The following is a 72089-nucleotide window of genomic DNA, read 5'->3' on the forward strand; positions in this document are numbered from 1 at the left end:
GAATGATGTTTGACCAAGTGCATGTAGCCATGATGTACAGAATGAGGAATCCCCTTGGGGCTTGTCACTGCTGCACTTGTGGCTGGTTCCAATCTGGGAGGAAAATAACACAGTTGAGGTAACTTTGGATGACAACTCCTGATGCTGCTCTGGTCACCCTGTGTAGCGCAAAATCGGGACATCATTTTTGAATGATCTCCGAGGCCTCCAAAGCAATCCCCAACATAACATCCCCAGCCCAAACACACTGTGGGAGGGGGAGGTCCCGGCCCTCAACCCCCTCGGCACCCACTCAGCACCCATGCATGGCATGGCATCCCGATCTCCCCATGCACTGAGAAGTTCAGGTGAGCGGGGCTTCTCAGTGCAGGAAATGTGACTGAGTGTGTCCTTGGAGGGGGTGGAGTCCCCACTGGGCCACCAAACAAAAGAGTGCTGTTAGATAGCCGGACCATTCCCAGTGCTACAAGTGATGGGAACAGATCCTCGATTCCTGCTCAGGATGGACTACGGGCGTGATCCACCATGGCACTGCCAGTGGCTTCCTGGCCATGCTACTGAGAGCCTGGAAGTGCCAACTGGGCACCCTGGCAGCATCCCTGCCAGCCTGGATGTGGTGCTCAGGTGGCAGTTCCAAGGTGCCTGTCTGGCAGTCGCAAGGTTCCCAGGTGTCAGCGGGAGTGGCAACATACCACATCATCTGGGGTCTCTAATGGCTTGAGAAACCCCCCACCCCCCCCCCCCCCCACTCACCCAGGTGCCGGTCCATGTTTGTGTGGATCATTGCTAAATGGCACCATGGTGAGGTCTCACAGAAGTGGCTGTGAGGCCCGAGGAACGGAGAGAATCCAGCACAGACATATTTTAATTAAATGAAATGAAATGAAAATCGCTTATTGTCACAAGTAGGCTTCAAGTGAAGTTACTGTGAAAAGCCCCTAGTCGCCACATTCCGGCGCCTGTTCGGGGAGCCTGGTACGGGAATGCTGAACCCGCGCTGCTGGCCTGCCTTGGTCTGCTTTAAAAGCCAGCGATTTAGCCCTGTGCTAAACCAGCCCCTTGTGACTCAAATATGTTAACCTGGATCGCGCCCTTGAGGGCAAGATCCAGATCGCGATGTCTAGGGAGATTCCGTACAATCTTGCAAGACGTTTCGAGTGGTGCAAATCTTTTGAGGTTCAACGGCCTTGTTGTGTCAACAAATCGGGCGTGCCAAGGCTGGTAAATCGCACAATACTTTGGTTGATTCATGCCCAGCAACCTACCTTGATTGGCTGATATGGGCTGAGGCTTGTGAGGGCTTTCAAATAGGCCACACCTCCAGCATCTGACTGTGCTCATCAAAGCTAGATTTCTAAAAGGGTCTCGGCAGGAGTTTGGCCCCACTATTTGGTTAGTCACAGGACCCAGAGCCTTTACCTCAGGGATTTATTCTTAGAGTTGAGAACATAATAATATAATAATCTTTATTGTCACAAGTAGACTTACATCAACACTGCAATTATGTTACTGTGAAAAGCCCCTAGTCGTCACACTCCGGCGCCTGTTCAGGTACACGGAGGGAGAATTCAGAATGTCCAAATTACCTAACAACATGTCTTTCGGGACTTGTTGGGGGGAAACCTAGCACCCGGAGGCAACCCACGCAGATACTGGGAGAACGTGCGGACTCCACACGGACAGTGACTCAAGCCGGGAATTGAACCTGGGACCCTGAAACTGTGAAGCAACAATGCTAACTACTGTGCTACCTTGCTGCCCATGAGTCAAAATAGGAGGAGGGATCATGGAGGCAAGTTTGAAAGAGGACATAAAGGTGGAGAATGGATTAAGCAAAAGATGGTGGTCTTGATTCGCCATTATTGGGACTATGTCCTCACGCCGGCGTCAAACGGTGGAGCTTTACTCCTGAAAATCCTGGATTAAAGGGACAGAAATTCACAGCCCTGTAGGGCCCTGAGTAAATCTCACAGCTTTTGCTGCAGATACGGGCCCCTGTACTTCCGGCTCAGAGGCCGTGCATGTGCATGGCGGCAGCCTCCAGCGGCCGCCGCCATGCAAGTATCTCGACCAGCTGCACCATACCGTCGGGACTTTGGCTGGTTGGGGGCGGAGGATTGCTGAGCGAGCCTCTGGCAATGGCCTCAGGCGGAGCGGCTTACTCCCCGCTGCATTTCGGTGCTCGGAGGATCGGCGAACCAACGCCGGTCCCGATTTCTGCGTCAAACTGGATTCTCCGCCCCGGTGTCGGCTGCGATTTCGGTGTCCAGCTGCGGAGAATCCAGCCCAGGTTCCATAACCTGGTGCCACTTACCTAGGATAGCATATACATCTATTCAAAATCTAAAGATTGTATTGTTTATAAAAACTGGTTTTCAGGACGTGGAAAATCCGGCGCAAAGTGTCCAGGTTACAAACATGAATTTATGGCGAAAGCGAGTTATAAGAATGATAAGTTGCAGCTTCCTGAGGAAAATGACACATTATTATTATTAATAACAGACTAAATGATGATTCATTGAGGTGCTTAAGATGACTAAAAGGTTTTCTCGGGTAGGTGGAAAGGAACAAGGGCACATAACCTTAAAATTAGAGAGGACATGTCAGGAAGCACTTTTTGCAGATGAAGGGGAGTGGAAATCTGCCCCCCCCCCCCCCAACTTTGCAGTGTTCTTGTGTTGCTTATTCAGGATGGATTGCGTAGTGTTCCACAAAGACCACAATATAGCTTTTACTTAAACAAAGCTATTATTTTATTTCCACTACTAAACTGGGTTTTGACGGACACTTAGTCCTTATTAGAATACAGAATTGATCAATAAAATCTAACTGCACTCACCTTCTGCTAATCTCACTCACTGCCATAACTTTAATCTAACCTTCTCACACTAACTGCTCTGATGACCTCCCTCTGGCTGCCTCCTATTTACTCCTCCCCTAAGGTCTAGCATCAGTGCTTTATATAGTACTCTTGGCAGCTCCCTCTAGTGGATATTTATGGTACTACATTAACCCTTATCATGCTGATAGTGATGATAATACCACACCCACCAAGGTTGTTGAGTCTGGGTGTCAGTTGAAAATGTCAAAACTGACATTGATAGATTATTGTTAAGCAAAAGTATTAATTTACAGGAAACTAAGTTAAGATACAGATCGGCCATGATTTAATTGAGGGGCTGAATGGACTCCGCCACTTCCTGTGTTCCTGTTATTGGTGTGGTTATATCAAAGGTGGTGGAAGGTACGTTGGCCAGCGCTGAAGGACATGGTGATGACTGGCGTGATAATGGCCTCTCAGTATGTGTGGGCTGAAAGTCTATCCTGAACGATATTCTCATCTTTCAAACATCTCCAGGACACAAAATGGGGCAGATTTTAATCATTTCTGTGGCTGGTTCCGAAGAATTCCAAGTAATTGTTCACAGAATATTAGCAAAATAAATAATTCAGGAGAGTAAGCTGCGCAAACCTTGGAAATGCAATAAAGCAGCAGCTCACCTGGTGAGGACTAAAGTGCTTCAATTTACATTGAACTCTCAGGAAGTTAATAGCGCTGTTTGTCTCACTGGAATTTCATTTAAAAAGCAAATAAATGCACGCTATGAAGGTGCGTATTCTTTTGCTCACTTTTTAAGTGAGGATGATCTTTAGATATTAACTTCAAACTGAGAGGCTTAAGTCCCCTTATTTGGAGGTCATTCTTGGAACTGGCTCTGCACCATTTATGTTCCAACTTAGGTTGCCAACCCTCCAGGTCGGCCCTGGAGTTTCATCAAATGAAAGATAACCTCCAAAACACTGCTGTGAGCAACTCAAGGGCATAGGTGAATAGGAATTTTAAAATATTATGGTTTTCGTTTTCTTTGAACACATCGGCCCAATAGAACTATTGGACATGGGGCCAAAAGCTGATTAACTGAGGGACAAGGATTATCCAATGAAGACTTTCTAATCGAGGTGTGAAGGCGGGCACCACAAGGGGTTGCTCATGTTCTGTGATCAGAAGTTAGTGCAAGGTGGCAGTTGTTTGAAAGTGGAGGGTCATGTGATGAAACCTCCAGAAATATGTCTGTCTAGAGTTGGCAACCCCAATAATGCCCGATCTTCAGGTCCTGCCACTGTCAAAGGGATTTCACAGTGAATCGACTCCATGCCACCAGGAAACCGGCAGCAGGGCTGTACCATCGGCGGGACCGGAAGATCCCGCTGTGGTGAGCAAACAAAAGACCTTGCCCAATTTCCCCACCCAATCCCAGTTTTCTTTGATTGCATCAGAATCCAAAGGTCCATTGATCTCAGTCATGAATATACACAATAACTGAGCAGCCATAGTCATCCATGAGACTTCCAGAAATTCACAATCTGGAGCAAAGGTGCATGACCAAGATCACAGCTCTAGAAAGATCATGGGAATTTGTCCAGAGTCTTGTCTAACTTTTCTCCATCAACAAATGCTGCTGATGTCTGTGGGGTCTTGCAGCGCACATTGGCTACTATATTTTACCGACATATCAACTGCCTTTGCCCTCCAAAGTGATCCATTGGGTAAAGTAATGATTTTGTTGCTGGCTAAACCAGCCTGAGATTATTCTGGTGATGCGAGGCACTGATCTCCAAGACTTTGGCGTACTCACCCTTGGTGTCTCCGTTGGTGCCCACCCAGACGTCAAGTGCACAAATATCTCCTTTCTCCCAAAGTCAAGTTATGTGCAAACTTCCTGTGAATGTTGTTGGGGTGAATTTTTAAGTTAACTTTAGGAGAGGTGAGCCAGGATTTATTGCCCATCCCCAACAGCTCTCCATTTCAAGAGGCCATTTGAGAGTCAAACACATTGCTGTCAATGTGGAGTCACATACAGGCCAGACCAGCTAAGGACAACATTTCTCCTTCCCGACAGGACATCCACAAACTAAAAATGAGGTTAAATGATTGCAAAAAACCCCAAAAGACCAAAAAAAAAGGAATCATCCATGAACATTGTGGTTAAGATTCTGCAATTTAGGAAGCTTCAAGATTTTTAAAATCCCATGATCTTTTAAACTTGCCAATTTGATTTGTGCCCAGATTGGTGTCTGGAAAGAATGTGTGCAGAAACTCTCAGACCAAGTTTACCTGAGGGAAGATTTCACTTAACGGACCTCAGTTTAGCAGTTATATTGAGAGGCAGGGTTATTTTATGCTTTTCTATTATTTCAGTTTAATTCTTAAAGTATTGCAGTTGATTACATTAGGCCGAGTGTGGAGCTGGAAATGTGAAAATAATTTCTTCACAAAGTGAATGATGATGATAGTGTAGTAATAATGTCACGGTGCTAGTATTCCAGAGGCTCAGGCTAATGTTCCAGGGACAGTGGTTCAAATCCCATCACATGTCTGATTAATAAATCTGGAATATAACACCAGTGTTAGTAATGGTGACCATGAAATTATTGTTGTAAAAGTCCATCTGGTTCACTCAGGGAAGGAAATCTCTTACATTTACCCAGTCTGCCCAACATATAACTCCAGACCCAGAGTAATGTGAGTTCATAGAGTTCACAGTGCAGAAGGAGGCCATTTGGCCCATTGAGTCTACACCAGCCCTTGGAAAGATCACCCCACTGAAACAACAGCTCCACCCTATCCCCGTAACCCAGTAACTCCACCCAACATCTTTTGGACACGAAGGGCAATTTATCATGGCCAATCCACCTAACCTGCACATCTTTGGACTGTGGGAGGAAACCGGAGCACCCGGAGGAAACCCAAGCAGACACGGGGAGAACGTACAGACTCCGCACAGACAGTGACCCAAGCTGGGAATCGAACCTGGGATCCTGGAGCTGTGAAGCCACTGTGCTACTGTGCTACCGTGCTGATTGACTCTTAACTGCTCTCTGCAATGGCCAGTAAAGTAAGCCCCTCAATTTCAGGGCAATTAAGGGTGCCCACATCCCATGAAGCGAATAAAGGAAACATTGCCATGTATTGACCTGATGTGTTTTTGTCTGCAATGAGCTGGACCCACTCATGTGTCAGGGGTCACATTACTTTCCTGCCTTTTCCCAGGATCTAGAACCTTGAAGCGGGGGTTGGGGGTTGCCGGTGGGGGGGGGGGGGGGGGGGGGGGGGGCACCGTGAGAGAAACATCAGTTACAGACCTCAGGGGCCTAAAGCAGTAACAGGGGCAAGTGGTATCACCTACTAATCAACTTGTTAACATTAGGCCTCTATAGCATCAATCAGTGTTCCTGAGAGCAATAAGCATTGTGCTCTGCCAGCTCTCTGACCCACTCATTGGAGAGCAGGTAGTCATTGGACCAAACCTCATTTCGCCAGGCAGCCCATAAACAGGAAAACATTTTGATATTGGTTAAATAAAATGAGTGAGGGAAGCCAGGACTGTTCACCTAGGTTTTACATTTTAACAAACAATGCGATAGAAGCACAGGAATGAGACAGCACAACAAGTTTTTTAAAAAGGCTCAATGTGGTGGTATAACTAGGAGGTTTACGGTACCTATGTGCCATTGGCTCAGGTCGGTCATGTGCCTCTCTGTTGGTTGGTTGAGGCTAGTTATGTGACTGCTCACCCATTGGCCGAGAGGCAAGTAGTCCCGCCTACGAGGTGGGGTATAAGAACCCGTAGGACCCGACAGTCGGCCTTTCTCTGTAAGTCGATTAAAGTCTGATATATGGAACTTCTTCACGACTCAAGTCCAATTGATGGTACATCATTCCACAAACACGTATACAGAAGAGACAGGAAAACAGCAGTATAATGAACTCGATACAATCATTGGACATAGGGGCATAGGGACATGGGGCCTCACGGTAGCATGGTGGTTAGCATCAATGCTTCACAGCTCCAGGGTCCCAGGTTCGATTCCCTGCTGGGTCACTGTCTGTGTGGAGTCTGCACGTCCTCCCCGTGTGTGCGTGGGTTTCCTCCGGGTGCTCCGGTTTCCTCCCACAGTCCAAAGATGTGCGGGTTAGGTGGATTGGCCATGCTAAATTGCCCGTAGTGTAAGGTTAATTGGGGGATTGTTGGGTTACGGGTATACGGGTTACGTGGGTTTAAGTAGGGTGATCATTGCTCGGCACAACATCGAGGGCCGAAGGGCCTGTTCTGTGCTGTACTGTTCTATGTTCTATGTTCTATAACTTGAAGCCTCTATAAGCCCAGCCAGAGAAGAAGGAAAAAACAGGATAAGGCCATGAAAACATGGCTGTAATATCCCACACAGGACCAATGGGGTAGGAATGTTTGTCTTCCCCTTGTTCCCTCTGGAGTATGAACTCCTTTACTTTGGGCAGGGTATCCAAATTACCCAGTGTGTATAAGGTCAACCAGTAAGGCACTGACCAAGCAGGAACCCGGCAGGGGTCTATCAGGAAGTGTATATAAATTGTTTCCAAATAAAACTTTGTTCCTATTTTTACTCAGTATGAATGGCCCGTGTCCTTATTAAAATGGTGCGCATCTTCCCATGCGGCGATTACTCACAGTCGCCATGCGAGTTCAGGATAAATGTTTTGCGCCATGTTGCGACATATAGAACATAGAACATAGAACAGTACAGCACAGAACAGGCCCTTCGGCCCTCAATGTTGTGCCGAGCAATGATCACCCTACTCAAACCCACATATCCACCCTATACCCGTAACCCAACAACTTTTTTTAGGACACTACGGGCAATTTAGCATGGCCAATCCAGCTAACCCGCACATCTTTGGACTGTGGGAGGAAACCGGAGCACCCAGAGGAAACCCACGCACACACGGGGAGAACGTGCAGACTCCGCACAGACAGTGACCCAGCCGGGAACTGAACCTGGGACCCTGGAGCATTTATGCTAACCACCATGCTACCGTGCTGCCCACTGCTACCATGACATGCGCCAGTATAGATCTCCCTCAACTCCTGCAGCCCTGGAGACACCAATGGCAAACCGCAACCTCCTCTCCTCAGACACCAGACCCATCTGCAACCATGCAGTAATCAATCACGGATTCTTTATACCTACCCTTTAAAAAAAGGAAGCATACAATGAAGAGACATGAGAACCGCAGTTCTGAAGGGTGTTACATATATATCATACAATGCAACATAACCCCAGAATCAGGCCTGGTGCAGGACCAACATCATTCTGTACATTTATACAGAGAAATGACCAGCAATCCCAGTCTCAGGCCCGGTGCAGGCCCAACATCATTCCCTACATTTATACAGAGAAAGGACCAGCAACAACATGCACGGATTGTTATCAGTGACATCGATACCTCCAAGAAAAAACAAAAAAGGAGAACTAAAACTACCAGGGGTGGATCACAAGATAACAAAAGATCAGGAGCCCACCATGGGCCGTATTCCCCTGGCAAAAACCCATCAATGAAGAAGAGAACAAACTGTTCATTCAAATAAGTGCCCCGATCATTAGGGGTGTAACAGGTTATCACCAAAGTGCAGGTCTTGATTCAATTCCAGGCCCCCAAGCACAGAGGAAGCAGAACCCAGTGTCTCAGGCTGTTCCGATGTGGTTCCTTAGAGAAGGGACATCCCGGTCCAGGGAGCAACAGGATACCAGCCACAATACCAAGCTGGGCCTAGCCCAATACATCCTCACACAGGAATCAGACTCCCAGGATCTTAAGCACATCCCAAAACCTGCACCCAGGCCAATCCTGCACCTCACCAACCACACCCAGGGCAGTGCACCACCGCCATTTACAGTTTTAAAATGACAGGGCGGCACGGCGCCACAGTGGTTAGCACTGCTGCCTCACGGCGCCGAGGACCGGGATTCGATCCCGGCCCTGGGACACTGTCCGTGTGGAATTTGCACATTATCCTCGTGTCTGCGTGGGTCTCACCACTACAACCCAAAAAAAGATGGGCAGGGTAGGCGGATTGGCCACGGTAAATTGGAAAAAAACATAATTGGGTACTCTCGACTTTTTAAAAAAGATGACGCCAGCCCCAGCCGGGAAGACCTCATCACCGAAGAGAAGAATTGTTAAGACACCACTAATTGGGCCCCCTGGTTGGTTCCCCTTTTTTAAAAGATTTATTCTGGCCTTTATAAAAATCTGATTACCTTGCAAGTGGAAGCAAATTTAGAGAATGTGTGTGCTGCACATCTAATGCTGGAGTGGCTTCTAAAGAATGGTCAACTGAGGTTTATATTAATCAGAAATGCTCAATTAATTCCTCACACAATTCACGTATCCATTTCTTTCTCTCTCATTTTTTTCTTTCCGAAAACCACTTCACATTGATGCACCCATCACACAAGCTGGTTAACCAGGGAGAGTGGCACTGGGATCGCCTGCCAACAAGGTCCAAACTCCTCAGCTTTAGACATAGCGGTGTAGTTTATCTGCTGCATACAGCTTCCCATTGATTTACTCTGCTTCTGGGCGACTGAGAACAACTCAATCTGTTCTGCTGGATTAATCAATATATTGATAGGCGATAATCAGTTGGTGATGGGTCACTCGCTGAACTGGGGCAGTGCTGCACATCTTTATGTGACTGACGGAAGCACTCTGTCCGTCGCTGCCATGACTTCCTGGTCCTGGCTCAGCGCCCACCCAGTTTGACTCTCAGCGTGACAGTGAAGCCCACCCTTCAGTATAAGCAGCGGTGGGCTTGCTGCTACTTACCCACTGTGAGATGTCACCAAGCTCAAGAACCATTAAAGAGATTTACTGCATTATTTTTGCAATTAAACCGCTAAACCGGACACCATCAATGAATAGCCCATCTTCTCTTAATAATCAGGCTGCAGTCGATGAATAAAATCCCCTGTTGAGCTCCGTAATGAAATTGGGTCGCTTGTGAATGAGTGCAGTTAGTAGGTGGCCTTTGATACAAAGGGAGGATCGTTCACCAGAAAATGCTGTGCTTAAATCACTTTAAACCATATTATTCATACAGTGAAAAATAGCTTCAAAGCTTAGATTTTCCATTTATTGATCACAATCACTGCAGTTCATCAAAATCCCTGTGTCACTGATTGGTACCCTGCTCTCACAGTTAACTGGGACTAAATGGAAGCAGGAGATTGATTCAGCGGAGAACAGGAAACATATTAACGTTCAGCGCTGGTTTAATTCCATGTATGCTGCTAAAAGGATACAGTGTCAGATTTCTTGCATCAGAATCAGAAGTTTGTGTGTTCAATGCGTGTGAACTGAACACATCAGTTAGCCTGCAGCTCTGACAGCTGGACTCCAACATTGTTGGAGATGCAGCTTTTGTTTTGGACAAGTCATTAACTTTGACTCCTGTATTCATGTTTAATATCTTTTGATGCTATTTGTAGAAGAACACAGTCTCCTCAGAGTCCTGCCCATGCATCCCTCAACCAATATTAACATGGCTTTCAATCTCAATCACTGACGAGGAACGCCCCGGGGCGGCCGTGCTTAACAATTATTTTCTGCACTGACGAGCTCATTTTTAAATGTTGGCCGGATTTTTCGACTGGCCCTCAGCTACCCCACCACGACCTCCAGACACCCCCTCTCCCCCCACTGCACCCAACTTACTAAGAGGCTCTCCTCACCCGACATCTTTCTCATCTTTCCCGATTCCTGGCAGGACAACCTGGCACCTGGGAACCTTGACAATGCCAGCCTTGCACCCTGGTAGTGCCCATCAAACCTGGCAGTGCCACCCTGGCACTCTGAAAGTGTTAGGGTAGCACTGCCAGGGTGCCCAGATGGCAATGCCAAGGTGCCAGGCTGGCAGTGCCAAGATGGCTGGGTGTCAGCGGGAGTGCCGGGATACCACCATACCCACTGCCCCGGGGGTGGGTCACCCGGGCCATTAGAGACCCTCGGGTGAACTCGGGCAGTGCTGCACATCTTCATGTGACTGATGGATGCGCTCTGTCCCTCGCTGCCATGAAGATGTGCAGCACTGCTCCAGCTCACCGGGGGTCTCTAATGGCCTGGGTGACCCCCGGGGTCTCTAATGGCCTGGGTGACCCCCCGGGGTCTCTAATGGCCTGGATGACCCCCCGGGGGTCTCTAATGACCTAGGTGACCCCCCAGGGGTCTCTAATGGCCTGGTTGACCCCCTGGGGGTCTCTAATGGCCTGGGTGACCCCCCGGGGGTCTCTAATGGCCTGGGTGACCCCCGGGGGTCTCTAATGGCCTGGGTGACCCCCGGGGGTCTCTAATGGCCTGGGTGACCCCCCCGGGGTCTCTAATGGCATGGGTGACCCCCGGGGGTCTCTAATGACCTGGGTGACCCCCCCCCCCCCCGGGTCTCTAATGGTCTGGGTGACCACCACCCCCCACCCCCCCCCCCCCCAGGTGCCATTATGCCTGGTCCACGTGTGTGGAAGTCAGTGCAGAATGGCGCTTTGGCAAGGCTTCCCAGGCGAGGCCATTCCTGGGCCCCGGGAGAGTACAGCATATATTATTCTGAATCTCGCCCAGCAAGGGCGAGATCCAGATCATGACATCTTGCAAGATCTCATTAAATCTCGTGAGGCAGTTCAAGCATCGCGAATCCCACGAGAGGCCTCTTGCAAGACTCAACGGTCTTGCCGCATCACCAAGTCGGACGCGACGAGGCCATTAAATCGTGTCCAGTGACTACACTTCAAAAGTAATTAATTGTCTGTGAAGTGCAGTGGGCCACTCTGGGAATATGAATGGTGCTTTAAAAATCACATTATTTCTCATGTTCATGGACTTCCACTTGCTTGCATGGCACCTTATCCATTCACTTAAACAACCACCCCCTTCGCGATCAGTACACAGAGGCAGTAGCGTGTACCAGCTAAAAGATGCACTGTAGCAATTCTCCAGGACTCCTTCAACTTTTCAAACCCATGCCCTCTACCACCTAGACAGACAAGAACAGCAGATGAATGGAAAAACCATCACTTGCAAGTTCCCCTCCCAACCACTTCCCATCCTGTTACTGGGTCAAAATCCTGGAACTCCCCAGAGTCCAAAGATGTGCAGGTTAGGTGGATCGGCTATGCTAAATTCCCCCTTTGTGTCCAAAATGTTAGGTGGGGTTACTGGGTAAGGGGGTTAGGGTGGAGGCGTGGGCTTAAGTAGGGTGCTCTTTCCAAGGGCCTCTGCATACCTGATGGGCCGAATGAACTCTGCACTGTAAATTCTATGATTGTATGATAACAGCATTGTACTGACATCACATGGACTGCAATGGTTCAAGAGAAAGGATCTGCTCCAACACCTCGAGTAGGGAAAGCAATGAATATCAGCTTTCCCAGAAAAGATCCCTTTGTAATCAGAGGTGAGAATGGACGGGGAGGACTACAGTGCTGAGGGGCAAGATCCACAAGTTACTCTCTCATTTTATATTTCTCCTGATTAAATATACAGCTGCATTGCATTTATTAAAATTGTCTAGAAACTTTCCTCACATCAACGTGGAAACGTTGTGCTCCTCTGCACTATTTCCTTTATGTCAACGGTGTTATAAAACCAGCAAATAAATTGTTACAACTGCAAGAACCTGTTACATTAACAAGTATTAATGAGATATTAGAGTAACATTTACAACCACAAATAATGGTGGGTTAAGTAGCTGAGACATCTTGTTTGCACCTCATCATACTTTCCGCTAATTATTGCAGCAAGCACTTGGATGCTCAGCACAGGCTGACGAGATCTCTATTCTCGAGGTTTCTTGGAGAATTGCAGTCGACCCTATGCTTGTGAAATTATAACAAAAAGAATTGCCAGCATCAGTGCTGGGATTAGAATGCAGGTTACAAATGCCGGATGTACCCTCTCCCTGTCATCGCCGAGAAGTTTGAAAAGAAGACAGGATAGTTAAAGGCTGGGTCGGTGAAATTTTGGAGGGACTGTCACACTCCCTCGGTTAATGGGGTAAGGCCAAGAATTTAGGGCAGGTTAGGAATAAAAACTTTCCGATCCGGAAGGTCGGAGGCAAAAGGAGAAAATTCTGCAAGTAGGCAGGAGGCCCAGCCGTTTTAATTGATGAGAGGAAGCCCTGGATGCAGAATGCCACCCACTGGCACTCTGCCCCCGACAAAGGGTTTACACCCAAAGTGGCAGCAAAACATTTCAAACATGTAATGATAAACGCAGGAAAAGTGTTCTTCCCATTACTTTTCAAAACATCCACAGCAAAGTGTCTGCACTGTTATCATTGTTTGCTCCTTGTGAAATGTCTGTTAATAGTCACTCAAGGGCTTCATCCCAACACCATCAGTGTTTATAGTGTGGAGGGAGGCCAAGCTGGAGGCCAAGGGAAATGAGGGAAGGACCTATACCCCGCCCCCCCCCCCCCCCCCCCCCCAAAGAAAAGCACTTGTACTCGGCCTCTCATGCACAACTTCCCTCTTGTTGATACCCTGACCTCACACTTAGATAGGCTCCTCGATGCGGGTGGGACTGCTTGTAGTCCCAGCAGTGGCCACTAGAGCCAGCTGGCACTGCTGAGACGACAGAGCTGCCGACCATCCAATTGGCCAACAGCTCTCTAAGGGGGTGGGAGTCCCGCCTTAAAATCATTACTGCTGCTGCCAGCGTTAAATTACTATGTGACAGCTGTCGGGATCGTGGCTGAGCACCCCCACCCCACCGACCAGGGAGCAGGAAACATGGCATTCTGCAAAATCCAGCTGATATCATGTGGAGCTGAAGTAGAAGTGGGTACATGCCCTTTGCTGTGGACTAAATGTAAAAGAAGGAGGAATCAGAAAAGCAGAAATCGTTTAGGATGTGCAAAATTAAACCATCTGGTGAGAGGAAATTACTTAATGCTTGCTGAGTGAGCCTGTGGATTGTAAAGTTTATCTTTGCATATATCAGCAATGAATGCCAATTATTCCTTATGTTAAACATTGAATGAATTCAGCAGTATGGAGATAGACCACCAGATACACAGCTAACGTGCACTTGCGATGTCAAGGGGTACATGCTATGGGCCATGTGCTGGAAAATGGGATTAGAATACTTATATGGTTGTTTTTTGACAGGCACAGACACTGGGCTGAAGGACCTTTTCTGAGCTGTAGACCCCTATGACCAGGGAGAGCTCAACCCTAATAGTCCCAAAAGTGAACAATACTAGTTTTGAAGTGAATTCTTTATTGCGATATTGCAGGGTTTTAACTGTCTTATGTCACTGTCTATAAGAGATAGTGGATTTCATATAAATAAACCAACACAATCTGCCAGGTGATATTATCCTTCATAGCTTGGCCTATTGTTAACAACCAATGGTTGAAAAAGTCGGATTTTTAAAGTACAAAACATAATTGCCCAATCACTAAGATTGGTTAACCAAACTGCTAATTTGACCAGGTTAAACATGGAGAACTTGGTCTTCTGGAAGCTTCCAATTGCTCCAGAAAGGATCATCACATTGGGAAGTAAAGTTAATACTGAGGAAGGCAGCAAGATAATACAGGAAGACTGTCATAAACTTCCAGAACAAAAGCATAAATGGCAAACAAATTTCAACATAGATAATTATGAAGTGGGACTTTTTGGTTGGAAGAATAGGAAGGTCACATACACCTTGGAAAGAGTCTAAATAGGATAAAGGAGCAAAGGGAATCAATAAAACCATTAACAAGGCCATGAAAGATGCAAAGAATTTTTTTTTAATGGGATAGAATTATAAAGCAGAGAAGTTACTTATATGGTAAACATTGAAGCATAGAAAATAGGAGCAGGCCATTCAGCCCTTCGAGTCATAGAACATAGAACATAGAACAGTACAGCACAGAACAGGCCCTTCGGCCCTCAATGTTGTGCCGAGCCATGATCACCCTACTCAAACCCACGTATCCACCCTATACCCGTAACCCAACAACCCCCCCCTTAACCTACTTTTATTAGGACACTACGGGCAATTTAGCATGGCCAATCCACCTAACCCGCACATCTTTGGACTGTGGGAGGAAACCGGAGCACCCGGGGGAAACCCACGCACACAGGGGGAGGACGTGCAGACTCCACACAGACAGTGACCCAGCCAGGAATCGAACCTGGGACCCTGGAGCTGTGAAGCATTTATGCTAACCACCATGCTACCCTGCTGCCCTGTCGAGTAACACTAAACTTGAAGTGCTGTGCAAAATTCGGAGCTTCTTGCCAGCTGGCACACTGTTTACCTCCCTTTCAAAATTGTTATTAATTTCTCCTTGATTAAGTCCACCCTTCATTCCCCTTTATTGCAAACCTGCAGCTCATCTCCAATCCCATTATTCTTGAACATCTTGTCCCTTCCTGTTCCCATTCATCTTACAACAGCCTGCCTGTCTTCCCTCACTTATGTTTCTACTATCTCACAACGGCAAAACAGCCTTAATCAAAGTTATAAATGATATTTCCTGTAACTGTGACCATGGTGCACTATTCCTCCTTAATCACCTCCTCAACCTCACCGACCCTTTCACTTAGTTTACCATTCTGCTATCCTTTGCTGCTTTCCTCTGTTACCCAACTCTCACCAATCTGATTGTAGCCACTAACCCTGAGTAAACACTGGCCAATGCCGGGTGCTTCCTGGGATCAAGGAACCCAGGGGCTAATCAGAGGCTTGTAGTGTCCATTGTTGGAAGCACCAGGGTCACTGGGATGTCAGCAGCAATGGCAGGCGGGTGGCTTTCAGTCACCCTCCATCTTTCAGATTCCATGTCACTCAATCAGGCATTGACCTGACAATGAGGGACCTCCCTGGGAGCTCACAAGCAAACACAACAGGGCTTGTTTTCTGGGCTTCCCGCATGACCACTCCCCCCACCCGGCATTGGGTGAATACCAGCGGTAGTAGAACAAGAACCTTAACTGGGCATTAATTGCTCTCTTAAGGGCTTCAGTTGGTGGTGCGGTAGGAAGAGGTTGGGGCCCTCACCCAGCACGGTGGCACAATGGTTAGCACGGCTGCCTCACAGCACCCGGGATCCCGGTTCAAATCCGGCCTTGGGTCACTGTCTGTTTGGAGTTTGCACTTTCTCCCCGTGTCTGCGTGGGTTTCCTCTGGGTCCTCGAGTTTCCTCCCACCTTTGGTTTCCCTTCGGACTCCCCCTTAGTGTCAGAAAAGATGTGTAGGTTAGGTGGGGTTATGGGGATAGGTTGGGGGGGTTGAGCCTAGGTACAGTGATCTTTCAGAGGGTTGGTGCAGACTCGATGGGTCAAATAGCCTCCTTCTGCGCTGCAGGAATTCTACAGGTCTGGATAAGTGGAGGGGGAGTATATTCCAATCGCTAGAGATTATGACATTATCTGAGCATTTTAATGTACTCTGACTTTATAATATACTCCAGCACACACCAACTGATTATACATCACTCTGTCTGATATTATCAAAATGCACAAACCAGGTCTGAATGCCAAAAAAAATATAGGACTGTTGCTTGACAAATGCACATCCATTCAGCCAATGTGAGATACAGGCCACATAATGCATACCACTGCTATGAGCTGATTGAGAAACCGTAACACAATAACTTATAAGTAACAGTTAGCATAGATTCAGAATGACTGGGTCTGTCTGATAAACCTTGATTTCTTTGAGGGCTCCGCAGATAAAGTAGAAAGTACGGTGGCGTTTATTTGGACTTTCAAAAATGTTTATGACAATGTTTCATCCGTGGGACTTCAAATTAAACAAGGAGTCATGGGGACCCAGAATAGAGCATGGCACTCAATAATGATTGGTTTAAAAATAGGGAAATAAGAAGAATCCTGTCAAACTGGGGGTAAATCAGTGGTGTTTTGGTAATTAGTATTTAGGCCCATGTTGTATCGAATCTACGTAACTGACCTGAATACTAAAACTAACTGCATGCCTGTCCAATTTGTGAGAAACTAAAATAGCAGGAAATATAGGGCTGCAGGGAAAGGTTTACAAAGGAATTTAAACAAGTAATGGAAATGGGGGAGATAAATGGCAAATTTGTTTTAATTGTGGCAGGTGTGAAATATATCAAACATTGGTCAAAAATAAATGTGCCTCAGGCATACAAGGAACGGCATAAAATTAGCTTATCAACTGTCAGACTTGTCAGCTTCAACCTCGACTTTCAAAACACACAAAGTAATAAAAAGCAGCAAAACATTCACAGGTTGGAAGAAATCTGACGCTAAAGAAAATGCTGGGGATTGCCTGGGAGCGGGGGTGGGGGTGGGGATCAGGCAGTGCTTGGAGGGAGAGGGGCAGGGTACGTTTTCATCTTCACTGCCCTGGGGGTGAATGTGTTGGCAGTTGGCTCCACGCAGATTCCCTCGCAGCACGAAGAGGGAAATTTCCCCTCAATGAGCCATCATTTAGGGCAGCACGGTAGCATGGTGGTTAGCGTAAATGCTTCACAGCTCCAGGGTCCCAGGTTCGATTCCCGGCTGCGTCACTGTCTGTGTGGAGTCTGCACGTCCTCCCCGTGTGTGCGTGGGTTTCCTCCGGGTGCTCCGGTTTCCTCCCACAGTCCAAAGATGTGCGGGTTAGGTGGATTGGCCATGCTAAATTGCCCGTAGTGTCCTAAAAGTAAGGTTGGGGGGGGGGGGGGTTGTTGGGTTACGGGTATAGGGTGGATACGTGGGTTTGAGTAGGGTGATCATGGCTCGGCACAACATTGAGGGCCGAAGGGCCTGTTCTGTGCTGTACTGTTCTATGTAATCTTTCCAACTGCAAGAAATTACAGATTGAGCAGCTTTCTGTCAGTGTCAGCAGTCTCTTGATTCCATTGAATTGAGCTCTCCTTAATTTGCTATGTGGACTCGAGCGCTCACATGACAAAGCAGAAAATGCCCCAATTATCAGAACAAGCCAGAGGAATTTGAATTGCTGGACAAGCCACGGGAGCTGGGGACTTTATTAAGGTCAGAATTTGACAGACCCTCAAGGAAAGCTGCCTAACTTGATAGAGTTTTTCGAGGAGGTCACAAAGATGATTGATTCAGGTAGGGCAGTGGATGTTGTCTATACGGACTTCAGTAAGGCCTTTGACAAGGTCCCTCATGGTAGACTGGTACAAAAGGTGAAGTCACACAGGATCAGAGATGAGCTGGCAAGAATGGATACAGAACTGGCTAGGTCATAGAAGGCAGAGAGTAGCAATGGAAGTGTGCTTTTCTGATTGGAGGGCTGTGACTAGTGGAGTTCCGCATGGTTCAGTGCTGGACCTTTGCTGTTCATAGTATATATAAATGATTTGGAGGAAAATGGTCTTAGTAAGTTTGCGGATGACACAAAGGTTGGTGGATTTGCGGATGACAATGAGGACTGTCAGAGGATACAGCAGGATTTAGATCGTTTGGCGACTTGGGCGGAGAGGTGGCAGATGGAGTTTAATCAAGACAAATGTGAGGTGATGCATTTTGGAAGGTCTAATACAGGTAGGGAATATACAGTGAATGGTAGAACACTCAAGAATATTGACAGTCAGAGAGATCCAGGTGTACAGGTCCACAGGTCACTGAAAGGGGCAACACAGGTGGAGAAGGTAGTCAAGAAGGCATACGGCATGCTTACCTTCATTGGCCGGGGCATTGAGTATAAAAATTGGCAAGTCATTTTGCAGCTGTACAGAACATTAGTTAGGCCACACTTGGAGTATAGTGTTCAATTCTGGTTGCCACACTACCAGAAGGGTGTGGAGGCTTTAGAGAGGGTTTAGAAGCGATTTACCAGGATGTTGTCTGTTCTGGAGGGCATTAACTATGAGGAAAGATTGAATAAACTTGGTTTGTTCTCACTGGAATGATGGAGATTGAGGGACGACTTGATCGAGGTCTACAAAATTATGAGAGGCATAGACAGAGTGGATAGTCAGAGACTTTTTCCCAGGGTAGAGGAGTCAATTACTGGGGGCATAGGTTTAAGGTGCAAGGGGCAAGGTTTAGAGGAGATGTACAAGGCAATTTTTTTACACTAAGGAGAGTGGGTGCCTGGAACTCGCTGCCGGAGGAGGTGGTGGAAGCAGAGACGATAGTGACGTTTAAGGGGCGTCTTGACAAATACATGAATAGGATGTGAATAGAGGGATACGGATCCCAGAAGTGTAGAAGATTTTAGTTGAGACGAGCAGCACGGTCAGCGCATGCTGGGAGGGACGAAGGGCCTGTTCCTGTGCTGTACCATTCTTTGTTCTTTGTTCTTGTTCCAATATGATTGGTGGGAGATAGTTTCAGGCTGAATTCCATCAGCTACATACTCATGAAGCCCAATACCATCTAGGACAGAGCAGCCCACATGTCTGGCACTGCTGCCTCACAGTGCCAGGGACCCGGGTTCAATTCCAGCCATGGGTGACTATCTGTGTAGAGTTTGTACGTTCTCCTCGTGTCTGCGGGGGTTTCATCCGGATGCTCCGGTTTCTTCCCACAGTCCAAAGGTGCGCAGGTTAGGTAGATTGGCCATGCTACATTTCCCTAGGCGAGATTATGGAGATAGGATGGGAGATGGGCCCTAGGTAGGGTGCTCTTTTGGAGGGTTAGTTCAGACTCGAAGGGCGGAATGGCCACCTTCTGCACTGTAGGGATTCTATGATTCTAGATCTAGCATTATCTCCCACTCAAACATCTTTAGTGTAGGCTGCTCTTAGTAACACTAACCTTCCCTTCCCCTGGAAATATTCATTCACAGACACCCCCAACATGCATTCAGATCTAAATGATTTCTGTTCAATGTATCTATGTGACGTCTGCACTCATTTTGATATCCTTCAAGTGGGGAGTGGTAGGGAGCACTAAATAGAATTTCCCAGAATTGGTTTCGTATTTTGACTACCTCCGGCAGAGTCATGTCACCTGGTGAATGGGGAGCACTGTGGATAATGAATTACAACATCATTTATGGGATAGTCTCAGTGGATCATAGTCGAATTCTGTCGGCTTTCTGAAGACCCTGAACAATTGTTACTCAGTGAAGAGAAATACCTTTACATCATGTGTTATTAGAGCAAGGAATGTTTTGCTGGTTGGGATACAGACTATGACCACTTTTAAAGGGAAATTGGATAAAGGTTGAAGCCGGTACAGGATGATGGGGAGAGCAGGGCAATAGGGTTAGATTTAATTTTATCAGTTCAGACAAAGAACTGGCTCAATACATTGAGCTGAATGTTCCATTGATACTATAAATATCTGGGTTTTATGGGGAGCTTCTGTTTCGGTTTTTCATCAATAAAACACTGCAGTACAAGCCGGAACATTGTGCAGTCATTCAAGGATAATTGTATGTTTACATGTGGTGCAGTAAACTGCACCATGGTTGATTTTGCAAGTTTAGAAGGACGAAGGAGTGACTCTGGGTTACATGGTTAATTATGCCAGCTAGATGTTAAGCCTGTCTTAGTGCTGTGAAATGGTAACAGGTTGGAATATATCATATGCACTGTGGTTAACTTCATGCAATCCTATTATTTCCATGACAGACTTGATGAGTAGAATGTGAGTCAGCGGTGGTGTTTGCAGTTACATAAATCAACAGGTGCACCTGGCACATTGATGCTCAGGGAAAATCTTACCTGGTTTTCCCCAGTTCTCTTATTTCAATCCGAACTGGGTGCACCTCACCTCCCTCCACGGCAAGGTTGGTGTGGAAAACAGTGTTCCCTGAATAGGAGCTGAAATGAGCTGGTGATCCTTGAGCTTCCTCTTGGCAACAAAGTTTGAAATGGGACATTTTCTGCTATCACAATATGCAGCGCCCAGTCCCTCTGCAGGCAAAAGGTACATGTTCAGACATTGCATGTCTTAAACAAGGGCATGAGGAACAATAGCTTCATGGTGCATTCTCCATGGCAACAGCTCAACCAATCAAAACCAACTTGCCAACCAATCAGCACACTGTCCTCATGCAGTATAAATTATGGCTACTTTTGAAATTTGGCATTCTTGCAGCCCGTCCTGATGAGTGCAAGTTGAAAAACTTCGACAGCATGTCTGCGTTTTCAGCCAAACACGGTAGCACAGTGGTTAGCACTTTTGCTTCCCAGGGCCAGGGACCCGGGTTCGATCCCCGTCTTGGGTCACTGTCTGTGCGAAGTCTACACGTTCTCCCTGTGTCTGCGTGCGTTTCCTCCGGGTGCTCCGATTTCCTCCCACAAAGTCCCGAAAGACGTTGTAAGGTGAATTGGACATTCTGAATTCTCCCTCAGTGCACCCGAACAGGTGCCGGAATGTGGCGACTAGGGGCTTTTCACAGTAACTTCATTGCAGTGTTAATGTAAGCCTACTTGTGACAATAAAGATTATTATTATTCCCATTTTTTGCTGCACTTTACACTGAGACTGAGTCAGGAGATGGTCAGTGATGATACACAGGGCAAAGTTTGTCAGGCAAAGCACTTTGGATGGAGGTGTCTAGTGGGAAATCTCACTGCAAAGTATAGGGAACAAATAAATATTCAATCTAATGTAATAAAACAATGGAACAATGTCAGAGAATGCGGTCTAAGTTCACCAGGTCTGTCCAGGCAGATTTAAAGCTATTTTCAAACATTGCTGCCACCTTCTTCTTCTTTCTATCCATCAACCATTTTTATTATTTTTATATCTGGTAAAGAAAAATGTTCCAAGAAAACAAAAATGAAAACACCTCTTTTAATGTCCCGTCTGATTTTTGCAGACAGCAGTGTCCCAGTTGTTGATTCCTGGAGACACCAAGACCACCGTGGGGACTGACAATCTTAGTTTTAATGTCAAGCTGCCTCACTAGTCCAGTGCCCTGCTGGAGGATAAGTGTAACTGCAGGATGTCGTCCTCAAACATGAGTTATGGGTGAGATATTTTTCTGCGTGCCACAGTTTGGCCAATGTTTCCTGAGGTTTTGAGATGCCACTATTAATCTCAGGGTGGCCGCATTGGCCATGTCCAGTCTGTATTCTATTGAGGGTTGTCCACATGCTCTGGGCAGATGGAATCCTGGTTGTTGAGATGTTGGGTTGGGAGCAATGGTCTGAATTTTGAGCTTGTTGGGCATGTGCAATTGTCGGGCCTGGAAGCAGACACCACAAGCACTTCTGGCCGCAATTGGCCACAATCGGCCAATTAATGGGCAACAGTGAGAAAGGCCCTGTAGCTGCCAGGGAGGATGGGAACAGGGTGAACACCCAGAAAAGGGAGTTTCCTCAAGGCGGACAGCTGCTTCAGACCTGTCTCGGGGAGTAGGCCAGTATAAATAGAAAATGCTGAACAAAATGCTGCAAAACTGTTTCTATGCAGCACGGTCAAACCAGACAGCAGTATTTATTCCTCAGACATCATTTTAAAATTAAGTTGCATCTCAGATATTTCATTCTGCTTTAAATTGAGGTTAAAGGTCGCTTGATCAATTTACCCATCCGCCAAAAGGTGAAAGTGGACGAGCCATGTGAGATTGCTTTTAATTGACTCTTTAATAGTTTTAATTGCCCACTTAATTTTCGGCAGGCGTGCTTCTGACTGCTGAGCAGGCCTGTTGAGAGAAATATTGCGTGAGAGCACGATGATGTATGCCTGACGTCCTCAGACATGGGGGGCGATTCTCCAAAATGGAGCCTAAGTGTTTGCACAGACGTGAAAGCTGTCGCGTTTCACGACGGCACGAAACGGGCACCGGGACGATCGATTCTGGCCCCCACAGGGGACCAGCACGGTGCTGGAGCGGTTCACACCACTCCAGCCTCCTTTCCCGGTGCCAAATGGGCACTGCGCCAACCCGCGCATGCGAGTTGGGCCGTGCCAACCTGCGCATGCGCGGGGGACTTCTTCAGCGCGCCAGCTGGCCCCGACTCAACATGGTGTTGGTGTTCAGGGGCTGGCCGTGCAGCGACCAGGGGTGAGCGGCGCCAGCGGGACTCTGTCATATCTGTGCAGCCGCTCGACCCATCCGGGCCGGAGAACCGCGGTCTCGCCGGCACCGCGTCAAATGCGCCAGTGCAAATGGCGCCGATTTTCTGCGCCTCGGAGAATTGCCCCCATGATTTCATGTGTTGTCGAGTACGGCACACGCCTGCTCGCACCACGTAATATTCTGACCAATGCTTTCATTTAAAATTTAGGTATTGTATGCGCAAGCTTTCCTCGACGATCCAACAGTGTAATGCAGTTGATGATATTGGATTTGTGCCCAGAGAGTGTTTTGTAGAGCCCTGTGGTGACTTGGGGGTTCATGAAGGTCTCTATGGATGGGGGTGTCCAAGTTGGTGCCGATACAAATTATTTCTCTGCGAGTTGCTGCAGCCTATCGATTTGGGGGAGTGCCAATATTTGAGAGGGCTGGTAACCACTGAACTGGAGCTGATCTCAGGATTTGAGAGATTATCCTCAGTACTGAATGAAATTGTGTGTCAATGAGTTGAGTGAGATGACTTGAGGTCCACGTGGGCACACAGTGCTCAGCTGTCAAGAAGACCAGAACAGTAGCAGGAGTATGAAGGAGGTGGTTTGTGCAGCCCAGTTTGTGCCAGTGATCTTACAGATGATGTTCACTTGTACCTTGGTCTTTTTGGCAGTCTTTTGGAGTTAGTGATGATAATATAAGGAATGGTCAGGGGTCACTTCAAGATAGTCAGGTCCTGCCGCATATTTGCTCCACGGTACCTGACATTTAAGATGTTGTGTGCCGTGTGATTTTTCTGGGTGTAATGCAGAGATGAAGGACATGATTGGCTTTGGTTGCAGTCTCCACTTATAGAAATACTTAACCATGAAGGGGCTGTCCAGCGATGAGACCTCTTAAAACTGATAGCTAGGATGCCAAGAGAGTAGTTTTACATAAGTTAGTTTATTATAAGTTAGTTAGTGGGCAGCACGGTAGCACAAGTGATTAGCACTGTGGCTTCACAGCGCCAGAGTCACAGGTTCGATTCCCCGCTGGGTCACTGTCTGTGTGGAGTCTTCACGTTCTCCCCGTGTCTGCGTGGATTTCCTCCAGGTGCTCCGGTTTCCCCCCACAGTCCAAAGACGTGCAGGTTAGATGGATTGGCCATGATAAATTGCCCTTAGTGACCAAAAAAGGTTGGGAGGAATTATTGGGTTACGAGGATAGGGTGGAAGTGAGGGCTTAAGTGGTCAGTGCAGACTCAATGGGCCAAATAGCCTCCTTCTGCACTGTATGTTCTATGTAAATTAATTATAGAAAGAATACCCAGTAATCATTATTAACCTTTAAACCTGTATTTTAAGGACATAGCAGTGATAATCATGCAGGCTCTGGCTACAAGCAGTGGCCACAATGCATGATAGGATTTAGGCTAGCTAACTTGCCCATGTTTTTGAGACGCACGAGATGTGTGGTCAGCAGACTACATTGTGGATGGAAACAAGTTTTATCAGGGGCCCCCAATATCCTCTGAATCAATCCATGGAGTAAAGGATGCCAATTCTGACATCCTGTCCCGAGCTGGACAATGGGTGGACAGGATCTGCCGGTGATATTAGGATGGGAAAAACAACTTAAAATGGACACAGAACCTTGGTAAACAACAGGTAACAGGATTAGATTAAATCATGGGTTGGTCACAAATTTATTGGATAGCTTGTACATGCAGCTTCAGGGATTGGATCGAGTCCAACTGGGATGGGCTATTGATTTTTGGAAATCGTATAATTGAAGAGTTTTTAACAGTGTTCAGCAGATCGATCTAGGCATTATCTAGGTCCATCTCTCGTGTACACAAAATCAAGCTTGGGTTAATAAAGATATCCTAACCAGGTTGTCGTTGTGTCTGTTGCTGTCTGTACTGAGTTGAGCCATAACCGCAGGGAAGAACCTGTGAAAGCTGACTCAGCACACCGGTCTTGAAAACTATTTTTGGCAAGTCAGAGTTTAGTGTGTTTCCATATCCTGGAAAGATTTTGCCTGAGTTGTCACCGGAACATCATTGGCGTACATACATTTTTGTGATGATGTGGTGGGATGTTCCTTACGTAGATGTTTACAAACGTCAAAGCCAGAACACTGTCCTGTGCGAGACAGTTCTTGAGTGTACTTGGAGTGTAGACCTTGTCTCATTGCCCTGAGCTAATCAAACGGAATCTAATCCTACTGCCCTGCTCTCTCCACCATCTGAGATCTGCTTTTTTTTTTTGAAATAATTTTTATTGAAAAATTTTGAATTTATACAACAATAACGCACCATAGTAAACTACCAAAAATAACAATAATATTAGCAATCATAAACATTCGCCCCACCTCCATGAACAACACAGCATTTTAACAACATCGCAAATTAACACAATATAAAGTTACAGAATAGAAACTACAACAAGGAACACCCCACCCCCCACCCCCGGGTTGCTGCTGCTATTGACCAACATACCTATCTTTGAGCCAGGAAGTCCAGAAAAGGCTGCCATCATTTATAGAACCCTTGTATTGATCATCTCAGGGCAAATTTGATCCTTTCCAATTTTATAAATCCCGCCATGTCACTGATCCAGGTCTCCACACTTGGGGGCCTCGCATCCTTCCACTGTAGCAGAATCCTTCGTCGGGCTACTAGGGACACAAAGGCCAGGACACTGGCCTCTTTCGCCTCCTGCATTCCCGGCTCTACCGCAACTCCAAAAATCGCGAGTCCCCACCCTGGTTTGACCCTGGATCCAACCACCCTCGGCACCGTCCCCGCCACCCCCTTCCAGAATTCCTCCAGTGCTAGGCATGCCCAGAACATATGGGCGTGGTTCGCTGGACTCCCCGAACATCTGGTGCACCTGTCCTCACCCCCAAAGAACCTACTCATACTAGTCATGTGGGCCCGGTGCAGCACCTTAAATTGGATGAGACTAAGCCTCGCACATGAGGAGGAAGAGTTGACTCTCTCCAAGGCATCCGCCCAAGTCCCGTCCTCTATCTGCTCCCCGAGTTCCTCCTCCCATTTAGCCTTCAGCTCCTCCACTGACGACTCCTCCACCTCCTGCATTACCTTATAGATGTCAGACACCTTCCCCTCTCCGACCCACACTCCCGAAAGCACTCTGTCCATTGTCCCCCGTGAGGGCAGCAGAGGGAATCCCTCTACCTGTCGCCTAGCAAATGCCTTTACCTGCAAGTATCTGAACATGTTCCCTTGGGGAAGCCCAAATTTATCTTCCAGTTCCCCCAGGCCCGCAAACCTCCCGCCAATAAACAGGTCCCTCAATTTACTGATGCCCGCCCTTTGCCACCCCCTAAATCCCCCATCCTTGTTCCCCGGGATGAACCGATGATTGCCACCCAGTGGAGCCTCCATCGAGCCCCCTGTTTCCCCCCGATGCCGTCTCCACTGTCCCCAGATTCTTAGGGTCGCCGCCACCACCGGGCTTGTGGTAAACCTCTTAGGGGAGAGCGGCAACGGCGCCGTTACCATGGCACCCAGGCTCGTAACTTTACATGACGCCATCTCCATTCTTTTCCACGCCGCCCCTCCCCCCTCCATCACCCATTTAAGCACCATTGACACATTGGCCGCCCAATAGTACCCCAGAAGGTTGGGCAGCGCCAGCCCGCCTCTATCCCTCCCTCGCTCCAGGAGCACCCTCTTCACTCTCGGAGTCCCATGTGCCCACACAAAGCTCAAAATACTGCTAGTCACTCTCCTAAAGAAGGCCCTGGGGATAAAGATGGGCAGGCACTGAAAGAGGAACAAGAACCTCGGAAGCACCGTCATTTTGACGGACTGCACCCTCCCCGCCAACGATAATGGCAGCATGTCCCACCTCTTGAACTCCTCCTCCATCTGATCTACAAGTCTGGTGAAATTATGTTTGTGAAGAGTCCCCCAGTCCCTGGCCACCTGCACCCCCAGGTACCTAAAGCTCTCCCCTGCCCGCCTAAGCGGGAGCCTAACAATTCCTTCCTCCTGGTCTCCAGGGTGCACAACAAACACCTCACTTTTGCCTAAATTTAGTTAAAAACCTGAAAAGGTCCCAAACTCAGCTAGCAGCTCCATCACCCCCGGCATCCCTCCCACCGGGTCCGCCACGTACAGTAACAGGTCATCGGCATACAACGACACCCTATGTTCCTCCCCACCTCGTACCAAACCTCTCCACCTCTCTGAATCCCTCAACGCCATCGCCAGTGGCTCGATTGCCAGTTCAAACAACAAGGGGGACAGGGGGCAACCCTGCCTGGTCCCTCGATAAAGCCGGAAGTACTCCGACCTCCTCCCATTCGTGGCCTCGCACGCCATCGGGGCCTCATATAGCAGCCTTACCCATCTAATGAACCCGTCACCAAATCCAAACCTCCCCAACACCTCCCATAGGTACCCCCACTCCACTCTATCGAAGGCCTTCTCCGCATCCAGCGCCACCACTATCTCTGCCTCCCCCTCAATCACCGGCATCATGATGACATTCAACAATCTCCGCACATTCATGTTCAGCTGCCTTCCCTTCACAAAACCTGTCTGGTCCTCGTGCACAACCCCTGGCACACAGTCCTCTATCCTGGTGGCCAGGATTTTTGCCAGCACCTTAGCATCCACGTTGAGGAGAGATATGGGCCTGTGTGAACCACACTGCTGGGGGTCCTTGTCTCTCTTTAAAATTAACGAGATCAGCGCCTGCAACATCGTCGGGGGCAAAGTCCCCCCTTCCCACGCTTCATTGAGTGTCTGCACCAGCAAGGGGTCCACTAGGTCCACAAACTTTTTATAAAATTCCACCGGGAACCCATCCGGCCCCGGTGCCTTCCCTGACTGCATCTGCCCGATCCCCTTAACTAGCTCCTCCAGCTCAATCGACGCACCCAACCCCTCCACCTTCTCCTCCTGCACCTTCGGGAAAGAAAGCCCGTCAAGGAACCTCTCCATTCCCCTCCTCTCCCCCGTTGGCTCCGACCGGTACAGTTTTCCGTAAAAGTCCTTGAAGACCTCATTCACCTCTACCCCCTCCCGCACCACATTCCCACTCTTGTCTCTCACTCCAGCAATTTCCTGAGCCGCATCCCGCTTGCGGAGCTGATGAGCCAGCATCCTACTCACCTTTTCACCATGTTCGTACACTGCCCCTTGTGCCTTCCTCCACTGTGCCTCCGCCTTTCTAGTGGTCAGCAAATCAAATTTAGCCTGCAGGCTGCGCCTCTCCCCCAACAGTCCCTCCTCTGGTGCCTCTGCATACCTCCTGTCTACCTCCAGCATCTTTCCCACCAGTCTATCTCTCTCACTCCTCTCGCTCCTCTCCTTGTGTGCCCGGATGGATATCAGTTCCCCACGAATCACTGCCTTCAGGGCTTCCCAGACCGTCCCCACCTGAACCTCCCCCATATCATTCACCTCGAGGTACCCCTCAATACTTGCCCGGACCCTCCTACACACCTCCTCCTCCGCCAACAGCCCCACATCCAACCGCCACAATGGGCGCTGGTCCCGCACCTCCCCCATCTCCAACTCTATCCAATGCGGAGCGTGGTCGGAGATTGCAATGGCCGAATACTCGGCCTCCTCCACTCTCGGAATCAGTCCCCTACTCACCACGAAGAAGTCTATCCGAGAGTAGACCCTATGAACGTGGGAGAAGAAAGAGTACTCGCGTGCCCTCGGCCTCACAAACCTCCATGGATCCACCCCACCCATCTGGTCCATAAACCCTCTCAGTACCTTGGCCGCCGCCGGCCTCCTACCCGTCCTAGAGCTGGACCGATCCAGTGAAGGATCCAACAACGTATTGAAGTCTCCCCCCCCCCCCCCCCCCCCCCCATGATCAGACCTCCCGCCTCCAGATCCGGGACCCGTCCCAACATACGCCTCATAAAGTCCGCATCGTCCCAATTTGGGGCATACACACTAGCAAGTACCACCTTCTCTCCTTGTAGCCTGCCCCTAACCATAACATACCTACCACCTATCCGCCACCACCTCCGATGCCTCAAACAACACATTTTTCCCCACCAGAATCGCCACTCCCCGGTTCTTCACATCCAACCCAGAGTGGAAAACCTGCCCCACCCATCCCTTCCTCAGGCGGACCTGGTCCGCCACCTTCAGGTGGGTCTCCTGAAGCATTGCCACATCTGCCTTTAGCCCCTTCAGATGAGCAAGTACCCTCGACCGCTTCACCGGCCCATTCAACCCTCTTGCATTCCAGGTGACCAACTGGATCAGAGGGCGTCCCGCCCCCCTCCCCCGTCGACTAGCCATAGCCCGTCGACTGCCCGCCCCAGGCCAGCACCCCCTGCCCGACCCAGTCCCCACAGCGACAACACCTCACCTCTGTCCCCCCAGCCCCCACCAGCTCCTTCCTGACCCTACCAGCAGCAACCCGGTATTTCCCTTTCCCCCCCTCCCTTCCCCCCCAGGCTAGGAACCCTCCCAGCCGCGAACCGTCCTCCATTGTACTTCCGTGGGTCAGCTAACTTCTGCTGACCCCGGAAACTCCCGCCAATAGCCCGACCCCTCCCAAAGTGGGATCATCCCACAATCTATCCCTCCTCCAGGCACCGCTCCAGCGCGGGGAAGAACCAGTTAAGGCCCCGCCTCCCCCCGTCATCGTCTCCGCTCCCCAGCCCCGCAGCGCGGGAAACCAGAGGAAAGCCCGCGCTTTCGCACTGCCCCACCACACCCTTCTGACGCAGCTCCCAAATACCAGCCCCACTCCATACCCCCAACCCGACATAGAATCCAACAAACCCCCCCAACCCTCCCCGCAAGATACAAAACTCAAACAATGCCCCACAGCAAAAAAAAACATAACAGAACAACACCCCCATAAATAACCATATCGAAATTGCAAAAGTACACACAAACAAAAAAAAGAAGAACACAGCAACAGCAGAAACCAGCAATAAAGCATTACAACCGACCCCCCAACCCCTAGTTCAAGTCCAGTTTCTCCGTCCGCATGAAGGCCCACGCCTCCTCCGGGGAATCAAAATAGTAATGCCGGTCCGAATAAATTACCCACAGGCGCGCGGGCTGCAACATTCCGAACTTTATCTTTTTCCTGTAAAGCACCTCTTTCGTCCGATTAAATCCGGACCGCCGCTTAGCCACCTCCGTACTCCAATCCTGGTAGATCCGTACTACCCCATTCTCCCAATTGCTGCACTTCACCTTCTTGGCCCAGCGCAGCACACACTCCCGATCACTGAACCGGTGGAACCTCACCAGCACTGCACGCGTGTGTTCATTCTCCTTAGGCCTCCTGGCCAGTACTCTGTGTGCTCCCTCCAGCTCCAAGGGCAGATGGAAAGACCCGGCCCCCAATAGCGAGTTCAGCATTGTAGCCACGTAGGTTGTCAGGTCCGACCCCTCCAGCCCCTCCGCAAGGCCCAAGATCCGCAGGTTTTTCCGCCTCATGCGGTGATCAAGCTCCTCGAAGCGTTCCTGCCACTTCTTGTGGAGTGCCTCGTGCCCCTCCACCTTACGTGGACCACGGCCTCCTCCTCTCGTTCAGTGGCCTGTGTCTGCAACTCCTTGATGGCAGACCCTGGGTCGTCTGAATCTCCGACAGCCTTCTGTTCGTTTCCTGCAGAGAGCTCAGTACCTCGGCCTTGAAGTCTGTAAAGCAGCGCAGGAGAGCAGCTTGTTGCTCCTGGGCCCACTGCTTCCACTCCTCTGGAGCTCCGCCGGCCGCCATCTTGGATTCCTTCCCCCGTTTTTTCTGGGGAGCTGCTGCCGTTTTTTCCCCCTTTCCACTCCGAGTTCGAGTCATGGACTGCGGGGAAAGTTGATCAGCACACCTTCTCCCACCGGGAGACGTCGGAAAATTTCCGTTTTGGGCTCTAAAAAGAGCCGAAAAGTCTGTTTAAAACGGGAGCTCCCAAATGTGTGGCTTCCTACGTCATCGCCACCACCGGAAGTCCATCTGAGATCTGCTTTAAACCTTTAACCAATTCTGCCTTAAAAGAGGCCATGGTCTGTGTCAACCACACACCGCAAATAACAAAACTGCCAGCAACTTGAGAGGTCCGAAGGGACCAAGAAGGGGAAGGGCAGTGATGTACAGACCTGACACAAGCTAATTGAATGGTAGCATTCGAGGGGCTGAATGACCTGCTCGTTCCCATGGGACTGGTTTTTAATGTGTGAGCATGCTGGGGGCTGGAGGGACGAAAGCGTGTGTTATATGCAGAAATGTGTCACGCACACCATCAGTGGCTATTTGCTGTTGTCACTCCATCACAATTCAATTGTACGGTGCAGTGCTGTTAGTTGGGAATCAGGTGAAATCCTGGAGGAAAAGGGGCTGAAATTCTTCGTGAATATGACAGAGTTTTGTGACTGAGGTCGATGACAATTTGCTGAGTGGACTGTCAAGCCAATTTGTATCTTAGTCGTATCTGTTGTTTAATGGGTATTTTGTAGTTGATAATTGGTTACAATTTGCCTGTTAATTCATGTGTAACTTCTGTTGATTCTGGGTTTAAGGATACAGAAGGTTAGGTAAGATAGTATTTTGTGTTTGCTTTGTTTGAATCTTGAATATAAAAATTCTTCTGTTTTAAACTATAGAATCTTGTGGGTTCTCCCAGGTCCACTTGGCTCGTGGAGTCATTACAGCCTTGGTCCAAACATGGACAAAAGAGATGAGGTGAGAGTGACCGCCCTTGACATCGATGCTGCATTTGATCGAGTGTGGCATCAAGGAGCCCTAACAAAGCTGGAGTCAATGGGAATCAGAGGCAGACTCTCCACTGGTTTGAGTCAAACGGGCACAAAGGAAGATGGTTGTGGTGGCTGGCGGCCAAAAATGTCAGCTGCAGGATATTTTGCAGGAGTTCCTCAGCATAGCGTCTTCGGCACAACTATCTTCAGCTGCTTCATCAATGACATTCTCTTCACAGAAGGTCAGAAGCGAAGATGTTTGTTGATGATTATTGAACACCACCATTTGTAACTCCTCAGATATTGAAGCAGCGCATGTCCGTATTCAGCAAGACCTGGACAACATTCAGGCTTAGGCTGATGAGTGGCAAATAGTAATATTATAATAATAATCTTTATTGTCACAAGTAGGCTTATATTAACACTGCAATGAAGTTACTGTGAAAATTCCCTAGTCGCCACACTCCGGCGCCTGTTCGGGTACACTGAGGGAGAATTCAGAATGTCCAATTCACCTAAAAAGCACGTCTTTCGGCACTTGTGGGAGGAAACCGGAGCATCTGGAGGAAACCCACGCAGACACGGGGAGATTGTGTGGAGTCTGCACAATTATCCAAGCCGGGAATTGAACCTGGGACCCTGGCGCTGTGAAACAACAGTGCTAACCGCTGTGCTACTGTGCCACGTAAATAACATTTATGCCAGGCCGTCAGCACCAATGCATTGCAATGTCCCTATGGCACGTGAGTCACCCCTCCCCACCCCACACCACACTGAGCCACGATCTAACCGTGTGTCTTGTCTTGAGTTTTTCAGGGTCATCTTCTGATGAGTCAGGACCGCCCAGGGTCCCTTGGACCCCAGCTGCAACCCCGCAACACCCTGGAGCACATGTCCAGGGACAACACCGATATTGTGTCACTGCTGTCACCGGCACCCTCCACCATCCCAGAGACTCTCACCTCGGTGAGTCATATTAGCGAAGAGGCTTCTGGGACACTCTCTGGTGTGCACGGCACACATGCTGCGGTACATCAGGTGGAAATAGGAACCCCTGAGCGGACGGACAGTCGGAAGGCAGCCCGGCCTCAAAGATTGGCTGCCATCCAAACAGGTCTCGGGGTTTTGGGAAGGGTGGCTCCATCAGAGCTGTAATTGCAGGTGTAGAGCTGGATATTACACAAGGGGTGTCAGTAACCCTCCAGTGCCTGCAGGTGCAGTTGGAGGAGATGTCCAATCACCTGCAGAAGCAGGAGGTGATACCGACAATGAGTGCCACCCATGCCAAAACCGCACAGGTGCCTTCCGTGGTGGAATCCTTGGTTGCGAGGGTCATGGCCATGGCCATGTGTCCGGATGTCCAAGGCCTTGGTGGTGGCTGAGGCACAGGACAGGGCAGCTATATCACAGGGCCACCTGGACATTTCTGCAGTGCTCCTGAGCATGTGATCAGTCACAATGGGCCATGGTTGCGGGTGTCAAGAGCATTAGCCAGGTATTGGCTGATGTGAGCCAGTCATAGAAGGACCTGGAACAGTGCTAGAGGGATGTGGTACAGCCCCAGAGGGACATAGTACAGTCCTGTGCTTCAGAGCTGTGAACATTGAGACCCTGGTCGAGACGGGAGCGGCCTCCAGGACTGGCAGCGGTGGGTGACGACGGAGCCCGCAGAGCTTGCTCGGGCCACTCCTCCATTCCAAGGAGTAGCCTGGTGCCATGGGGCTCCCCGAGGTAGAGGAGGTGATAGGGTCGCTGCCGGTGATTCCCACAGGGGAGGTTGTGGGAAACCGCAGCAAATATGAATCACCCCCCCGTCCTTGGCGCATCCGATGGGCAGCGGACAGAATAGGCTGACACCATGTCAACCGTGCCACCATCCAAAGCCGGATGCTCCAGAGGGTTGCTGCTAAAGGGGACCCAGGTCACAGAGTGTGACACACAGCAGGCCGCTTCCACATCAGATATACCGCCTGGGGACCCACCTAGACGGAGCATTAGGACATATAAAATACGAAAAGTAGACACCAGTTAGGTTGGCGCAAGTGAAGGACGCTGGGTAGCATTTGGGGCTATGGCACAACACTTGTATATGTCGCAATAAGTACCTGTTCACCAACATTCCGAACTGCCTCGGTCCTCTATCCGAAGGGTGTGAGGGACAGGCTGGGCTGGGTGCAGAGGGTGGGGGGTGAGATAGGTGGGGTAGGGGGACGAGTGAAGGGGGGATCTGGGAAGCTGGTGATGTGGGATGCGGGTGCTGCAAGATGGCACAAGCCAGGGCCACCAGGACAGTAGGGAGTACCCCCCCGGGGTCACCCTCGGCGGCGGCAGAGGACAGGGCCAGAGGTGTTAGTTCGCCTTGTGGTCGGGCATACCACACGGTGAGTGACCCTGCTCATCACCCTGAGGACCACCCGCCCTCCCCCTCAACTCCAGACCCCATCCACACCACTGCTTCCCCTGAAGGTCAGGGGTCCGTGTGATGGGAATGGCCAGCACGCATGCAGGGATCACCCGGGCGGACAGTGGGGCAGGCTTCAGACTCTGTCAAATGATGTGGCCCACTAGAGCCTGTCGCACTGCGGGTTATCATTACCTCCATCCCATGGACCAGACCCGCTGATACTGCCAACCCAGGGCCAACACATTGTGGTGAAGCTGGTGGGAAGTCCGGAAGGGGGTGGAGGTGCTGGGGTGGGGTGGATGGAGTGCAGGTAGGGGGTACAGGAGGGTGGGGGGTTATCAGGGTGGAATGAGACAGCTGGGCTGCCGGTGGCCAGGCTACCCAGTCTGCAGGCTATGAGGTTGTCCCTTGCGCAGCGGCCCAGGCGCACACATTTTGCGGCCTCCTGTGCCTGCCCGGGCCACATGCCCTGTCCATCCTGGCCCTGTTCCACATGCTCCTCGTCGGGCGAGGCCTGGCATTCGTCCTCCAGCATGTCGCCCCTCTGCAGCGTGATGTTGTGGGGGACACTTCCAGGCACCTTTTTGCCCCTTAAGGACATTGATGCACCGCTCGATGATGCTCCTGGTCACTGCATGGGTGTCTTTGTAATGGTTCCTCACGTCAGTCTGGGGCCTCCAGACCAGCGTCATTAGCCACGACCGCAGTGGATAGCCCTCTAACCCAAAAGCTAACCCCTCACCCGAGGGTCGCCTCGAAGATATCAGGAACCGACGAGTGCGCCAAGATGAATGCGTTGTTCACGCTGCTCGGGAATCGGGCACAGACGTGCATGATTTGCAGCCAGTGGTCACACACCAACTGCATATTCATGGAGTAGAAGACCTTCCTATTAGTGAAGGGCATCTCCTCCTTCAGTGGTGCTCGAAGGAGGGCTTTTGTTTCATCGATCACCCCCTGGACCTGGAGCATGCCTGTGATGGCAGTGAACTCCTCTGTCCGGGAAACTTGATGGGATCGGTCCACATTGAAGTTTATATAGTCCTCGCTGATTGAGCGGATGCACCTGCGCACAGACGTCTGCAATGTCTCAGACAGGTCCCCACTCTGTCCTGGAAGGACCCTGTGGTAGAGAAGTTCAGGGCGACCGTCATGTTGACGGCTACTGGGAGTGGGTGTCCTCACCCATACCCCCGCACTTCCAGGTGCGCCACAATCTGCTGGAGATTATGGCCTGATGCGACTCCTCCTTCCCACCCCTTCCTCATCTGATGGACGGCTGGCTTTCCAGCCTCATTGGCTGGCACCTGCTCCTCTGAGGCAGGCTCCTGTCCTGCAGGGTCCTCCCCGAGCAGCTCCTGTTTGTGCAGCCTCAATGCGTCCGTAAGGCCTGCTGCAACCAGGCAGATGCCAACCAGGGGCGGCCTTTGGTGACTGTCTGTGTGGAGTTTGCACATAGTCTCCCCGCGTCTGCATGTGTTTCCTCCGAGTGCTCTGGTTTCCTCCCACAGTCCAAAGATGTGCAGGTTTGGTGGATGGGCCATGATAAATTCCCCTTTGTGTCCCAAAGGTTAGATTGGGTTATAGAGATAGAGTGGAGGTGTGGGCTTAGGTAGGGTGCTCTTTCCAAGGGCTGGTGCAGACTCAATAGGCCGAATGGCCTCCTTCTGCACTGTAAATTGTATGATTCCTGGCTGAACTCCAAAATCTATTGTCTGCGGAGGATAAAGGGCAGACATGTTGGCATGGTGAGTACTACCATACCCATCCTGATCCAATGGGCTACACAGTTTGAACTGTAGTCCGTGCCCCCCCCCCCCCCCCCCCCCCCCCCCAATCCCACCCCTAACCTATACCCCCCAACACTCTGCTTTCTGCACCATGCCTCAGGCCTCACCGGTGCCTGTCACCGGGGAGGCCTCTAACCCCACCACCCATTCCAGCCGGCAGGTGGCTAGCACTACCCAGACCAGCGATACTCTCTGCGGCCCTGTCCTGTGCCCTCCTGTGGGCTCTACTGTGGGTATCCTGTATGGGTGGGCTGTGTGATACCCTGCTAGCAGGGTTGTGGGTGGGGGGGTAGCATCGTGTGCCATGCTTGATGGCATGTGTGCATGGATGGGGCTGGATGAGGGGGGGTGAAGAAAGAAGGAAAGACTTGCTTTTAATTAATCTACTGTGGTGTATGACCTTATCACTTGTCTCCTTTACACCTTACAGAACAAACAAGTTGAAATCTGTAAACTCGTCTAGATTTTTCAGACAACTGGGACAGTCTTTGCGAATTCCATTCTGCCATTCCTTGATATAAACTCCATTATAATTCTTCTGATTCTCCTATCTCCAGACAGTCTCCTCGAGTCCTTTATTCTGTCTCTGATCTCCTGATCCTCAGCCTCCGATCTGCCCTCTGTCTCTGACCTCCCAGTTTCCCAACTCCTGACCAATCCCTCCCCCTCCACCATTTCTGATCTTATGATCACTTGACGCTGATCTCCTGACCTCTGATCTCCTGACCCTTGGCCTCTGATTTATTGACCCTTTTGCCTCTATTTACCTTAAGAGAGCTATGATGCTGACAGAAGCATGACGTTTCCATTGATTGGCAGTTCACAATGCACTGGCTCAAGTTAGGCCCGAGGCCTATATCCAGGCGCAACCATTCTTCACGGGAATCCTCCCATCTGTCATGTTAGGTACAGTGATCTAACACTGGCTGCAACTGGATGCGGCTTAGATCAGAAAGGTACTCCAGACCTTGAAGTTAGTTCAATCAGGTTTATTGAACTAATAGCACAGTTAGCACAGTTCTCTGTGAGTTCGACTCTCTGCTAACTTAATTGTGGTTACTCTGTCTGACTGGACCAGACTAGCTCTTAGCCATGTGGTGGAGGTGTGAGATTGTAACAACACCCTTGACTGATTCTCTAGATGTTCATCAGTGGAAAGCGGCGGTGTGAGTGCCTCGTGCCTTTTATAATCAGATTCTCGCCCTGAGTGTCCTGCCTGCTTATTGATCATGTCCTGTTCTCTGTGTCCATTCCTGCTTGTCTGTATATCATTATGCGTGAGTCTGCATATCATGACATCTCCCCTTTTTTTGATGTTTGGATGACATATGTGAACGTATTTACAAGAATAGGCCAATATTAACATATATACATGCAGTGGATGTGAACGTATGTACATGTGAAAACAGCTGTCTAATGCGAGAACACAGAACATAACAAACAGAACAAATGTTCATAAGTCCAGTCTATGTTGCTTGCATCTGATCCTGGTCAACCGCTGGAGAGGCGGTGGTGGGGCCGACAGTGTCTTGATGGGCGGGTTTGAAACCTGACTGATGGCCTCGTGAGTCGAGGTATCAGGAGGTGGCAAAAACAACAGAAGGAAATGGAGAAGAATGTGGTTGCGGGTAGGCAACTTTGCGCAGTGCCCGTCTGTTTCGTCGCACAACAGAACCATCAGCCAGACGCACAACATGCGAGCGGGGTACAGCCTGCCACACAACGACAGCTGGAGCTGACCAGCCTTCATCAGGGATCCTGACCCGAACAGTGCCTGATGGGGATAACATGGGCAAATCGGTGGCATGAGCATCATAGCCCTGTTTTTGCTGGTCTCGGAGTTGTTGCACCTTCTGTAGCACCGGGAGGTGATCCGGGTTGGGCACGTGTATGGCTGGAAGTGTCGTTCGCTAGTGCCTGTTCATCAGGAGTTGAGCCAGCGACATGCCAGTGGACAGTGGGGTCGCCCTGTACACAAGCAGCGTGAGGTAGATGTCAGAAGCAGAATCCGCGGCCTTGCAGATGAGCTGCTTCACTATGTGCACCCCTTTCTCAACTTTTCCGTTTGACTGCGGTCAGTGTGGGCTGGAAGTGATGTTTTTGAACTGATACAACTGGGCAAACAGAGACCATTCATGACTGCTGAATGGCACTGGCCATTGTCACTCATGACAGTGAGTGGGATACCATACCTGGAGAACATCTCCTTACAGGCCTTGATGACGGTCCAAGATGTGAGGTCTGAGAGCTTCACGACTTCAGGGTAATTGGAAAAATAATCAATGATTAACACATAATCACGACCATTTGCATGAAAGAGATCGATGCCAACCTTGGACCACGGAGAGGTCCTAATGCTGCTGAAGTGTCTCCTTACTCTGCGCTGGCTGGAAGCGTTGACGGGTCGCACAGTTAAGGACCATGTTCGCGATGTCCTGGCTGATCCCGGGCCAGTAGACAGCCTGCCTGGCTCTGCGGTTGCACTTTTCCACACCCATGTGGCCCTCATGGATTTGACAGAGCACCAAGCTCTGGAGACTGTGTGGAATTACAATCCGGTCTAGTTTGAAGAGGATGCCATCAACCACCGTCATGTTATCCTTTACATTGACAAATTGAGGGCATTGCCCTTTTTGCCAGCCATTGGCTAGGTGTTGCATAACAAGCTGCAAGAGGGGGTCTTTGGCTGTCTCCTCACGGATACGAATCACCTTCTCATCAGATGCCGGGACTCAACCTGTGACTCAATTTGCCGGATGACATTCAGTGTTTCACTGGGCACGGTAATGCAGCGGGCCGGTGTATCAGCAATGATGAGCTCCTTGCCAGGCGTGTAGACCAGGTCAAAGTCATACCTTCTGAGTTTGAGGAGGATGCGCTGCAACCGAGGTGTCATGTCATTAAGGTCCTTGTGGATAATGTGGACCAGGGGCCTGTGATCCATCTCGACAGTGAATGTCGGCAGGCCGTAGACAGAGTCGTGAAACGTGAGAATGCCAGTGAGAAGGCCCAGGCATTCCTTCTCGATTTGTGCATACCTTTGTTCGGTGGGTGTCATTGCCCTTGATGAGTAGGCAACCGGTGCCCAGGATGAAGTGTCATCGCATTGCAGCAGGAACGCAGCGATGCCATCCTGGCTCGCATCTGTCGAGATTTCCGTTTCCCTGTCTGGGTCGAAAAATGCCAATACGGTTGCAGTGGTGAGCTTGGCTTTCAGCTCCAACCACTCTGCCTGATGGGCCGCCTTCCACTCAAAGGCAGTGGTCTTCTTCACTAGGTTTCGTAGGGCCGTGGTGTGTGAGGCCATGTTTGGGATGAACTTGCCCAGAAAATTGACCATGCCCAGGAAGCGCAATACTTCCGCAATTCTTGTCTTCCGCGATCTTCATGGCTGCGATGGCCTTGACCTTGTCTGTGTCGGGGCAGATGCCCTGCTGAGAAATCTGGTCTCCTCGGAACTTGAGTGTCTTCATGCCAAAGCAACATTTGGCCCTGTTCAGCTTCAGGCCATTGGCGTGGACACGGCGGAATACCTGCTGGGGACGGGAAACATGCTCCTCAGGGGTCGTGGACCATATGATGACGTCGTCCACATACACACGAACTCCTTCGATGCCCTCCATCATCTGCTCCAGGATGCTATGAAATATCTCCGATGCCGAGACGATGTCGAACGGTTATAGCAGTACCTGCCAAATGGTGTGTTGAAGGTGCAGAGCCTTCTTAGACTTAGAACAGTACAGCACAGAACAGGCCCTTCGGCCCTCGATGTTGTGCCGAGCAATGATCACCCGACTCAAGCCTGACATATCCACCCTATACCAGTAACCCCCCCTCCCCCCCCCCATTAACCTTACTTTGACACTAAGGGCAATTTAGCATGGCCAATCCACCTAACCCGCACATCTTTGGACTGTGGGAGGAAACCGGAGCACCCAGAGGAAACCCACGCACACACGGGGAGGACGTGCAGACTCCGCACAGACAGTAACTCAGCCGGGAATTGAACCTGGGACCCTGGAGCTGTGAAGCATTTATGCTAACCACCATGCTACCGTGCTGCCCCAAATCCTGCTGGATTTGCCAGAATCCATTTGACGCATCTAACTTTCCCGTACCAGCCTCCCCGGACAGGCGCCGGAATGTGGCGACTAGGGGCTTTTCACAGTAACTTCCTTGAAGCTTACTCGTGACAATAAGCGATTTTCATTTCATTTTTTTATTTCACTTCCGCTCATGTGCCATCTCACTGGTGAGTTCCTCCTGCTTCGGGATGAGGTAGTACAAAGAACAAAGAAAAATTACAGCACAGGAACAGGCCCTTCGACCCTCCAAGCCTGCGCTGATCCAGAGCCTCTAAAACTGTCGCCTACTTTGTAAGGATCTGTATCCCTCTGCTCCCTGCCCATTCATGTATCTGTCCAGATACATCTTAAATGACACTATCATGCCTGCCTCTACCATCTCCACCGGCAATGCGTTCCAGGCACCCACCAGCCTCTGCGTAAATAACTTTCCACGCATATCTCCCTTAAACTTTTCCCCTCTCACCTTGAACTTGTGACCCCTAGTAATTGAGTCCCCCACTCTGGGGAAAAAGCTTCTTGCTATCCACCCTGTCTATACCTCTCATGATTTTGTAGACCTCAATGAGGTCCCCCCTCAACCTCCGTCTTTCTAATGAAAATAATCCTAATCTACTCAACCTCTCTTCATAGCTAGCACTCTGCATAGCAGGCAACATCCTGGTGAACCTCCTCTGCACCTTCTCCAAAGCACCCACATCCTTTTGGTAATGTGGCGACCAGAACTGTACGCAGTATTCCAAATGTGGCCGAACCAAATTCTTATACAACTGTAACATAACCTGCCAACTCTTGTACTCAATACACCTTCCGATGAAGGCAAGCATGCCTTCTTGACCATTCTATCGACCTGCACAGCCACCTTCAGGGTACAATGGACCTTAATACCCAGATCTCTTTGTACATCAATTTTCCCCAGGGTTTTTCATTTGCCGTATAGTTCGCTCTTGAATTGGATCTTCCAAAATGCACCACCTCGCATTACCCAGGATTGAACTCCATCTGCCATTTCTCCGCCCAACTCTCCAATCTATCTATATTCTGCTGTATTCTCTGACAGTCCCCTTCGCTATCTGCTACTCCACCAATCTTAGTGTCATCTGCAAACTTGCTAATCAGACCACCTATACCTTCCTCCAGATCATTTATGTACATCATAAACAACAGTACATCCTATCCCTCAGTATTCTCTCCAGCAGCTTCCCTACCACTGACATCAGGCTCACTGGTCTATAATTACCTGGATTATCCCTGCTACCCTTCTTAAACAAGGGGACAACATTAGCAATTCTCCATTCCTCCGGTACCTCACCCATGTTGAAGGATGCTGCAAAGATATCTGTTAAGGCCCCAGCTATTTCCTTTCTCACTTCCCTCAGTAACCCGGGATAGATCAGCACGGTAGCATGGTGGTTAGCATAAGTGCTTCACAGCTCCAGGGTCCCAGGTTCGATTCCTGGCTGGGTCACTGTCTGTGCGGAGTCTGAACGTCCTCCCCGTGTGTGTGGGTTTCCCCCGGGTGCTCCGGTTTCCTCCCACAGTCCAAAGATTAGAACATAGAACAGTACAGCACAGAACAGGCCCTTCGGCCCTCAATGTTGTGCCGAGCCATGATCACCCTACTCAAACCCATGTATCCACCCTATACCCATAACCCAACAACCCCCCCCCCTTAACCTTACTTTTTTTATTAGGACACTACGGGCAATTTAGCATGGCCAATCCACCTAACCCGCACATCTTTGGACTGTGGGAGGAAACCGGAGCACCCGGAGGAAACCCACGCACACAGGGGGAGGACGTGCAGACTCCACACAGACAGTGACCCAGCCGGAAATCGAACCTGGGACCCTGGAGCTGTGAAGCATTTATGCTAACCACCATGCTACCCTGCTGCCCCTCTGTGCGGGTTAGGTGGATTGGCCATGCTAAATTGCCCGTAGTGTCCTAAAAAAAAGTAAGGTTAAGGGGGGTTTGTTGGGTTACGGGTGTAGGGTGGATACGTGGGTTTGAGTAGGGTGATCATGGCTCGGCACAACATCGAGGGCCGAAGGGCCTGTTCTGTGCTGTACTGTTCTATGTAGATCCTATCAAGCCGTGGGGACCTGTCCACCTTAATGCCTTTTTGAATACCCAACACATCATCACTCCTTATGCCAACTTGACCTAGAGTAATCAATCATCTATCCCTAACCTCATAAACCTTGGTGAATGGCGATGCAAAGTACTCGTTAAGAATCTCACCCATTTTCTCTAACTCCACGCATAACTTTCCTCCTTTGTCCTTGAGTGGGCCAACCCTTTCTCTAGTTACCCTCTTGCTCCTTATATTTGAATAAAAGGCTTTGGGATTTTCCTTAACCCTGTTTGCTGAAGATATTTCATGACCCTTTTAGCCCTCTTGATTCCTCATTTCAGATTGGTCCTACATTCCCAATATTCTTCCAAAGCTTTGTCTGTCTTCAGTTGCCTAGACCTTATGTATGCTTCCTTTGTCCTATTAGCTAGTCTCACAATTTCACCTGTCATCCATGGTTCCTTAATATTGCCATTTCTATCCCTCATTTTCACAGGGACATGTCTTTTTTTTTAAATTTAGAGTGCCCAATTCATTTTTCAAATTAAGGGACAATTTAGCCTGACCAATCCACCTACTCTGCACATCTTTTGGGTTGTGGGGGCGAAACCTACGCAGACATGGGGGGAATGTGCCAACTCCACACAGACAGTGACCCAGGGCCGGGATCAAACCTGGGACCTTGGCGCCGTGAGGCTGCAGTGCTACCCACCGCGCCACCGTGCTGCCCCACACAGGGACATTTTTGTCCTGCACTCTAATCAACCTCTCTTTAAAAGACTCCCACATATCAAATGTTGATTTACCTTCAAACAGCTGCTCCCAATCCACATTCCCCAGCTCCTGCCGAATTTTGTGATAGTTGGCCTTCCCCCAATTTAGCACTCTTCCTTTAGGACCACTCTTGTCTTTGTCCATAAGTATTCTAAAACTTACGGAATTGTGATCACTATTCCCAAAGTAATCCCCGACTGAAAATTCAACCACCTGGCCAGGCTCATTCCCCAACACCAGGTCCAGTATAGCCCCTTCCCGAGTTGGACTATTTACATACTGCTCTAGAAAACCCTCCTGGATGCTCCTTACAAATTCTGCTCCATATAGACCTCTGTCACTAAGTGTATCCCAGTCAATCCCAGTCAATGTTGGGAAAATTAAAATCTCCTATCACCACCACCCTGTTGCTCCTATATCTGTCTATAACCTGTTTACATATTTGTACCTCTATCTCACGCTCGCTGTTGGGAGGTCTGTAGTACAGCCCCAACATTGTTACCACAACCTTCCTATTTTTGAGCTCTGCCCATATCGCTTCACTGCTCGAGTCCTCCATAGTGCCCTCCTTCAGCACAGCTGTGATATCTTCTCTGACCAGTAATGCAACTCCTCCACCCCTTTTACCTCCCTCTCTATCCCGCCTGAAGCATCAATATCCTGGGATATTTAGTTGCCAATCATGCCCTTCCCGCAACCAAGTCTCAGTAATAGCAATAACATCATACTCCCAGGTACTAATCCAAGCCCTAAGTTCATTTGCCTTACCTACTACACTTCTTGCATTAAAACAAATGCACCTCAGACCACCAGTCCCTTTGCGTTCATCGTCTGCTCCCTGCCTACTCTTCCCCTTAGTCACGCTGACTTCATGATCTAGTTCCTTACAGGCTTTAGTTACTACCTCCTTACTGTCCATTCACCTCCTCATTTGGTTCCCATCCCTACATTAGTTTAAACCCTCCCCAACAGCATTAGCAAAAGCACCCCCAAGGACATTGGTTCCAGTCCGGCCCAGGTGTAGACCGTCCAATTTGTAGTAGTCCCACCTCCCCCAGAACCGGTCCCAATGTCCCAAAAATCTGAACCCCTCCCTCCTGCACCACCTCTCAAGCCACGCATTCATCCTGCCTACTCTTTCATTTCTACTCTGACTACCACGTGGCACTGGTAGCAATCCTGAGATTACTACCTCTGAGGTCCGATTTTTTAACTTGGCTCCTAACTCCCTAAATTCTGATTGTAGGACCTCATCCCGTTTTTTACCTATATCATTGGTGCCTATATGCACCACGACAACTGGCTGTTCACCCTCCCCCTTCAGAATGTTCTGCAGCCTATCTGAGACATCCCTGACCCGTGCACCTGGGAGGCAACATACCATTCGGGAGTCTCCTTTTCAACCACAGAACCGCCTATCTACTCCCCTTCCAATTTAATCCCCTATGACTATAGCCCTTCCATTCTTTTTCCCACCCTTCTGTTCAACAGAGCCAGCCACGGTGCCATGAACATGGCTACTGCTGCCTTCCCCTGGTGAGCCATCTCCCCCAACAGTATCCAAAACGGTATACCTGTTTTGGAGGGAGATGACCGCAGGGGACACCTGCACTGCCTTCCTGCTTTTTCTCTGCCTTTTGGTCACCCATTCCCTTTCTCCCTCAGCCATCCTAATCTGTGGTGTGACCAATTTGCTAAATGTGCTATCCACGACTTCCTCAGCATCGCGGATGCTCCAAAGTGAGTCCATTTGCAGCTCCAGAGCCATCATGCAGTCTAACAAGAGCTGCAACTGGATACACCTCCCGCACGTGAAGGAGCCAGGGACACCAGCCACGTCCCTGAGCTCCTACATTGAGCAAGAGGAGCATAACATGGGTCTGAGATCTCCTGCCACTAGTCCAACTATAATATCAAATAATAGATAAATGAAAAATGAAACAAAAGAAAAATTGTTACTAATCACACGGTGAAAAAAAAATAGAAACGGAAAAACCTTACCTTATCAACACACCTCAGGGGAAAGAAAAATTACTTGCCAGTCACCAGCCAACACACCTCGGGGGAAAAGAAAAATTACTTACCAGTCACCAGCCAATCGCTTACTGGCTGTGACATCATGGTTCAACTTCTTTCTACTTCTACCTGTCCTTGAGTCTCCCTCTTGATCTTTACTCGGCTGGGATCCTTACAGTGATTGTTTTCTTTGTTAGAGGAGGAGGTAGGGAGGGAAACACTGAAGAAGTGTTTGGGGTTTAACTGTCACTTGACAACAGCTCGTCCACAAACCACATTCTGGATACAATGACTGCAATGCACTGATGCAAATTTTCCCCGCAACAGCCAATCAGCGGCTCCGCTCTGCTGGATGGTTACCTTCACTTGAAAATGGAGGGTGTCTTACTAAGGTACACTTTCTGGATACAGTGACCACAATGCACTGCTGAAAATTTTCCCCGCAACAGCCAATCAGCGGCTCCGCTCTGCTGCTCTCTGTTGGATGCTTGCCTTCACTTGAACACGGAGGTTGTCTTACTCAGGTACGCCTTCTGGATACAGTGTTCACATATTATATTCTGGTTGAGATCCTTGGGATCAATGCAGATGTGCAGGTCTCCAGAGGGTTTTTTAACCACCACCATCGAGCTGACCCAGTTAGTCGGTTCGGTTACCCTGGAAATGATCCCCTGCTGCCGCAGCTCCTTGAGCTGTTCCTTCAGGCGCTCCTTCAGCGGAGCTGGGACCTGGCGTGGTGCACGGACCACTGGCTTGGCATCAGGTCGCAGTAGGATCTTGTACCGATATGGCAAATTGCCCAACCCATCAAACACATCTGGATACTGAACGAGGATGTCGTCAATGCCATCTGGAAGATCCACATTGGAGGATGTCATTGAATAAACACGCTGCACCAGGTTTAGCTTTTTGCCGGCATGCATGCCCAGTAGGGATGCCCTGTCCAGCTTGCCAATTTCAAACCTTAGCCGTGCATGGGTGCACCAGTTGGAGATGAGTAGATGGCAGGACCCCAGTGCCGTGATGACATTACCGTTATAGTCCTGAAGCTGGCAGGCTGCTGGAAGGACCTTGGGGGGCTTCTTGATGCGTTTGAAGTCTGCCTGTGAGAGGAGGTTGGCAGAAGCACCTGTGTCCAGCTTGAACTGGATGGAGCAGCGGTTGACCTGCATCACCGCACGCCATTCATCCTCCAAATCCACAGCAAGGATGGACTGAATGCGAGGTGTGTTAGGTGTGGCATGTTCACGTGTGGTAATGATGCCCACTCGGTAGGCGGACTCCAGGCACTTGTCCTCTGGATCCGTTGTACTGCCAGGATCAGAATCCTGTAATCGGCGTTGCACATTCTAGACGCGCCGTCGTTCGAATTGGGAGCACTGGCCTCTGACTGGTGGTGCAGACCTGCACAAGGCTGCATAGTGTCCAGGCTTCCCGCAGTTGAAACATCGCCTGCCTCTTGCAGGGCAGTGTGCCTTTAAGTGGGCATTGGCAAAGTTCTGGCACGTCATGATGTCGGCGTCCTGATGGCCGCTGTCTGCAATGCTGAGGTGCTGCATCCGGGGGATGGCCTGGAACACTCACTGCCTCGTGGGAGGCAATTTTCTCATTTTCAGCCGATTTGTATTGGGAATACCAATTTTTATGCGTTCACATGCACTGTACATGTTTCAATCGCGACTGGCAGGGTCATATGCTTGATTTTTAAGAGCTGCTCTCTCAGAGGATCAGAGTGAACTCCAAACACGATTTGGTCTCTGATCATGGAGTCAGCAATATCACCAAAGTTGCAGGACAGCGCTAGCAGGCGGAGGCTAGTTAGTAAGGCATTGAAAGATTAACTCCACCTTGAAGACGTTGTTTGAATATGTAGCGCTCGAAGATTTCATTGGTGTCCACTTCACAGTGACAATCGAACTTGTCCAGGATGGTCTGAAACTTTGTCTTGTTCTGGCCTTTGGTGAAGTTAAACGAGTTAAGTTTGATGGCTTGATTACCCGCTTGATCAATTTGTGTTGAGAGGAGAAGCGCAATCTTTCTTGCATCAGACGCACCCGCGAGGTCTGAGGCTTTGATGTGCAGCAGAAACTTTTGCTTGAATATCCGCCAGTTGGCACTGAGATTGCCGGAGGTACTGAGCTGGTGAGGGGCCTGAATCTTCTCCATGGTGCCGGGATACATTTGCTGGTCGTCACGGAATGGACTGAGGTAAGCCACCTTAAATTAGTAGTCTCCTGGTATCATGTTGTGTTAGGTACACTGGTCTAACACTGGCTGCAACTGGATGCTGCTTAGATCAGAAAGATACTCCAGACCTTGAAGTTAGTTCAATCAGGTTTATTGAACTAATAGCACAGTTAGCACAGTTCTCTGTGAGTTTGACTCTCTGCTAACTTGACTGTGGTAACTCTGTCTGACTGAACCAGACTAGCTCTTAGCCATGTGGTGGAGGTGTAAGATTGTAACAACACCCTTGACTGACTCTCTAGATGTTCATCAGTGGAAAGAGGCGGAGTGTGAGTGCCTCGCGTCTTTTATAGTCAGATCCCACCCCTGAGTGTCCTGCTTGCTTATTGGTCATGTCCTGTCCTCTGCATCCATTAGCTGCTTGTCTGTATATCATTATGTGTGTGCCTGCATATCATGACACCATCTGTGGCTTGTGCACCCAAAAATGCCCCCTGAAACCTTGCCCCCCACCCCACCAAGTGTTGAGTCCTCATTCTCCAGCAGTAATCGGGTGACTGTACCCCTGGGCTAAGATAAAGCCCGTCTGACAGGTACAAGAATGTATTTGATTTTAATGGTTCCCAGGAGACTTATTATGACTGTGCAGTGACTATTTTGCAGCTTCAGCACTGTAGAAGACAGTACTGATTAGAACAAGCAGCACCACCTTTCATTGCGATGACATCAAACTACTGACAGCCGCTTCAAGATGAACTTGCTGAAACCCAGGAGCTGTCAAGCAGCCGAGAGCTGTGTCACAATGCAGAGTAAACTGGGAAAATGGTGCAAGTCTGTTATCATTCTCTCACATTGTTCCTCATGTGGTGGGTTAGGAGGAGACGGGACCTGTCTGATCAGTGCGGGGATGTCAATTTTGGAGAACTGTAGGATTTCACGATTTTCTGTCATCGATGTCAGCTGTGGTCAACCTCGCCTTCCATTTATAGCTCAGGCTTCTATGAACTGATCAGTCTGCGCAATGGCCTTGTGCAAATTCCTCAATTTGAAATAAACACTATGTGAGACGCAGGACATGCAGGGCAAAGTTTATTGCTCAATGTGCGCTTGAAGCAATCTCAGAAAGAGTGCCTCCAAAGCACATGTGTCCCAAATCAGCTAAAGTTCCAGACATTTAGGTGAGTTTGGTAGAGCTCAAACGCGTCCGGACTGTGTAGATTTAAGAAAACTTGGTTATTCTGAATTGTCGGCACCATGCCTGGCCAACTTCATACAGAACCTAACTATGGATGATTTAGGTCTCCCCGCCCCGTTAGCAGGGAACTCGTATTCGGCGATGCTCACGGGGAGGTTGATTGCTCCAACCCCATAAGTCTTGAGCGGGTTTTCACAGGGAGATTGCCAATTTAATGCTGGTTTGAGGGCACTATTTGCTACCCGCCCCTGTTCATCGTAGTACTGATTGGAACATAGGAATTGGTGGGTGTAAAAAGACCAGGTACCATGAGCGAGATTCTCCGCACTCCCGACGGTGCGGAGAATAGCGTGGCTCGTAAAATTTTACGGCCACGCTGTTCCGACGCCCTCCCGCTATTCTCCCCCCCCCCCCCCCCCCACGCCCGACTCCCGATACGAATCGCTGCCGCCGTTTTTTTACGGCCGGCAGCGATTCTCAGCTGTCCGATGGGCCGAGTTCCCAGCCCTTTACGGCTGTTTTTACGAATGGCAAACACACCTGGTCTGGCCGTTTGTAAAAATGGCTGTAAACTCTCGATTTTTAAAACCATGGCACCGATTGGCACGGCAGTACCACGGCCGTGCCAAGGGTGCCATGGGCCCGCGATCGGTGGGCACCGATCGCGGGCAGCGGGCCCGATGCCCGCGCACTCTTTGTCCCTCCGCCGCCCCGCAGTATCCATTCGCGGGGCGGCTGAGGGGCATCCCGGCCCGCGCATGCGCTGGTTTCGCGCAAATGCGCGATGACGTCATCCGCGTATGCGCGGGTTGGAGTCTTCCAATCCGCGCATGCGCGGCTGACGTCATATGACGCGTCAGCCGGCGCTAACTCTGGCAAGCGGGCTTAACGAAATTCGTTAAGCCCGCGATGCCAGAGTTTACGGCGTCGGGCTGCTAGCCCCGACCGGGGACCAGAATCGGTTCCCGGTCGGGAAGGGGGGGGCTGGCGTCAAACCCGCCCGGATTTGACGCCAGCCTTACGACTTCTCCCCATATGGGAGAATCGCGCCCATGTGCTTCAACTTTGATCATCCTGTCTGATACGCCAATCACCACAGAATGTAGCAGCACGCATCCATCTTTATTGAAATTAATTTGCTAAATGCGCGCCCATTCTGAAAGTTCATTAATATTTTCATGTATTTTCTCACAGCCGCTCTCAGTATCAACAACAGTTAATGTAGCCCCCAGAGGGAAAGAGTGCCCCCACGGCACAGGCCTGCCGGGTCCCGCCGGTAAGGTCCTGTTGTGATTTACGAAGGTGGGACACGCCTGAAAACGGGCAGCCACTCGGCCCATCACGGGCCGGAGAATCGCCGGGGTGTCTGCTGCCAGCGGCCGCTGACCGGCGTGCCGCGATTCCTGCCCCTGCCAAAATCCCGGCGCCGGAGAATTTGGCAGCCGGCGGGAGTGGGATTCACACCGCCCCCCCCCCCCCCCAGCGATTCTCCGACCCGGCGGGGGGTCGGATAATCCCGCGCCTGATCTTTACCCTTCCACTCCAAGTTCCTCTGTAGCTCAGATGAGATATCCCAAACGTGAGCACCAGGTAAGCAACACAAACTTGGGGACTCTCACTCCAAATCAGAGTGAACACTGTCTATGCCTCTGACTATACTATCCCTGATTACAACCGCATTTCTTTTCTCTCTCCCCACTTAAATGGCTCCCTGTACTACAGTGCTGTGGTCAGTTTGCTCATCCTCCCCAAAGTCTCCGCTCTCATCCACACAGGGAGCACGAATCTTGAACCTGTTGGACAAGGACAAGGACTGAGGCTCCTGCAACCCTACCTGCTGGATCCCTCTACTCATAGTCACACCCTCCTATCCCTGACCACAATTCAACGTAGTTAATTCAAGGGTGACACTGCCTCTTAAAACATATGTCCAGGTAACTCTTCCCCCCTCTCTGATGTGTTACAGCGTCTGAAGCTCAGACTCCAGCTCATCAGATCTGAGCCAAAGTTCCTCAAGCAACCAACACTTGCTACAGACGTGTTCACTAGGAACCACAATGGGGTCCACCAGGACCCACATGATGTAGGTACATCACATTGCCTGGCCTGCATCTTTATTTAATTTAATTAGGTTTTAAGTTGTTTTATATTAATTTCCAGCTGGTTTTCAGTCTTTTTAATCTGTAAAATATTTCTCTTTTTACCTTTATTCTGAAAGCAATTGAAAATAGGTAATTAAAATTAGCAGTTACTTACCAGCCAATGAACTTAGCGTTTTCCTATGATGTCACTCCTGAATTGTATTTCGAACTCAGCCACTGCCCAGAGGTGTCCCTGGCATCTCCCGCACTATTCAAACCTCTGTCTGATTGTCAGCTCCCGCTCTCTTTAAACCTCTGTCTGATTCTCAGCTCCCGCTCTATTTAAACCTCTGTCTGATTGTCAGCTCCCGCTCTATTTAAATCTCTGCGCTCACTCTCAGCTCCCGCTCTCTTTAAACCTCTGTCTGATTGTCAGCTCCCGCTCTATTTAAACCTCTGTCTGATTGTCAGCTCCCGCTCTATTTAAACCTCTGTCTGATTCTCAGCTCCCGCTCTCTTTAAACCTCTGTCTGATTGTCAGCTCCCGCTCTATTTAAATCTCTGCGCTCACTCTCAGCTCCCGCTCTTTTTAAATCTCCGCTCTGACTCTCGGCTCCGGCTCTTTTTGGCCGGTATTCTCCAAGGCTGCGGCCAGTCGGAGAATCGATGGGGGGCACGAGATTCCCACCATGCCGCTCCGACGCCGGACTGCTGATTCTCCGGTCGGCGGAGAATCGGCGGCAATCGTGCCCGCACGGTTGCACCGGCACCGGTTGGGGGCCGCTGAAACCGGCCCCCGCGGTATTTCTCCGTGGGCGGCGGGCCGAACTCACACCGAGTCCCATCAGCGTGTTTCAAACCTGGTATTACCCAGCGGGAGCTGGGACCCACGGCCGCTGTGGACGTCCTGGTGGGGGGGATGGGGGGATCTGACTCCAGGGGGGGGCCTCCACGCGCTCCAGGCCCGCGATCAGGGGCTTCCGATCGGTGGGTGGCCACAATCTGGAATTGGCCTACCTCCTTCCGCGCTGTTTGGTCCCTGACATGTTGCTCCACGCCGGCTCGGAGATGGCAACCACGAGCATGCGCTGGTGCAGAGACAGCTGTTGCGGCATGCGAGGACCTGCGCCAGCCGTGCAGGACTGCCTTTCAGAGTCGGAACAGTGCGCAGCCCTCCGGCGCCGTTCTAGCCCTCTAAAGACTGAGAATTACTGGGCCAGGAGGCCCGTTGATGCCGACATACACCTCTCCGGTGTTTACGCCGGCGTTATCACTTGGCCGAGATTTCGGAGAATCCTGGCCATTAAATTTCTGCCCTGACTCTCAGCTCCCGCTCTTTTAAATCTCTGCTCTGACTCTCAGCTCCCGCTCTTTTTAAACCTTTAAACGCATCCATGGGCGTGACCTGGCCATCTGTGGGTAAGATTACACATTGATTTCACCGGTCATTTCCTGGGAAGAACATATTTGACACTTGTTATAACCTGCCTGCTTACCATTGGCTGGGGACTAATGACAATCCCACAATCCTATGGGAGTATGAGCTTCCCCAATGAGGGGGGCGGAGAAATCATTAGCAGACTCCCTGCATAAATAGAGCTGGCCAGTTTGGAACCAGCAGAGAGAGAGGAGTGAGCAGCAAGGGAAGGAAACATATATAGTAATATATGTTACTAAAAATAAACGTTATTTCTTTGTATCCTGAAAACTTGTGCTGGATTCTTCGTGGCCCTCACAAAAACACTGTTAGCTGGATGTCCAGGAGATGAGGTTCACAAACCTTAGTGGCCACCATTAAAACCCTCAGGTGCATTTTCGACATTCATGGCTTTCTAGAGGTATTGGTTTAATGGCATTCATGGGGGAGGAGTTCCTACAATTCGTGCAGACTAATGGGGCGGGATTCTCTCAGCCCGGGGGCTGGGCCAGAGAATCGCCACGACCGACGCGAATTGCTCCACGCCGCCCCGACGCCGGCACACAATTCTCCGCAGAGCAGAGAATCGGTGCCTTTGGCGTTGGCGTGGCGCCGGTCAGGGGCCGCACTACGTGGCCGGCCCACCGATTCTCAGCCCAGGATGGGCCGAGCGGCCATCGTAAAAACGTCAAGTCCCGCCGGCGCCATCCACACCTGCTCTCAGCCAGCGGGACCTCGGCGTTGAAGGGTCCGGGGGTGGACTGTGGGGGGGGAGGGGGGGTCCGACCCCGGAGGGGGGGGGGGGGGGGGGGAGCCTCCGATGTGGCCTGGCCCGTGATCAGGGCCCACTGAACGGCGGGCCAGTCTCTGTGGCTGGGGCCTCGTTTCTTCTGCGCCGGTCCTGGCAGTCCTGCGCCATGTTGCGTCGCGGCCGGCGCGTTGAAGGAAGCTACTGCGCATGTGCGCGTTGGCGCCACTGTGCATGCGCTGATACCGCGGCGCCCATTTGATGATGGGAACAGCAGCTGTAGCAGCGTGAATTGCTCCAGTGCCGTGCTGGCACCCTGTAGGGGCCACAATTGCTGATCCTGAGGCTGTGTTGACGCAATCGAGAACGCGACGGCGTTTCCAACTGTGTCAACACTTAGCCTCAGGATCACAGAAACCCGCCCGTGGTATCCGCCACATCCGAACTTCCCGTTAATCTTCCCGGTCCTGTATGGCCTGGCGGAAAGAACAGTGCATCGCGGTGCCGAGGTCCCAGGTTCGATCCCGGCTCTGGGTCACTGTCCGTGTGGAATTTGCACATTCTCCCCGTGTTTGCGTGGGTTTCACCCCCTCAACCCAAAGATGTGCAGGGTAGGTCGATTAGCCATGCTAAATTGCCCCTTAATTGGAAAAAATGAATTGGGTATTCTAAATTTATTTTAAAAAAGGAAGATCAGTACAAACTTTTAAATCTGCCATGCAAAAATGACCAGATAGGCATTTGCACCTCAAGTTAATTAACTTCTTTCTCTCGGATAATATCAACCCTCAAATCTCTACTGGAGTCACACTTGCTGAGCTATTAATGGGCCATCACCTTGGCACTCAGTTAGACCTCGTTTTCCATAATTTGGCAGAGAGGGTGGAGGAAAGGCAAGCCTCACAAAGAAGTATCACAATTCAGTGAAAGGCAATAGATCATTGAAAACTGGCTGTTTATCTAGTTTTTGTAAGGAACATTTTATCTGGACCATCGTGGATAACTGGGAAAATTGTGGCCAAATTAGATCCTGTCTCATACTTGGTGGACTTAAGAACATAACATAAGAACTAGGAGCAGGAGTAGGACATCTGGCCCTTCGAGCCTGCTCCGCCATTCAATGAGATCATCGCTGATCTTTTGTGGACTCAGCTCCACTTTCCCGCCCGAACACCACAACCCTTTATTCTTTATTCTTCAAAAAACTATCTATCTTTATCCTGAAAAGATTAAATGAAGCAGCCTGAACTGCTTCACTGGGCAAGTAATTCCATAGATTCACAAGCCTTTGGGTAAAGAAGTTCCACCTAAACTCAGTCCCTAGTTCTGCTTTCACCCCCCGCCCCCCTCCCAGTGGAAACAACCTCCCTGCATCTATCCTATTTATTCCCTTCATAATTTTATGTTTCTATAAGATCCCCCCGCATCCTCCTAAATTCCAACGAGTACAGTCCCAGTCTATTCAACCTCTCCTCGTAATCCAACCCCATCAACTCTGGGATTAACCTAGTGAATCTTCTCTGCACACACTCCAGCGCCAGTATGTCCTTTCTCAGGTAAGGAGATCAAATCTGAACACAATATTCCAGGTGTGGCCTCACTAACACCTTATACAATTGCAGCATAACCTCCCTAGTTTTAAACTCCTTCCCTCTAGCAATGAAGGACAAAAATCCATTCGCCTTTTAATCACCTGTGGCACCTGTAAACCAACTAAACTGACTCATGCACTAGGTCCCTCTGCACAGCAGATGTTTTAATATTTTATTATTTAGGTAATAATCCCTTTTTAACCAAAATGGATAACTTCACATTTGTCAACATTGTATTCCACCTGCCAGACCCTAGCCTATTCACTTAAACTATCCAAGTCCCTCTGCAGACTTCCAGTTTCCTCTGCACTTTTTGCTTCACCACTCACCTTTGTGTTGTCTGCAAACATGGACATATTGTACTAGGTTCCCAACTCCAAATCATCTATATAAATTGTGAACAATTGTGGGCCCAACACGGATCCCTGAGCGTCACCACTAGCTACTGATTGCCAACCAGAGAAACACCCATTAATCCCCACTCTCTGCTTTCTATTAATTAACCAATCTTCTATCCATGCTACTACTTTACCCTTAATGCCATGCATCCTTATCTTATGCAGCAACCTTTTATGTGGCACCTTGTCAAAAGCTTCCTGGAAATCCAGATATACCACATCCATTGGCTCCCCGTTATCTACCGCACTGGTAATGTCCTCAAAAAATTCCACTAAATTAGTTAGACAAAACCTGCCCTTTATGAACCCATGCTGCATCTGCCCAATGGGACAATTTGCATCCAGATGCCCCGCTATTTCTTCCTTGATGATAGATTCCAGCATCTTCCCTACTACCGAAGTTAAGCTAACTGGCCTATAATTACCCGCTTTCTGCCTACCTCCTTTTTTAAACAGTAGTGTCACGTTTGCTAATTTCCAATCTGCCAGGACCACCCCAGAGTCTAGTGAATTTTGGTAAATTATCACGAGTGCATTTGCAATTTACCTAGCCATCTCTTTTAGCACTCTGGGATGCATTCCATCAGGGCCAGGAGACTTGTCTACCTTTGTCCCCATTAGCTTGCCCATCACTACCTCCTTAGTGATAACAATCGTCTCAAGTTCCTCACCTGTCATAGCCTCATTTCCATCAGTCGCTGGCATGTTATTTGTGTCTTCCACTGTGAAGATCGACCCAAAAAACCTGTTCAGTTCCTCAGCCATTTCCTCATCTCCCATTACTAAATCTCCCTTCTCATCCTCTAAAGGACCAATATTTACCTTAGCCACTCTTTTTTGTTTTATATATTTGTAGAAACCTTTACTATCTGTTTTTATATTCTGAGTAAGTTTGCTCTCATAATCTATCTCACTCTTCTTTAGAGCTTTTTTAGTAGATTTCTGTTGCCCCCTAAAGATTTCCCAATCCTCTAGCCTCCCACTAATCTTTGCCACTTTGTATGTTTTGTATACTTACAGGGGAGATGAGTGTGGAAGCACATAGGTCATATGAGGAGTCGAGAGGGCGCAACCCCGATTGAACAGGTGGTTCCGGTGGACACTACCAACGCCCCATCGGCAGAGCCTGAAGCAAGGATCTGGAGGTCTCAGAAGAGGCTCCTCCCACCGCTCCTGAGGGGACCAGAGAGGGGGTTCACCCCCAACGCACCAGTTGAGATATTGAAGCAGCCTCCTGATGTTGATGAATACACCGCCTGACTGGTGGAGGAGTCAGTCAGGGAACTGAGGTGTTCCAGCAGGCCTGAGAAGTACCATGGCAGACTGACTTTGTGAAGGACTGTGCTGTATTGTCCCCCTCCATAATGTTTCAGCCCTCATTTCACTTGCTTAACCATAATTAACCTGTATTATATTTCTGTGTGTTGAAGGACTTTAGGAGGAGGGATGTGGTGGCATGGCCCCTTTCAGGGGTGACCTTCCGTGGGGCACGTGATCTGCTCAGGGCCTATCGCCTGGGACCGCACAAACCCCGACCAATGAGGGAAAAGCACAGGGCCCTGGGAGTCAGAGCCCAGGCAGCGTGGACAGAGGAATCATGGAGTGAAGAGTTGTCTGAGATACCTCTGTGCCTGTATAGAGTTGGGTTTCATTGTTGTTTCCAATAAACCTCTTTGTTATATAAGAAGCCTCCTCAGTGATATCTTGCGCTAATGCAGAAAGGATTGGAAAGTTTCTGCTATATCTGAATCAACACTCCAATTAGCTATTTTATTTCCAGAATTTCCCACTAGAGGAAAACAAAAGAGTAAAGTGAAGTGATATTTCTACAATGCTTTCACTCTCAGCAGCAGATGCACTTGCCTGGTGTTTAGTTAACAATATGCAAGTACCATGTATATTAGCTTCTCGAAAAGGGTTTTATTTGTTTATCAACAGATGACTGACTCAAAGGTACTGGAAAACTATCAACGGAGTACATGTTTGTTCCTAAAACTATACATTATTCATAAAATTATAGAATTTTCACATTATAAAGGGTACTTCACCCCAGGAGTGATGACTCAGACCAATAGGTATCTTTTATGTTAAAACAAACTTTAATTTAAACACAGAATTAACCATGATGGCTTTGCAATTAACAATTAAACAGTTCTTAAAATAAGTGGAAAGACTTTCGGCACGCTTGAACCAAACGCGAACTATGTCCCATAGCGAGCAGATCCAGTCCACTTCTATCTTGGCAGACCCTTCTTCTCAACCTAACAGAATTTGGCAAAACTGTATACTACAGACGGATCTAGCTTCTCCCATTAACTACATCATCTGTATCCCACTAAGATGTTCCATCTCTTGTTTATCTCAGACTAAATACAATCCCTCAAATGATCTATACCCCAGGGAATATCCAGTAATCATAACAATGTTCCATTAGCCATCTCTCTGTAAACAGGTAAATGGTTAGAATGATTACCTCACCTTTTACAATATCTTAATTACAGCCTTAGCAGGCACACTGTACACATTTTAAACCAGGATTTTTAATTATATTACTGCCATAAATATATACATCATATATAACAATTTCTGCATTCATCATACAATGCATGTATGTGGCACTCTCAGGAGCCTCACGACACTGACAATTACTAATTGTATTTATAATGTACATTTACATTTCATCTCAAACATTCCCTGGAACATACAGCCCAAGGTGTGTTACACACATTATTGCTCCTGCTTGTGCCATGATGGGACTTTGGCCTTTCCCAATGAACCTTTTTGTTGGCCTGCCCGAAGCTTTAATGTAGCCCTCAACACGTGGTCCTGGACCTTGGAATATGCTGCAACACTTGGATATTAATAGCTCTTTCCAATGGAAGACCAATCAGTTTCAGGCCAATCAAAGAGTACCTTTCATCAAGTTAATGTTCCGTCAGCACTGGTCGATGTTTGTCTTGGTGTACATCCTGAAAACAGCCTCCAGAGCACAGAGTCCTGCATCTCGGGATCAACCTCAACAAAAACCACTGCATCTGGGGGAATGGTGGTGCAGTGGTAACATCAGTGGACTAGTCACCTAGATGCCCAGGCTAATGCGCTGGGAACATGGGTTCAAATCCCACCATGGCAGCTGGTAGAATTTAAATTCAATTCATAAATCTGGAATCGAAAGCTAAGCTCGGTAATGATGACTATGGCACCATCCTCGATTGTCATAAAAACCCATCTGGTTCTCTAATGTCCTTTAGGGAAGGAAATCTGCCCTCCTTACCTGCTCTGGTCTGCATGTGACTCTAGACACACAGCAATGTGGTTGACACTGAACAGCCGTCAGGAATGGACCTTCAAGCCACTCAGTTAAAAGGCAATGAGGGAGGAGAAGCAAATGCTTACCAGCGAGGCCCACTCCCATGAAAGAATAAATAAAAATCTATTTCCAGACCTTCTTTGCAAAGGTACATTCCAGAGGGAGGTGACCAATAGTCTCGACGGCAATTTGCAGAGGCAGTAAGGTCCTGGGTGTGCGGGTAGGATCTGACGGGGAGCACCCTTCTCACCAACAGCCAAGCTGCACCTTGGCAATTGTTTGAAAGTTCTGGTGGTGAGGCATTCTGCCTTCTGCTCAGTGGACCATCTGACAGGAGCCACCATTTCCCTCCCTCTCCAAAGAAAGTGCAAGGGCACTTTCTTTGGACTAACTCCGAGTTAAATTGTGATCAAAGGTGTTTTCCTGCATGAGCATTCCCAGGAGGGACAGGTGGCACGACTTAGTCTAACTGAATGGGGTGTTCTGTGGCAATGCAGCCAGGATTCCTTCGCAGCATTGGGGACAGATCGAACACCTATACTCTTAATCCGAAAGTCAGTTCCAACCCTGTCCAGGTGGAGAAAATGGTCAAACTCACAACGCAGTACAGCTCGGTATTCCTTTTACAATTTATTGTCCTATAAAACGTTGAAAACATTAAATGAAAGAAAAAATGCTGGAAAATCCAGCAGGTCTGGCAGCATCTGCAGGGAGAGAAAAGAGCTAACGTTTCAAGTCCAGTGACTCTTCTCTCTCCCTCCAGATGCTGCCAGACTTGCTGAGATTTTCCTGCATTTTCTCTTTCGTTTCAGATTCCAGCATCTGCAGTAATTTGCTTTTAAAAACATTAAAACCTGATCCCTTTAAGTAAAATCAATACTGGGCGGGGTTCTCTGACCCCAAGCCAGTTTGGAGAATCGCCGGGTTTTGGGGGGGGGGGCACAATACACGAGACGCCGGTCCGCCGGTCCGCCGATTCTCTGGTCATCGGTACGCAGTCTCCCCCCCCCCCCGGTGATTCTCCCTGCGGGATGGGCCGAGTGGCCGCCGAGATAGGCCGACTGCTGCCAGCGCCGTTCACATGTGTTCCTACCCGGCGGGACCTTGGCGTCCATTCTGCTGGGGGCGGCCTGGTTGGGGGGAGGAGGTGGGGTCCAACTACAGGGGGTGCCTCCACCGTGGCCTGGCCCGCGATCAGTGCCTACCGATCGGCGGGCCAGCTTCTCCTGGTGGGGGCATCTTTTACTCCGCGCCAGGCCCCTGTAGCTCTACGTCATGTTGCTTCGGGGCCGGCGCGGGGAAGGCAACTCGTGCGCATGCGCGCGTTCACGGCGATCGCAGCGCGCCGCACAAATTTGTGCCGGCCACTGCGCGCACGCGCAGACCCACGCCGCCCGTTTGATGCCGATATCGGCAGCTGGAGCTGCATAAGTCGCTCCAGTACTATGCTGGCCCCCTCTAGGGCACAGGATTGCTGCTCCTGGGGGCCTGTTGACTCAACACTTAGCCTCAGGATCAGAGAATCCCGCCGCCTGTTCTTGTAACATCTGACCTGCACCCACCCTGTTGATCGCATGTGTATGGACCCCACCTGCTATTAACCTTTCAAATCACTGCCCCATCCTTAAATAATGATAAAAGCACAACTGTGACACTAACTGCTGCAACTCCCTTCCACTTTGTATTGTATCCCCTTACATTTTGCAACGACCCCACATTCGTGGCTCGTGAATAGTCCAGAAACTTATGAAGAGGTTTCGATGGGGAAGATGCTGATTTATCAGTACCATCAGATTGGACACTTAAAAGAAGCAGTTTTTGTGATTATTATTTCCAAGTGATGTGGGTGTATACACTGGCATGGTGGAACCCCCAAGGCGACAGCAAGTAAATATTACTTACAGTTCTACAGTTTGGCCACACGAGTTCAATTAGCATAGATAGCATAGAACATACAGTGCAGAAGGAGGCCATTCAGCCCATCAAGTCTGCACCAACCTACTTAAGCCCTCACTTCCTCCCTATCCCCGTAACCCAATAACCCCTCCAAACCTTTTTGGAAACACAGGGCAATCTATCATGGCCAATCCACCTACCCTGCACGTCTTTGGACTGTGGGAGAAAACCGGAGCACCCAGAGGAAACCCACGCAGACACGGGGAGAACGTGCAGACTCCGCACAGTGTCCCAGCGGGGTATCGAACCTGGGACCCTGGCACTGTGAAGCCACAGTGCTAACCATTTGTGCTACTGTGCTGCCCAAAGACAGCACGATAGCTTTTGTTAAGACAAATCATTTAGATCTCGGAAAGCTCAAATCATGTGGTCTGATGGGTCCTGCTATTCTCTTGCCAAGGATATTGAAGAAGTCACTTCGCTGTGAGTGTGTTTCACTTTCAGGTTTTTAAAAAAAGTCCAGTTCCAAAGTCCCGTGGAGGTGAAACTTGGCCAACTTCTGAAAATGGCCCATTTCAAATGGCTCTTTTTTTCCCTCCAATGCCATCACTTGAACTTTAAATGTTCGCTCCCTTTCAGTTGAACGTGTTCTGGCTGTGGGACTCTCTACATGTGCAGGTCTGCTGTAAATTTCAATATTTTGTGTTGGACAGCAATCCACCTTTGTTTTCTGTTCAACCTGTGTAACCCTGTCTTTGATGTGCTATGCTGCTGCCTTCCTTCTTGATTGCTATGATTTGTCCTTTACAGGGTTAAATGCAAGTTCACTGAAAGAATGAAGCAAGCTGTGTTAATAGTCCACCCCCAGAACAGATGTATTTGCTTTTGATATCAGCGAGTCTTACATATGTAAATTATTTAGATTACAGCATTGTTTACACGCTTGCGTTATGAATCTTTTTCAAAGTGCTCTTTACTAATAGGTGACAGTTGAATTCTTTTTACAGTCTTCTGTGAGGTGTTTTTTTTAGATGAATGTCTGTTGGTTTTTCAAACATCAACTTCTTAAAAAGTCTGGCCGAAGATAAACAACTAATAGTCGAGCATGCTCTCCTTGGTCTCTCATGATGCCCGTCTTGCATAGTTAATGTGCAGGATTTACCAGCCTCATCGTGCCCGACTTGGTGAAGCGACGAGGCCATTGAATCTTACCCGAGGCCCCTTGCGTGATTCGCAACGCTTGAGACGTCATGCAAGATTCAACCGAGCCTTGCGAGACGTCGCGATCAGCATCTCGCCCTCGCTGGGTGAGATTCAGATCAGCATATTTAATTGAGCCATTAGGATTATTTAAATATGTCTGCAGCGGATTCTCCTAGTGCCCAGGAACTAAAAGCCTCCCCAGCGAGGCCTCGACCAGCCCGTTTAGTACTGGTCCACACAAACGTGCACCAGTCATAACCGCACCTGGGGGGTGGAGGGGGGTCCATTGGAGACTCCCAAGTGGTCAGACTCTGGGCAGGGTACCCGCTGGCATCCTAGCAAAATGTCACTGCCAGCCTGGCACCCTGGTGGCAGATTGCCCATGAGAGGGGCCAGGCCCAGCCCCGGGGTGCCTTGCTCTTAAGAGGTGGTATAAGGTGAGGGGGTGGGGGGGGGGGGGGTCGAGAACCCTGGAAGAGGTAAGATGGGTGTGGTGGGGGAATCCGGAGGCTGCAGTGGGGGGAGTTGAATGATCGGGGGTGCCTTTAAAAATGGCGCCATTATCCAAAGTACCCTTCCTGCACTGGTGAGCAGGAAATGTTGTATGTGTGGCCTCAATCTGGTATTCACCTCTGAGGCCGCTAAACAGGCCCCAAAATGGACTCTGATTTTTTTTTTGTCGTTAAAGCACGCCCATTATCTTTGTATCTCTATGGAATAGATGTTTTAACTCAACCAGCTGCAGCAATACCTTGACCACAAGAGCAAGGTTAAGGCTAGCAAATGGGATTTATCCTGCTAGTTTCTGAAGCCTGTTGACAGGCTGATGTGTGGTTCAGAAGTCTTCATGGTGTGAGAAGCAGTCACTCAAGTGAGGGAGAGGGTGTTTTGAAGGAAAGGTGCCCTCTGTCCAATATTTTTCAAAATGTTGATGTAAAATGGCCTTTAGAACCAAAGCTGCAGAGGGCGACATCCCTCTGAAGTGCATCCTTTGGCTGCTACAGTACTATGGCAGGCAGGAGTGCTGCTTGGAGCACTGGGCCTGCCCCCATTCAAAGGCTCCTCCAGCAGATAAATTGACCCCTGCCATTTGCAGGGAGCTGGAGACTGATTGGATGCCTTCAATTGGCCTCAAGCTGAACCGGCTACTCTGCCAACGCGCCCACATCCCATCTCTGGAAAGGTGGCCTGGGGTGGATGGAGCATGGAACCAGCATGCAGGCTGGCACTGCTATTTTTAGCTTGTGTCTAACCCTGTTACGGACTGAAAATCAAGCTCTCAATCTCGACAATATGACTTGCGTCCTGATCCCCCAAAACCTCTGCATTGTCTCAAAGGTTGAAGTCGGCATGAGGGGTGGCATACTCACCACTCATTTGAAAGGATGCAGCTGCAACAACTCACAAGAAGCTCAACATCATTCAGGTCAAAGCAGTTCACCAGATCTACATCCCTATTGACTGACTTAATATCCAACTCACCTCCCATCACTGCATCACCATGATATCTTTTTTGTTCATTCGTGTGAGGTATTTGGGTTTCACTGGCTGGGCCGGCATAAAATTCCCGTCCCTGTTTGAGAAGGGTTGGTGAGATCCTTTCTGGAACCATTGCTGTCCATGTGTTGTGGGTACACTCACAGTGCTGTTAGGAAGGGAGTTGCAAGTCTTTGACAGGGATGATGAAGGAAAAGTGAGATAATCCCAAGTCAGGATGGGTGTGACTTGCAGCAGAACTTGCAGGTGATCGTGTTCCTATGTATCTGCTACCCTTGTCTTTCTAAGAGTGGTGGAGGTCGTTAGTTTGGAAGGCATTGTTGAAGGAGTCTTGGTGAGTTGATGCAGTGTGTTATATTACTGGGTTCAGTAATCTGTATTGTTACCAGTTGCTGTATATCCAGATGGTGTGATCCGAAAGAAACTACGAGTCTTCAACTTAAAGCAAACTGATTTATTAATGATTAATTATAATTCAGTTTGACATTCTACAGATCTATCACTAGTAATCAAGTAATTAAATATTAATGTGTCAACTGATTCAAAACTACACATGCTAACTATTCTGTGATCTCTCCATCATACACTACTGCTATCTAGTCACTCCTGGGTTGAAAGAGACCAAGATCTTCTGGGAGCTGATACTTCTAGTGGGATCTAGTGGTGCCCTCTAATGGTAGTGTTACAGCTAGATGTTATATTTAACCCTTTAGTTATCTACATGTATACATATCATTACATTCCCCCCTTTTTAAAAAACATTTCTTTCTTGTTTTAACAAACAAGAAATGTAGAACAATATTAAAACCAAAAACATGTTATGTATAACTTTGTACAGAGCAAAATGAGTAACGATTACACAAATTGTCTGTTAAGTATTTACAAGTTCAGTCTGTTAGGTTTCTTCCGTCGTCTTGTTGATCTTCTTAGTGGATGAGGTGATGATGTCTTGACAGTTCTTTGCGTGTCATTGGTACTTTGTTTATTGATTAGCGTATCTTGAAGATAGTTTTGTTGAGTTTCAGGTCTGGAAACATTTTCTGTGATTGTATTTTCTTAAGTGCTCTACGATTTCTACGTAGGATGTTACCTTCAGCTGTCTTGATTATATATGATCTTGGAGCTGATTGTCTTATGATTCTGGCAGGAGCAGACCAAACTCCATCAGGTATGTTGATGCTAAAAGTGTCATCTGGAGATAATGGCCAGGATTCTCCAATCCCGCAGCCAAGTTCTGACGCCAGCGTGAAAAGCGGTGTGTACCATTCCGGCATCAACAGTCCTCAATTGTCCAGTATGCTCCCCTTCCTAGGGGGCTAGGTCGGCACCAGAGTGGTCCCCACAGCTCCAGCCAGTGTGGCATGGCCGGTGTAAGTTTGCGCATGTGCATTACGGCCATCGTGATTCCGCGCCAGCCCCCGGGCAATATGGCGGAGCCCCGACAGGAGCCGGGCACGGAGGAACATAGGCTCCCATGGAACCAACCCGCCCACTGATCAGTAGGCCCCGATTGCGGGCCAGGCCACCATGGAGGCCCATCCCCCGGGGTGGGATCCCCCCCCCCCCCCCCCCCCACCCCCTCCCCCACCAGGACGGCCCACACAGACACAACTTCAAGGTCCCGCCATGTGGGACCATATGTGACCCATGCCGGTGGGACTCGTCCGAACTCCTTGGGCACTCGGCCCGTCGCAGCCCGGAGAATCACCGGGAGGGCACTTTCAAAGGCCCCCGACCTGCGCGGCAGCGATCCCGCGCAGGGCGCCCAAAAACCGGCGCCGGAGAATTGGTGAGCCAGCATCGGGGTGGCGTGGCACGATCCCCCCCCCCCTCCCCCCCCGGCGCGGGGTCAGAGAATCCCAGCCAATGAGTCCAGAGTTGTTGCAAGCATGTCCCAATATAATCTTTAACAATCGCGTAGCTGTTGCATTCTGTGTATCACTGGAAGATGATCAGGATTTGGTAACATTCTCAGATCCTATTCATTAGCATCTGTGCCGGTGACATACCTGTTAATAAAGGAGTTGCTCAGTAGGATAGCAGTGCAAGGTGGATGTCTGACCCAGAGTCCAGAGCTTTATTAATGAGTCGTTTTACAATATGTACTCCTTTTTCTACTTTCCCTTTTGACTGTGGGTAATGTGGACTTGATGTTATGTGTTTAAAATTATAGAGTCTTGCAAACTCGGCCCAGTCATTGCTGTAAAAACATGGTCCATTGTCTGTCATGACAGTGGTTGGTATTCCATGTTGGGAAAATGTTTCTTTGTTTGCTTTTATTCCTTGAATGGCTGCGATTTCTTTCAGTGTCCGGTCGCACACCTTTTTCAGCAATTTGCTCACCTAGGAACTTGAGTTTAGAAACGCCAAAGCTACATTTGGATTGATTCAGCTTAAGCCCATACTCATGTGTGCATTAAAAGACTTGTCTCAGTCTCGAGACATGGGCCGGGATTCTCCCCAACCCGGCGGGCGGGGGGGGGGGGGGGGGGGGGGGGGGGTCCCGGTGTAGTGCAGTGGCGCCAACCACTCTGGCGTCGAGCCTCCCCAAAGGTGCAGAGAATTCCCCGCACCTTTAGGGGCTAGGCCCGCGCCGGAGTGGTTGGCGCCAAGCTGACTGGCGCCAAAGCCGGCGCCAACGGCCTTTGACGCCCGCTGGCTGGGGTCGGGGCTGGCTGAAAGGCCTTCGCCGGTTCGCGCATGCGCCGGTGCGTCAGCATCTGCTGATGTCACCACCGGCGCATGCGCGGTAGGGGGGGGGGTCTCTTCCGCCTCTGCCATGGTGGAGGCCATGGCGGCAGCGGAAGAAAAAGAGTGCCCCCACGGCACTGGCCCGCCCGCCGATCGGTGGGCCCCGATCGCGGGCCAGGCCACCGAGGGGGCCCCCCCGGGGCCCGATTGCCCCACGCCCCCCCCCCAGGACCCCAGGGGCTCGCTCGCGCCACCAATCCCGCCACCACCAGAGGTGGTTGAAACCACGTCGGCGGGATTGGCCTGTCAGCAGCGGGACTTCGGCCCATCACGGGCCGGAGAATCGCCGCGGGGGGCACGCCGATCGGTAGGGCGCAGTTCCCGCTCCCGCCGATTCCCGGGTGGCGGAGAATTCCGGCCACGGTGGGGGTGGGATTTACGCCGACCCCAGGCGACTCTCCGACCCTGCGGGGGGTCGGACAATTCTGCCCATGTTCTCTGGTGTTGATGACCATATGATGATGTCATCTTGTAGACACGAACCGTCTATTCCCTCAAGTTCCACGATGCGGTGGAATATTTCAGAAATAGAAATTATTCCGAAAGGCATTCTGTTACAGCAAAACCTGCCAAAAGGTGTATTAAAGGTGCAGAGCTTTCTGCTTGAGTCTTCCAATTGAATTTGCCAGAAACCTTGTGATGCATCTAACTTTGTGAAGATGCATGCATTTGCCATCTCGCTGGTGATCTCCTCTCGTTTTGGGATGGGATAGTGTTCCCTCATGATGTTCTCGTTGAGATCCTTGGCATCTATATACATCCGCAGATCACCTGACGGTTTCTTCACACAAATCATTGAACTAACCCAGTCAGTCAGTTCAGTGACTCTTGATATTATACCTTGTTGTTGTAGCCTTTCTAATTCCAACTTTAACCTTTCTTTTCGTGGAGCCGGAATTCTGCTCGGTGGATGAACTACAGATTTAGCATCCATTCAAAGTAAAATCTTGTACTTAAATGGTAGCGTGCCCATGCCTTTGAAAACATTTGGATATTGATCAAGGACACTTTAGATATCCTTATGTAGAACAGGATGAGACGAAGTTGCAGTATAAATTCACTGGATTAGACGTAACTCCTTGCAGGCTTGTGCACCTAAGAGTGATGATTTATCTGACTTGACAATCTCAAATCTTAGTTATGTTTCAATATCCTTGTTGGAAACTACTAAATAGCATGATCCACTTGACGAGATTGCATTGTCATTGTAGTCTTTTAGTTTACAGGCAGTTGGAAGAATTTTAGGAGTTTGCTTGAGCCTTGAGACGTCGAGCTTGGATAAAAAATTAGCTGAAGCGCCTGCGTCCAACTTGAAATTAATTGGGCATTTGTTAACTTTTAACACTGTGTTCCATTCAGTATCGGAAGAAATGGAATTAATTGATTTGGTCGGCGAAGTTACCTCAGTGGAGTTTTCATGTTTTTCAATGATCCTTACAAAGAAAGTATTTTCAGGGAGTAACTATCTGAATCTGTCAGATAAGTTTTGCTCTAACTCTTCTTCTTTTGATTCAACAGTGTGGACATTAAACTGCCTTGAAATCGGTTTGGAATATTTAAATGCAAGTGTCGAGCTGCACTATGCAGCATAATGATTTAATCTGCCACATTGTGAGCATTGTTTTCCTCTGGCAGGGCATTGCTCTGAAAATAGGAGGTTTCACACCTTGAACACGTCATTACATTGACGTCATGACACACAACACTTCTTCACGCATGCGCAGATCGGTTTTCGGCCGTCTCTCATTTCTGAGCGAAGTTCGCATGTGCAGGGCTAGAATGCGCACCGAAATGGTTGCCATTCGAAATGTGCATCTTCTTCATCTGCGACACTGCCTTTACACACTCTGCCTCGTGGGGAATTTTCGCACCCTTTTCATGGAGAAAATACTCTTGGTACTAATTTTTTGATTGTTGATTAACCATACACATTTCTATCGCGATTTCTAAAGTCAATTCTTTTTGCCTCAGCAATCTTTCCATTAGATGTTGATCAGTAATGCCAAACACTATTTGATCACGAATCATCGAATCATTAAATGCTGAAAAGTTACAGGATTGTGCTAGCAGTCTGACATCTGTTACAAAGCTGTTAAAATATTCATATTTTCTTTACAATTTCTTCTTAAATATGTCGCGCTCAAATGTTTCATTGGTTTGAATTTTACAGTGGCTGTCAAATTTTTCAAGGATTATATCAACCTTTGTTTTGTGTTGTCCTGCAGTGTACTGAAATGAATTGTAGACCTCTATTGTGTGTGGACCAGCCATAGTTAATAACACCAATTCTACGAGCATCTGCAGCATTACTTAAGTCTGAAGCTTCTAAGTAAAGCTGAAATTGTTGTTTAAACATTAACCAGTTTACATTTAAGTTACTGGTGATCCTGAGGTGTCAAGGAGTTTGTGTTCTGTCCATCGAGCTGGGAATTATCAAAGTTTTGCCAGAAGATGATGCTTCTGATGCTGAATAGCTGTAAAATTCTTTATTTTTTTCTAATCTTACTATACTATTCTAGGTAGTTTCTGTAGCCAAGCCTGTTACCATGTTATATTGCTGGGTTCAGTAATATGTATCATTACTAGTTGATGTATATCTGTACAGACAGATGGAGAGTATTACTTCACACTCCTGTGCAGCTATTTTTGGAGCACAAGACCTCAGTACTGCAGCTGAGATATTGTCAGGGCTGTTATCCAGCACACCCAGCCATTTCATGCTAATCGCATGGAGTGAATTGAATTGGCTGAAGACTGGCATCTATGGTGGTGGGGACCTCAGGGAGAGGTTGAGAGGGACCATTCCCTCACCATCTTTGGCTCAGATAGTTGCAAATGCTTAGCCTTGGCTATTTCACTCATGCACTGGGCTATCGTTGAAACTGCTTTATTTACTATCTACAGGACACACTGCAACAGTTCACCAATGTTACTTACCTCTGGGCTCTCTAATATTATAAAACTTAAGAATTATAACAGATCACCAACAGTTTACCTTCCACAACACAGGCCATCCTAACTTGGACATATCAGTTGCGGAGCGTGAAACTCACTTCCAGACACCATCATGGTAAGATCATCAGAATGAAGAGTTCAGTCCTTTGAGAAGAATTTCCACCATGACCGTCACCTTCTCACAGCAACAAAGGAGGGGCGATAAGTATGCCCCTTCCAGCATCACAAACATCCAGTGAGCAATTATAAAGAAAATTCTTCTTGAGACATATTCAAGCAATTCCAATAACGTGACACAAACTGATACAAACATGATTCATAATTACATCACAGAAGCTACTTCAGTCTGAGTGAAATTTTGTCGGGACTCTCTTTAAAAGCTTTTGAATTTCTTGGCCTGACTTCAACTGAAAGTCAGAGAGAACACAAGAAATAGGAGAAGGAAGGGTGGCACAGTGACGCAGTGGTTAGCACTGCTGCTTACGGCGCTGAGGAGCCAGATTCAATTGTGGCACCGGGACACCCTCTGTGTGGAGCTTGCACATTCTCCCCGTGTTTGCGTGGGTTTCGCCCCCACAACCCAAAGATGTGCAGGTTAGGTGGATTGACCACTTTAAATTGCCCCTTAATTGGGAAAAAAAATTAGGTACTCTAAAGTTAAAAAAAAAGAAATAGGAGCAGGAATAGGCCATTCTGCCCATCGAACCTGCTCCGCCATATGATCATAGCTGATCTACGGCTTCAACTCCATTTTCCCACTGGCTCCCCATATCCCTTAATTCCACGAGAGACCAAAAACCTGTTTATCACAATGTATCCAACAGTGGAACGTCCACAGCTCTCTGGGGTAGAGAATTCCAAACGTTCACAAATCTTTGAGTGAAGTAGTTTCCCCTCATCTCAGTCTGAAATGATTGGCCTCTTATCCTGAAACTGTGCTCCTGCGTTTTAAACACCGTGACCAGCAGAAACAATCCCCCAGAATCTACCCTATCAACTTCTTCAGAATCGTGGCTGGGTTTCTGGTGGGAGCGAGGGGATGGTGGGTAGGGGAGTGTAAAATTGCACGGATGGGATTTCCTCTGGGTTCATGTAACCTCGCAGTTGTTTTACATTATAGAGGGCAGGGCCTCAGACAGGAATCCACCTTTGCCCCAATCGGGGCCCTTAAGTGGCCAATTGATGGTGATTTAAGGGTCATTTCTTGCACTTTTAGGCTGGTGGGTGGATGAAAACTTTGGGAGGGAACGCCGGGCGGGAGGGGTGGGGGTTCGGGGGGGGTGTGTACCTCGATAAGAATCCCCTTTTGACTGGGGGAGTGCCCTCCCCTTAAGGCCCAGTAATCTCCAGACCTCTCTCCCCCCTGATGCTGGACTGGCACCCCCCCTCCTAGAGACCCCAACCACCTTGCTCATGAACCTCCAGGCCTTCCCTATCCACCATTCCCTGGGACCCCTGACATTTGCCGCAGTCTCTGGTTCCCAAGACTTCATTTCAGGCAGCTCTGTGCAGTTTCTCACCTGACCACTGCAGCGCTGATGCTGGAGTGGCTGGAGAGCCGCTGGCCAATCTGATTGGCCAGCAACTCTCCAAGGCAGGACTTCCTCTTGAGTGAGAGACTGAAGTTCTGTTAATGCTAGTCAACACTTGCTCGACTAGAGTGTAAAATTTACAGCGAGGCTGCCGGAGTCAACAGGGATGTGTTTTGAGCCACAGCTATCTTAAAAATTCAGGCCTTTGTATGGTCCAATGGGATCGCCTCTCATTCTTCTAAACTCCAGAGACGAAAGGCCCAATTTACATAGAACATAGAACAGTACAGCACAGAACAGGCCCTTCGGCCCTCAATGTTGTGCCGAGCCATGATCACCCTACTCAAACCCACGTATCCACCCTATACCCGTAACCCAACAACCCCCCCCCTTAACCTTACTTTTATTAGGACACTACGGGCAATTTAGCATGGCCAATCCACCTAACCCGCACATCTTTGGACTGTGGGAGGAAACCAGAGCACCCGGAGGAAACCCACACACACAGGGGGAGGACGTGCAGACTCCACACAGACAGTGACCCAGCCGGGAATCGAACCTGGGACCCTGGAGCTGTGAAGCATTTATGCTAACCACCATGCTACCCTGCTGCCTTTCTTCACAGGACACCACCTCAACCCCTCAACCATCTGCATTCATACTGAACATTGAGTAGAACACTGCTTTTGAGGTTAGCAGTGAGCCACTACAATAAGATTACCGTCGGTATCCATGCCTCAAGTTGGATTTAATGTTGAGTGTTAACTCTAGATGGTTTCATTCCTGAAGATTTGATCTCATGACCTCCCAGTGCTAACTTCCCCACCCTTCTATCCTCACCACTGGACCCTTGGCACATTTAATCTCAGGGTGTCCCATATTCCCTCGTCAATTGAGAAGCAAATAGACTTTTCATTTCCTAATTGGATAATCCTTGACGATCAGTCAAATCGTTTTATTTCTCATCTCCAGTATCTTTATAAATAATAAACCAAAGGGTTCAAAGAAAATAGAAAATCAAACGCATAATTTTTATTTTAACACTCCTATGATTTGACTCCCTCGCTGCTCGCAGCAGTGTCCTGGAGATTAATATTTAATTCTGGAGTGTCAAGGACAATACTGTCCAGTTGATAAGCTCAGTGATGGCAAGGCAAATGTTAGTTATTTTTCTATATCGCGGGTTGAAGCACTGCATTTACTTCTCTACTCACTCCACCTGGCAGTAGAATGTCACAGCACCTTCCTAAGCATCTCATAAATTCTTAAGAAATGGTGGGATTAATTCCCTTGCAGTCAGATTCACGATCACCCTGTCTTTGTTTACTGCATGCAAACAGAAATGGAAAGACCACAGGTCCAGACTGTGCTGTCAGACTAACAGTGAGTTTAATGATATGCATTGTTATTAATGAGCAATTGATCCAGCAACTCGTAGCGGGGCAGAGAAACCCTGTGAATTGTGAATCGTCACAGGTTGCTGGACAATTTACGTCACTCCGTCGCCATTAGCTTCATAAAACTGGCAGCTCATCCTCAATCTCCCCATGAGGTTCATGAGATAGTTGCGGTTCCACATTAATTGCCCAAGCTCACTGCATGAAGTTAATGCTACCATTTAACAATGTTAGAAGATTTAAGTTCCTGCAATGCATTCAATCTCTCTGACTTTGGAAGGAAGCAATTTATACTCATTCCTATAGATAGTAAATTGCTGTTGGAGATTTCTCATGTTTTAAATTTTGGAACACAGTTTTTTATGCTTACTTTTCTCTTGTGTGGTATTTAATGGTGGTGACGGGGGAGGGGGTCTCACCCGCTGACGGGAAAGTTGGCGAGAGCACAAGAAATAGGAACAGGAGAGACCTCAAGGCCCATCGAGTCTGTTCCGTCATTCAATACAATCAAGGCTGATCTTGGCCTTCAACTCCATTTTCCCACCAGCTCCCCATATCCCTTAATTCCCCAAGAGACCAAACATCTGTCTGTCTCAGCTTTAAATATATTTAACAATGGAGCTTCCACAATCCTCTGGGGTAGAGAATTCCAAAGATTCACAACCCTTTGAGCGAGGAAATTTCTCCTCATCATAGTCCTTGAGGCTGTGTCCCTGTGTTAAAGGTTCCCTGATTAATGGAGACAATTTCTCAGCATCCACTCCATCAAGGCCCTTCAGAATCTGGTAGGTTTCAGTGAGATCGCCCCTCATTCTTCTCAACTCCATAGAATATACTCAATTTACTCAGCTTCTCATCACAAGATAACCCTCTCATACCAGGGACTATTTTAGTGAACCTTCGCTGTACCACCTCCAATATGAGTATATCCTTCTTAAAAATGGAGACCAAACTGCATGCAGTACTCCAAATGTTATCTCACCAAAATTCTGTACAATTGTATTCCTGTACTCCAACCCCCTTGCAACAAAGGCCAACATGTCATTTGTCTTTCTAATCGCTTGCTGCACCAGTATGCTAATTTCCTGCATTCCCTGTATGCAGAAGGTCTCTCTGAACATCAACATTTACATGTTTCACACACTTAAAAAAAATTCTGTTTTTATATTCTTGCGACCAAAGTAAATAATTTTGCATTTCCCTACATTATACTCCATCTGCCATCTTATCACGCACTCACTTAACCTGTCTGTATGTCATTGCAGCCTCTTTGTGTCCTTCCCACAGATTACCTTTTCACCAGCACCTGGGGCTTGT

Source organism: Scyliorhinus canicula, chromosome 19, assembly GCF_902713615.1.
Source record: "Scyliorhinus canicula chromosome 19, sScyCan1.1, whole genome shotgun sequence".
Taxonomy (NCBI): Eukaryota; Metazoa; Chordata; class Chondrichthyes; order Carcharhiniformes; family Scyliorhinidae; genus Scyliorhinus; species Scyliorhinus canicula.